General features: G+C 43.3%; 4 protein-coding genes across 5 annotated transcripts; 3 read left to right on the top strand and 1 right to left on the bottom strand.

The window, feature by feature from the left end:
- Positions 1-13992: 13992 nt before the first annotated feature.
- Positions 13993-34228, top strand: LOC134747991 (uncharacterized). The gene is made up of 3 exons (XM_063682688.1): positions 13993-14058; positions 14549-15245; positions 34089-34228. The coding sequence occupies exons 1-3, from the start codon at positions 14011-14013 to the stop codon at positions 34226-34228; spliced, it is 885 nt and encodes a 294-aa protein (XP_063538758.1). The 5' UTR covers positions 13993-14010.
- Positions 19122-49080, top strand: LOC134748018 (mediator of RNA polymerase II transcription subunit 1.1-like). 2 transcript variants are annotated; one of them, XM_063682815.1, is made up of 4 exons: positions 19122-19359; positions 34089-34224; positions 45960-46130; positions 46385-49080. In XM_063682815.1, the coding sequence occupies exons 3-4, from the start codon at positions 46045-46047 to the stop codon at positions 48798-48800; spliced, it is 2502 nt and encodes an 833-aa protein (XP_063538885.1). In that variant the 5' UTR covers positions 19122-19359; positions 34089-34224; positions 45960-46044; the 3' UTR covers positions 48801-49080. The 2 variants fall into 2 exon arrangements, with proteins under 2 accessions (XP_063538885.1, XP_063538836.1); XM_063682766.1 differs by having other exon boundaries at positions 19123-19359; positions 45966-46130.
- Positions 49081-49199: 119 nt separating this feature from the next.
- On the top strand, positions 49200-55096 carry LOC134747984 (uncharacterized). The gene is made up of 6 exons (XM_063682677.1): positions 49200-49422; positions 49802-50031; positions 50746-50896; positions 51577-51677; positions 52091-52140; positions 54537-55096. Exons 1-6 carry the CDS (start codon positions 49200-49202, stop codon positions 54655-54657), a joined length of 876 nt encoding a protein of 291 aa, XP_063538747.1. The 3' UTR covers positions 54658-55096.
- Positions 55097-55694: 598 nt separating this feature from the next.
- LOC134747979 (metabotropic glutamate receptor 5-like) lies at positions 55695-65106 on the bottom strand. The gene is made up of 13 exons (XM_063682662.1): positions 64717-65106; positions 62009-62101; positions 61448-61601; positions 60430-60589; positions 59957-60191; positions 59673-59742; positions 58860-59106; positions 58461-58619; positions 58131-58354; positions 57782-57988; positions 56954-57368; positions 56291-56589; positions 55695-55888 (listed from the first exon to the last, which is right to left on the bottom strand). Exons 1-13 carry the CDS (start codon positions 65104-65106, stop codon positions 55695-55697), a joined length of 2847 nt encoding a protein of 948 aa, XP_063538732.1.
- Positions 65107-67191: the final 2085 nt, after the last annotated feature.

The following is a 67191-nucleotide window of genomic DNA, read 5'->3' as shown; positions in this document are numbered from 1 at the left end:
TCCAATCAAGAACGCCAAAAAGTGCGAGGAATGGCCTGCGTTGCGTGCCAATGACTAAAAAACGAGGATGTCGTGCGAAGGCGGCTGTGGTGCCGGGACAGACGCTGAGAGAGAGAGAGGTTTTGTAAATAAATAAATATAAATAAATATTATAGGACATTCTTACACAGATTGACTAAGTCCCACGGTAAGCCCAACGAGGCTTGTGTTATGGGTATTCAGACAAAGATATATATAATATATAAATACTTAAATACATAGAAAACACCCATGACTCAGGAACAAGTATCTGTGCTCATCACACAAATAAATGCCCTTACCGGGATTCGAACCCAGAACCATCGGCTTCACAGGCAGGGTCACAACCAACTAGGCCAGACCGGTCGTCAAAATTTTGTTAAAAGTTTTGTATTGGACAACTGTCTAGTGTTGCGCTTGCATCGTCTCTGTCTCTGCAGTCTGTCGGGAGCCGGAAACGGCCGGTATCTGATAGTAGTGATAGTAGCTGCTGATAACGACTTCTGTCCTCCTGATAGCAAAGTTATTTATGGCTGTTATCGCTGAAGAAAGGTCTAACGGTGACGAGTATTTTGTTAGTATTTTCTTTCATTCGCGATAAGTAATCTAACAATTAAAATTAAGTATGTTTTAGTAGATAATGTAATTTGAGGAACACTGACACGGTATATAATTACTCATGTTATACCACTTGTACAACTTGCATTACAACCTCTTGTTCCATATCAATTGTTCAATCAGTTGTCAGTTTAGAAGTGGTTGGTTTGTAATTCGAATAATGGGTTAGACGTTACTTAAGAACGGAAGAAGACTGGAACTGACCAAGTACATATTGCACTGCAATGCAGACAGGAACAAATGAAAGTGAAGCAGGCGCGCAAACTGGCAGTAGGAACCCTATTTTTAAAACGCGTCTGCTCCTCGTACTATAATATTCCGACCCCTCCATTCTTAATAACCATGTATAAGTGGAGGCCAAGGATATAGCGGTCCAAGAATTCTAAATGGGCTTGGTTTAAAACCTTAGGCCGTCGCCCGCGCACTGCGTCTGACCCAGTGCACACGCATTCATCGAATTCAACGTGTGCGTAGGTTTCTATTTAAAAAACATACTATCAAAACTGAACTCTTTTCTAATATGCCTTGATTTCTAGACACCTTATAACTATGTGTCACCTGAGGTTAGATTTATACTGGTCTATTTAGCGAAGCGGTTTGTAAATTCCTAATAGCACGCAGGTTTCTCCACGCATTGCCTAAGACAGGCGGTCAAGTTTCATTGCGACTACAAATAACTGGATAAAACTTCTCTCGCATTGACATAAAGTTTACAAACAGTCTCACGTAGTACGTATAGTTGGACTTTCTTTCGTCAAACCTGCGTCTAAACGTATGTGTAAAAGCTGATGGATTGCGTCGTATATCCACAGAGAAAGTGCGGAAAATTCTACACACCTCTCCGTTTTATGGCGAGCTACGTCCCATTGTACGGTTTGTTTTGTTTAGTTTCTTGTTGAACTGACCTGCCGCAACATGCGGGTACGTTTCCCATGCCGCCGTCGGGGGACTAGCTATATTTAGATGACATTTGGGTTTATTTTGAACCGTGGCCGACGACACGGTGCGGAACAGCTGACACTTCGGTTCTGCATCTCTATTCATTAAACATGTGTCGTCTGGAATCTTGTTCCTGATACAGTAGTGTCTTTTATAGATACGAAACTACTTTGCGATGAGCAGGCATCGTAAACGTAAACTGCGTGCGAAATCCATTAAAGTACTAGGGTTTTCATACGTCTAACTGGTTGTCATACGTCATTTCAATGGATTTCGCTCGCAGTTTACGATGCCTAGCGATGAGACAGAAGTAGTCAGAATGACTCTAAAGCGAGGTTTAGACTAGCAAGAACTTGCATGTAATTTACGTTACATTGCCGACTACTAAGGTAAACTGCATTCAAAATGTTTATCAGATACCGCAATGTAATGAAAATTGCATGCAAGTTCTTGCTAGCCTAAACCTCAATTTATTTTGGTCTGTCGTTAGAGAAGAAGTCGCTAACCTTTAACAATTGCGACATCAAGGGACGCTTCTTCGCCAGCTCTTCTCAGAATTCTTAGTAATTTGTTTATACGTATTTATACTTAACAGTGAGCCAAATACCAAGTTATACTCAGATGTTAGTTAAGTATAATCAAATCCTTTAAATTAGGGGATGGAAGATTGTCACAAGTAACCTACAAAAATAGTGAAATCCCACCAAAAACATTTGCATGTAAAATGTTGCCAAGACGACCATATGGCTCGCACTGTCAAAAAGTTAAAATCTTATGTCACATGGGCATGGGAGCCAGGGTGACAAACTGATTCATTGATCATTACTTTTCTGTTATACAATATTCTTGTAGTAACGAAACGGCCAAGCACATATTTTGACTAAGGTGTAGAGTGTAGAGTATGTGAAGTTAGGGCTTGTAGAGTTACGGGCGTTTAGAGTTAGAAGCTTTGCTCTACATGAGAACTGATAATTTTTTGAAAGTGCGAGCCATATGGTCGTCTTGGCAACATTTTACATACTTACATGATAATACAATACAATTACTTTGTGAATTTGCAATGAAATATTCAGTATTGAGTATAATTTTTTTTCGGAGCAAAGGAATTTTGTATTAACTATAAGTGGAAACTCTTTTGGCCTATGTTCTTACTATATCTTTTACCTTATTGTATTATTATGTGCTGTATGTTTCCCAAATAAATAAATAAAAAAATAAAAAAATAAAATAATGTTTTTAGTGGTTAATGCTTCACTAAGCGAGAAACATGTAAAAAAAAGCACAAGTTAAGTTCAGGCCAAGTAACACACAACACAGTCAGGAGTGTTTGATGCAGACATCTACAGCGACCAAGGTAGCTACTCACAAATATAATTGCCTTTATTGTCAGACGTTAGAGTGCGTGTTCAGATATTTTTGAGCACCTCGGCCGCTCCGATATATCTAATGGCGACTGTACCTAACATAAAACCAAAAATTTATTCCCATTAGTGTCCTTCCCTCTTAAAAGTAAGGGAATTTTTCTGTGTGAGCCGTGCGGGACTGCGGGCCGTTCCCCTTTTGTAGCAACTTGATTGTCAGATTGTCACGTAAAGTGTTAGAAGAGCGTTACGAGTAGTAATTGCCATCGGCAGCACCTACATCCCACATCCCATGGGCATTGGGCGAATAAGGCGCGGTGACGCCAGCTGCGGCGGCCTACGCGGCGGGCGCTTCTGCCGTCGATAATAACGTACCTAATACCAACATCCTAGGCGAAACGAACGCTAAAACGTAAGTACTTAATTTGTGAAATGCACTATTTACCACGCAATTCATTGTTTGCATTATTATAAGACCTACATATTTCATATAATAGGTATTTCTGTAATAGAAGGTCAACCACCTTCAAAATTAGATAATTTGGACGATGGACTTTATTAAGGTATAGAGTAACTGATACTAGAGCGTTACTGTCATAGTAAATTTTGTAACCCCAGTAAATTCACTGCCATCTGTCGACACACTTTAAAACTAAAAATGAAGATTTATAAAAATACGATAGAATGTATTTAAATATAGATAAATGATTTTTTTTATTTGCATTAATTATTTTATGATTTTGACCCATGTTCTTTCACTGATATGCGTTAAAATTGTTAAATAACAAACGAAACCGTCAACGCCATCTATACGACTGTAGGCCAAAACTAGTAGCGCCCTCTGAACGAGAATCAAATTTTCTTGATTTTCGAAGCACGTTTTTTCCTTAGACTGTATCCATCTATTACGGAGTTATATCTATCTTTGATTAAGGCAATCAAGTCCTCACCATCCGTTATCAGTTACGTCCAGCTAAAAAAAATGCTCAAGAATAAATTCACTTACTAGTTATTCAAAAGATAACACGTCTTTGAAAGCACAGAATCTCGTAATTGTAAAATTGTGTATGATTTCCTTAATTGAGACTCATAAGAGTCATAACAGTATTCTCATAAGTAATTAAGTATCTCTGCAACTAGTCGTCTGAACGTTCGCCTCGGCTGCACTCGGCTAGCTTTGAACACCCTCATGTTTTATAACCATTACGTAACCTTTAGGGACCCTATGTGCCGCCGAGAGTATGAATTATGACATGTGATAAAACGGCAGCCGAGTCGCGTCGCTAATGACTAATGACCATCTTTTGCGCTCCGACGATTAACTAGCTTCGTTATTAGTAACGGTTGTATTGTAGCCAGTTTTTAATACTTTGATAAATAAGTTTCAATCGTACATGACATGCATCAGCAATAAGTGCATGAACAGTGAAACTTTTTTACTACGTTTCCTGACGCTGAAAGTGTATGCTTTGAACCGGTGACTTCGAATTTGTAAACCAAATGAGGGAATATATTAAAATTGTAATTACCGCGAAACTGAACCAGTATGGAATCAATGAAGGTCGAAGTTACTAGTTTTATCAACATTATTTTAGCCAACATTAATGATTAAAAATTTATTTTAATTTATTGGAAATATTAATTATGTATGTAAATCATTATAGATCATTCAAATGTTCGCGCTTCGTCGGATCGTAGTAGTCTTAGGACTCCATTTTCCGCAAACATGCAAATATGTATATTAAAAAATCAATTAATTACTAAATGTGTTACAAGCTCCAGTATCATAGAAACCAATCAAACATGTCAACATCAATAAAATTAGCTACTTTATCTAATCGACCAGCTGGCCTAGATTGGACATCCAATAATTTACCATATCACTGACACATCGCACTAAATCAGCCGGCAATTATGCATTTCACTCGCGTAATTGTATCGTATCGTAGTCGTGTCGTATCGGATCGAATGCTAGAGTGTAGCGTTCGGGCTGCGCGCGCGCCGCGGACTGCCAAAAGCGCGGGAGAGCGTATGTTTCGATTGTTATCTGTGTTTAATTGCGCTGCCATACATTGAGAATTATGGTCAATTGTTTGGATGCAAGTGACATTTTGTTTTCATCGTGAGACAGAAATTCATCGTCTTTTTTAGCATTTGTCTGTCTGCTTGATCGTTATCCAAAAAGCCAAGTCGGGGCCTGGGGGCCTTCTAACCTAAAAGCTTTAAAGTATTTTGTTATTTTTAACAACTGGAAGCCTCTTTCTAGTAAATTAGGCAATAATAGGCTCACTGTTGCAAGAGTTATCTACAATTTTTACGCTCTGATTTAATGGGTGACCGTTTCATATAGGATAGGTTCGATATGGACGGTTAGACCCTGAGGAATCAAATTTTATTTAAGTACTTAATTATTCTAAACTGTAACAGGTGTCATATATTAAAGAAAAAAGTGACGAAGCTATCCAGTGGAGAAGGCCGGATAACACAAATCAAAATATTTAATAGAATAATTTGATTTGTTTCCAAACTTGTTTACTTAATTATTCTTCAATTTAGTCAGACATATAACATAGGTATTTACAAAGATAGATATAACTCCGTAATAGATGGATACAGTCTAAAGAAAAACGTGCCTCGAAAATCAAGAAAATTTGATTCTCGTTCAGAGGGCGCTACTAGCTTTGGCCTACTGTCGTATAGATGGCGTTGACGGTTTCGTTTGTTATTTAACAATTTTAACGCATATCAGTGAAAGAACATGGGTCAAAATCATAAAAATAATTAATGCAAATAAAAAAAATCATTTATCCATATTTAAATACATTTTATCGTATTTTTATAAATCTTCATTTTTAGTTTTAAAGTGTGTCGACAGATGGCAGTGAATTTACTGGGGTTACAAAATTTACTATGACAGTACCGCTCTAGTAGATTAGATTAGATTCTAGAGAAGATCTTATTATGAAGTGAATGCAGTAGCCATCCCAGTCCCTTATCTCCATAGAGTACTTCCACAGCCTCTCCCCCTTATCAGCTTATCACCCACGTGTGAACATCTAATCTATGGGAGCCATGAGCATCGTTATCAGCGGGTCAACGACCTCGGCCGCATGCGACGCTACACTACACAGCTACACATGATGTTATTATGGTGCAGTGCTCCCTGACTCCCTAATTAATATGTGCTCTGTTGATGTGTTGAATCTAACGATGAAAAAGATTTCATCATTGCTTTGAGCAATGCAACGTCTTTTACAGTACATATGGTGCTACTTTCTCGCACTAGTGCGTCAAATAGCACTTTTCGTGCATATGTCGAAAGTTTAAAGGGCCATATGTACTGTAAAACGTTGTACGATACACGTGCGAATAGGTAATTCGCAACTCGTGTCGATTTAAAACACTCCCTGCGGTCGTGTTTTAATTTATCGCCACTCGTTTCGAATTTCCTCTTTTCCGCACTTGTATCGTAAATAACTATTTTAATACAGTTGCTCAAAAAGTGCTACTTTTCGTGGCTGTTTAGCGTGCAGAAAGTTGGTTTTCGCGAACTAGTGCTTTTTACTTTTCCAATTTTTTTAAATTTTTACTTGTATCCAATTCATGACTACTTATTGATGAGTGTTAATATTAGTTTCCTTTAAACGTCGTAATCAACATAAAAACCTACTGTAGATAGATAGATAGATAGATCATTTATTGATAAAAATATAAAAAGATTTACATGTCAATTTTGCTTATTCCTATTCTATATTATACATTATTATTAGGTACATTAGGTAATTAATATCACAGATTCAATAATTTTGTGGGTGGGTCAGTGACTTGTAGCAGGGAACGAATTCGTCGACACTATAGCACGCCATGTCCAACAATATTTGTTTAAGTTTTTTCTCGAACATCGAGTCTGAAGTAGCTTTTAACTGCTCGTCTAGAGCATTGTAAAGTTTGATGCCTACTATGTGTAAGGATTTCCGAGACTTAGCTAGACGTCGCGGGGGCACGTATAGGAGGTTGCGTCTACGCGTTACGGTCTGTAGTTTTTGGAAATTAGAGGGGATCCGTTCGAGATTGCGTCGTATGTACTTGCATGCTTCAAGTACATAGACAGAAGGTAACGTCAAAATTTTTAGCTGCTTAAACAACTCCTTAGCATGATAGTCAGAGGGTTTTTTAGCCATGATACGGATTGCACGCTTTTGTAGTTTAAACACTTTTTCGCGTTCCGCACATGTTGCCCATAGGTCCACACCATAGACTAAGATTGAATGAAAGTACCCAAAGTATGCTGTTTTAAGGTTGTCCTGGGAGACGCTGTGGGCAAGTCTGGACAAGGCGAAACATGCTGAAGAGAGTTTTTTGCAGATTGCTTCTATGTGGGGAGACCATGTTAGACCATCATCAATTTTGAACCCTAGGTATTTAACCTCACTTACTTGAGGTACTGGTGTGTTATTTATTGTGATATCGAATCGCTCTTTTGAGTTCTTTTTGAGTTGAAAGTACATTATGTTTGTTTTTTCGACATTAAGGAGCATTCCATTTGCTGTAAACCAGTCCGAGATATTCTGCATGGTTTGCGAGAGTTTTGATTCTAAATTACTAGAATTTTCTGCAGTGACTATTATGCAAGTGTCGTCAGCAAACATAATGTACTCCGCATCGTCCGAGGCGGAGGTTATGTCGTTGACAAGAATTAGGAACAGGTTATTTCCTGTCACCGATCCCTGGGGGACAGCACTGTCACCTATTTCCTGAAGGTCTGATTTATGGGTTTGAACATACGTGCTTTGTTTACGCCCGTTTAGGAAGGCCTTGATTGTACGAGCAAACGACCCGTTTATACCGTATTGTGCCAGCTTCAAGAGAAGGAGTGTGTGGTCTACCATTTCGAAGGCACGCGACAGGTCGCAGAATATTGCTGCGACATGTCGCCTGTCTTCGAGGTGTGACATGACGCGCGACACTAGATCCCGAGTCGCGTCTACGGTTGAGCGCCCAGGTTGGTACGCGTATTGTTGCGCGTTTAGTAAATTATTATTAGTTAAATAATTCATTAACTTGACACTCATTAAATGCTCAAATACTGTTAATGTAAGAATACGAAAAATATGCATATTTCATATTTTATTAATTACCTCTTCATCATTATAAGTATTATAACACGTTTATTTTTTAATGTTGAAAAACCGTTCTTAAAAAGTTGTCTGAATGGAACGGAACGCCTGTCAAAGAAGAGGCGTATTTTCTTACTGCAAGAATGTTTTAAGTTTCCAAAGGCAGCATTCGATATTGTTTTTATAAATATACGATACACAAATAATCATAAATAACGATATTTAGGTAATAATAGTACAATGTTTTAATATTTACAATTGTTTCTGTCTTATAGAACATGCATTTGAAAAAAAAACTTTCATTGAAGTGGGTCAATAATAATAACAAAATCTATTCTAGTCGAATAAAAGCTAGAAAAACACTTCTTCATAATGTCAATGTCAATGATGTCACAGAATTAATAATATAAAAGTTTGGAATTCCATTCCTTACTTGTTGCTTTTATTATTTTTTCGCAACTGTATTAAAAAACGTCGTTCGATACGCGTGCGGAAATGTCATTCAGGAAATGTCATTCTGTGACATCATTGTAATGACATATTTTCCGCACTAGCAGCGAAATGTACTATTAATCTCTCTGTGTTCGCTAGACAGTAGACACTATCAAATCAGAGAGCGTACTTGTAATGTATATTATGTAATGGTTAGTTTCGGTACATACTTAAAACTTGTGACAAAACTTATATTGACCGGGATATAGACCGTGACCTTTTGTATTATTTATGAGCCCCCGATTAAGTCAATATAAGTCTAGTGAAACTAACCGTGAATCATTCAAAACTCTACTTGTGACAAGGTACGAAATTATACTGAAATTCAATTTCTTGAGCGTATTGTTCATGGTTTAGTTAGATTATCGTGTTTTCCTTATGAAAAAACCTGGCTCTTGAAGTTTATATTCTAGTTCACAGGAGTCTTATTCCGGTAAAAATATTCTCGCAACTCAAAAAAATCTATGACTCACAAGACTGACAATGCATGTGACGTTACCCTACTCAATACAACACCTCCACAAACTCCACATTTATGATAATGTTATTATGGTCCAGTGCACCTGCTCCCATAAAATTACCTAATTAATATATGCTTCGTTGAACCGCCTGCTGATACCAACTAGGGAATGCAAACCGGTTTTTATTTGTATGAAATTTCGGTTTATAACAGGTTATTAACCGGTTTTCCATACAATTAAAAACCGGTTTGCATTCCCTAATACCATAGAGTAACTGATACTAGAGCGTTACTGTCATAGTAAATTTTGTAACCCCAGTAAATTCACTGCCATCTGTCGACACACTTTAAAACTAAAAATGAAGATTTATAAAAATACGATAGAATGTATTTAAATATAGATAAATGATTTTTTTTATTTGCATTAATTATTTTTATGATTTTGACCCATGTTCTTTCACTGATATGCGTTAAAATTGTTAAATAACAAACGAAACCGTCAACGCCATCTATACGACTGTAGGCCAAAACTAGTAGCGCCCTCTGAACGAGAATCAAATTTTCTTGATTTTCGAGGCACGTTTTTTCCTTAGACTGTATCCATCTATTAAGGAGTTATATCTATCTTTGCTAATACCAACATTACCAACGCACGACTTTTTTAGTCAATAAACAATTAATCTGTCTAAGAAATTACATAACAGCAGTTGATTAAATATAAGTAAAATTAAACCGTTCAGAGCAGCCATTCTCAAAGTGTGCTCTGCGGACCCCTAGGGCTCCGCAAAGCCTCTGTGGGGGCTCCGCGAGAAAAAGCGAAAACAAATCAATAACTAGCTCGTACGTATAGAGATACCGAGGGTCCACGAGCGATTTTCTTTTTGGAGCTTCGTCTAATATTTCTCTTTCCAAAAGGATTCCGTCGCCAAAAAAAGTTTGAAAACCGCTGGTTCAGAGGATCTAGTCTAGGACTTAGGAACTAACAGTATCCAGAAGTATTGACTGACGAAAAACATAAGTCAACGTGTAGTAATTTAAATAACTTTTTGGATACATGGATTTATTAAGTTACCCTAAGTTACTTTGATAAAAAGTTTAGTCTTACTTACCTAAGAACAGCCTTATTGTCGAAATAACCTGAAAACCTCTAAACGGCAACCGAAACCCCACAAAAGTGAGTTTCTTAGAAGCGCGTCATCCTATTTGACTTTTAAATCGCTGCAGAAAAAAGAAAATCGATGGGTATTTCCATAAATTAGCGTATGCGAGAGACGCCGCGGGCGGGTAGTGACTAGTGAGTAGTGATATCTACTAGTGATGAGTGCCCACGCACTAACGTGTAAGTAAATACGCTATAAGATGTAGTATCCTAAGAGTAGTTTAAGTGTAGTATATTTCTAATACCTATACATGTTTTAGTGAGAGCTGTTAAGTGAATGTCCTTAAGTATGTATTTGTAAACTCATCTCCTGCTCACTTCACATACACCTTTGAATTTCCTCGCGGATGCATGAAGGTTAATACCTATCAAATGATATTTTGTATATTAGTTCCGAAAAACTCATAGTACGACCCAGGATTTGAACCTATGACCTCCAGATTCAAAGTCGGGCGTGAGAAGGCCTACCGCGAATAATCTTTCTCTTTTACTCCGAGTAAGGCGTAATTAGAGTTACAGAGATAGGTGCTCAAAATTTACGGCCCTCGATTTTCGCGTTATAGCTCAGATCCACTTGGCCACCAAAGCTTTGTACCAAATATCTTGTTTTTTTTTACATCAAGATCCCTTCTATCCCTAAAACTATAATAATATAATCCCTATAACTATATGTTTTCCCAATTCCGTGCCTAAAATTACGGAACTAACCCGTCCACCTCATGGCTTCGTAGGACGGCCCGGGTGGCAGAGTGCGGGGTGCGGGGTTGGACATACATCACATTCTCAACTTCTTTTTGCGCACGCGATTCGACCCCCTACCGCTAACCACCATTTACATAAATTACCCATTACTCCTGGAATCTGTTGGTCAAAGTTACGCATTGACGCCTTTGTGATAATAAGCTGATGCTTACAAACTTTTAGCGACACCGAAATATTCGCAATAAGAGATTTTATTCTCATTCCCTGAGAGCGACCCTTGACCTCCTGAAAGGCTCAAACGAGAATGTGTATTCTAAAATGGGAAGAAAACAACTGGGTAAACCGTGAAATATTATTTTTAAGAATTCACGCTAACTCCGACCACCATCCACTCTAAGTTTTACTGTACGTCTACGTATAGGTACTAGTAATTGGTACTACGTAGTTAGGTTGCGTTTAGTCCTTCATAACAAAACCACAGAATAACGAATAGTACTACCGTACAGAAAATTCACTCCTTCACAAAAGCCAGATTTAGGTATAAAATTATACCTACACTCGCCGCCTGCAAGCAAAATTGAAACTTATAACCGCGCACGAACCGTGTATCTTCTTTGCGCGCCGCAGTTTTATGACCGAGCTGCGAGTGTCGGCACGGGGTTGTCACTTGACAAGTTTTTGTACTTATACCTACTGATTTATTATTTTTAAGATAAATATGTAGGAATTACAAACGTTGATTCTGTAAACATAAAATTTTTAGCCGGAGATAGTATGTCGGATTCTCACGGAAGTAGGTATGCCACAGAAGTATACTGTATGTATTTAAACACTTTATTGTACATAAGACAGATTACAAACACAATAAAAGAACAAAAATATATACAATGTACAAAGGCGGATTTATCCTTATAAGGGATCCTTAGAAGTACTTATTCCTTTGAAAATATGTCGGTCAATATAGTCCGGAATTTAAAAAAAAGTTTTTTCTGCTTCCTTGTTCTTCCGTTTATTCAGACATCCGTAAACAGAACATTATCTTTTATACAGATTAGATCGCGATTTAGGTTTCGAAGCCATTGCGTATTTACAATTTTGCGCGAGCGCCACGTGACACGACTATCGTGCGAGCCGAGCGGCAGCCCACTGCCATACACCTTCTCGGGCGGTGCGCCGGCCAAATATACCTAAACTGCGCAGTGACACCCCCCTGATTTTAGTTCGCGGTCACCGGCAGATACTCCCTGCCCGTGACCACGTAAGTAGTGACAAATCAAATCAGTCCGGAAATGTAGAAAAGAAAGTGACAGTACGTGGGAGTGAGATGAGCCTCCGGCTGCGCGTACATCGCCCCCGCCCTGCGGCGAAAGTTGGAAACGATCATCTGATGCATAACTTGTGCAAGTTATGTCAACATTATTGCTTTTCGAAGATTCGTATGTAGATATGGCCGGGGTCGTCCTGGCAGCGCTGGTTCAATGCGTCCTGTTGCCATTAATACCAACACAAACGGCTTAAAAACAAACTCGAATCAGTATAAAAATGGCCCGTTTGCGTAGTTATTACGATCACCGAGACCAAGTTACATTGGTACATTTGAGCGTTCAAGTTGCCTGCGATGGAGACACGACTACTGACCTGACCCGATTTCTGTTGCGTGATCCCGACTCATCAGAACTTACGACTTTCGGGAAATACCAGCTGCATCCCGTGAAACACAATAACGTTATGTTCTTTTAAACTAGACGGTAGAATAACTCAAAACCACTAACACGGTTGAATTTTAGCTTAGAATGCTTGTTTGGTCTAAACTCTGAACTAAACAATCATGGTTAGATTAGGTTAGTTACTTCTTATCAGAAGTTTTCAGAAAACCTTGTGGTACTGAGTAAATAATACAACAATGTATAGGTAGTGTTGTGATTAGTGTTTGTTTACTTACCTGCAAGTTCAGGAGCGCTAAGTGAATTGTCTGGCTATATGAATGGCGGGCGCGGCGGGCTGCACGGTCTTGCGTGCTGCGCTGGGATGGGACCTCGGGCCTGCGCCAGCCGTGCCTGGCACCCGGGGACGCTAGTGCAGCACCCGGGCTGTCGATGCTTCTATTTTAACACAATACACACTTCGCTTTTAATGTTCGGTGTTGCGACAGAACGAAAACTAGTTGAAAATAGCACAGTGAAATCCTATTTGACTACACCGCGGAAACGATCTGTCGTTGTTGTCAATGTCACAAAACTGACAAGCTTTATCTATGGGCGGTACAGTTTTTATTAGGGTTCCGTACCCAAAGGGTAAAAACGGGACCCTATTACTAAGACTCCGCTGTCCGTCTGTCCGTCTGTCTGTCACCAGGCTGTATCTCACGAACCGTGATAGCTAGACAGTTGAAGTTTTCAGATGATGTATTTCTGTTGCCACTATAACAACAAATACTAAAAAGTACGGAACCCTCGGTGGGCGAGTCCGACTCGCACTTGGCCGGTTTTTCCTATAAAAGTGCAAGTTAATTATTTTAATAAAACAATAACAGACAACACACAATTTTACAATGCACAAAACGCCTGAAAATTTTGAATAAGTAACCATATTAGTCAGATTATAAAGAATGCTGAAAAGTCAGTGATTCCATGGTGTATTTGTACCTATCTGTTATTTGGCTGTCAGGATGCCACTGTCAGAAATGTTGTTGTATATCAGTGCAAGCAAGAACGTAGAACGTAGTGATTATATGCTCTTTGAGTGCAAGTACACAAATAATAACATTTACTCAATTCAAAGCAATGAAATCTTATCGATATCAAAGAGAAATCCCTGGTTGGACCGATTCGCGCCGCGTCAAACAGTCGCTGCCGAGTTCGCGGCCCGCGGGTCGCTTCACGAAACTTATTGTTAACAAAACCTTGTGTACTGACTCAGCTCTTTCCATCCAACCTATGGTGCTCGTGAACGATTTAAATAGTGACAACAGTGTAGTGTATTGAACTGAACTGTGAAAATTTTATAAAGCCGAGTGTGAAGTGTCGCGCAAAGTGGTCTCGGCGCGCGTCGCTATGATATTATAGCAGGCGCTTCCGATATCCGCGCCTGCGGGCCTTGTGGGCGAAGTTTGAGGTGGGACGGTGGGGTTCTGGTGTTGGCACGATGAATGGTAGATCTGATGCCTCCACCTCCACTGATGATGTTTTAAAGGTTTGTAATTATTGTTTGTAGGTTGTATTCCGTTTGCAGATACTTTATTGAAACGTTTTCTAAGTTTTCTAAGACCTAACGCTAGTTAAGTTTTAGAAACTAGGATTACAAAGATCTTTTAAAATTAAGATTTCCCGGGGAGCTGACTTACTAGATACTATAGCATGTGTATGGATGGCGATGGAATAGAATCAGAAGTAGTACTAAAATTTGAACCACATTTGATCCGTTTAACTGACGAGAAAGCGCGCCATCGGCAAGCAACTGATTAGATAATTAGATTTTTACATTTCAGAGATAATTAATTGTGGTATTTCCTATAAAAAGGGACCTTATTGTTGATGGCGCTTACGCCATTATAAACGATGCTTCGATATAAATACAATGCCGCGCGGCGCTGTGTCGACAATAAGGTCCCTTTTTATGGAAAATGCCCCAATTATGATTATTTATTCATAAGTTTCTAACTTGTTTGTTCGTTTGCTTGCAGGGCCGACCGCTGTGCCTGTTCTACTTCTCGCAGCCGCTCGGCGTGGTGGCTGCCGAGCCACCGCGCGCCGCGCCCTATCCGCCCTACCAGCCCTACCAGCCCTACCAGCCCTACCAGCCCTACCAGCCCTATCAACCCTATCAGCCCTACTCGCCCTCCCCGAGCTTCCAATACTCTCCTCCCGGGCAAGCCAACATGGCGCCCACGTGGGACTCACTCTGGGCCCCAGCGTCACCGACACCATCGGTTTACGTTTCTGGATTCAGCGCTGAGCCGCGGCCCGATTTATCTTCGTCTCTCTTTTCAAATGATACCTGGTTCCCTTCAAGCGCGAGCTCTCGTGACTATCCGCGCCGTATGGTACCGTACCATGCGTTACTACCACCGCTGCGTCTGCCAACGCCGCGCGCGCCGCCGCCGCTACGCGTTGTCCAACCCGAGCGTTTTTCGCTACCACCTATCGAGCTACCTGTGTGTGAGCCTGAGGAGAACCAAGAGATAACTCCAGCCGTGGAATCGCTGGATCCTATAGAGAAGTGGGACGTGGTAGAAGAAGCGCCGAGTCTGTTGTCGCGGCGGACGCCGGCGCGAGTGTTAAAGCGTGCGCTTAGCGGCGGCGTGCAGAAGCCCCGGTTGCGTGTGCGCACCAGCGCTCTGCGACGCAGCCTCACGCATCTTATACAGAGGAGTATCAAAGGTGAGTTGTAACCTTAAGGCCTATACGCTGTGTGCAGCGTCACTTTCTATAGACAGGTGGTTATCTTGCGATACAATCTGCTGACGCTGTAGGTGGACTCAGTTTACCTTCTGCTTCAACCGGACCAAAGGCTTATTCAATCTGAAATTTAAATGTGAAAAGACGAGCACGATTATGACTTGAATTACCTGGCCACAAGCTTGGTGTGTTTAGATATTTAGAATACCTTAATATTCGTTGCGATATTATGATGTCAACTTACTGTGTGAGTAAAAGTATTATGCAACAACGCGGCGTTATCTTTTGGCAAACATTTATAATCGCAATGCTCATAAAATAATGCATAATTATCTCTTTGTGTCGTAAATTTTAAATTTTGCAAATGCCGCGTTATCGAGTGTACCTACTACGTTAGATATCTCGTTGTTTTAATGTTCGGTTACAACACATTTTTACTGTCACGTTTGAAAGTCGTTGTGTTCATTTTTGATGTACATTATTACGTACGTGATGATGGTAAATAAATAACGGCCAAGTTCGAGTAGGACATGAGCACGGAAGTCATCACAGTAGCGGCTTAAGGCAGCGTTTTCACTAGAGATGGACACTGGTGACAGACGGACAGACGGACAGACGGGCAGACAGAGACAGAGACGGGGACAGAGGAGTCTTAGTAATAGGGTCCCGTTTTTACCTTTTGGGTTACGGAACCCTTAAAATCACGTTTTCACGGTTCACGGCCTAAAAATTCGCTCAGGATCCTTATCATACACAGACAAGGTATCTTTTTTTTTTTTTTATATAGTATCTATAATGTTTAGAAATACATAGAAAGTTTTGAGTTCTGTTCCGAATCTCCGGGACCACGGGTCAGCTCAGGCGCAGGCGCTCCGCTGACCGACTCCCCACAAAGGGCCGGTTCTCGTGTTACTTGTGTGGTGTGTACACACACATGACACACAGACGCGCACGTCGCGGATTCTTGCATAATGCGACCCGTTTGTAACCAGACACTTTGACATCACATTCTCTGCAGCGGTTCCGACGTGGCGTGAAAATTGACACATATTTGACATCGAGCGCGAACATTAAATATGGGCGTTTCCTCCAGAAAGTTCAGGAATGGGAACTCATTATTATCATCTGAATCACCTTCGGTTCCAATCCGGCTAGCAGCATCACCATTTCAAGTTCATCAAACCGATATACTAATATTTATTGGCACGTATTTAATCATTCTTGTTATGGTAACTATTTATCCCAACCAAAACATAAATAGGAAATGAGAGCCAAGTTCAATATTAAGAATATGTGTCGTTGTTGACTCGCCAGAATTGATATCTATTATTATCTATATGGGTGCCAAGTTCTGTGCTGCGTAGAAAATCCTGAAATTATAAAGGATACGAGTAGATACCCTAAATAGACAGTCTAGAATGCCTAGGTAGTAGCAAAGATAGATATAACTCCGTAATAGATGTTTACAGTCTAAGGAAAAAACGTGCCTCGAAAATCAAGAAAATTTGATTCTCGTTCAGAGGGCGCCACTAGTTTTGGCCCACTGTCGTATAGATGGCGTTGACTGTTTCGTTTGTTATTTAACAATTTTAACGCATATCAGTGAAAGAACATGGGTCAAAATCATAAAAATAATTAATGCATATAAAAAAAATCATTTATCTATATTTAAATACATTTTATCGTATTTTTATAAATCTTAATTTTTAGTTTTAAAGTGTGTCGACAGATGGCAGTGAATTTACTGGGGTTACAAAATTTACTATGACAGTACCGCTCTAGTATAAGTTACTCTATGGTAGTAGAGACAGATAGATCCATGATACATTGGACAGTCTAGACATTCCAGACGAGCAACGTAGACAAATAGCCTACAGCCCAAATTATATGGGGGTAGAGCCGCATATAAAGTAGAGCCTCTCTCAGGCGCCGCCGCGGCGTCTCGGGCAGCTATTACGTAGATTGCGTCTCATACTCGTAATATCTCATCCGAATCAATTTATTACTTTTACTGTAGTGCCTACGCACTTAAAATATAAATCATATGTCCTCATATACACATGTGTCGAGTGCAGTTCATGAGCACACTATAGGCAATTTTATTCAAAGTTGTACACTACACTTTTTTGACGAACTCTTTCGGACCAAATAGGAAATAAAGTGTCCCGCCTATAGTTTTTATTCCCAATCCCTTACGATCTTTCATGCTTGCATGTCAGCAACGGAATGGAAGGAACGACAAATGTAAGGAAATTTTAGGACACTTTTTTTCTCCTACTTACTTACGAGTAGCCGGTTATATATTTAATAGCAATTCCTCCTATCACCTGTCTGCCGAGAGCCGCGCACGAGGATCACGAGGGTCACAACTATTTTAACGCCAACCGAACCCGCTAGCTGTTCTATTCCGGACTGCGGCATGTTCGTGCTTGTTGATTTAACCAAATTTGACGTAGCATTCAGACCAGACTTAACTGATGATGTTGAGTCGTATTAATTCTGAAGAAACACATAAAAAGATGAAAGTTTGTTGTTGAAACGCGGCGCCAGTTTCACGGCGCGGCATAATTGTATCTAAACATTCATACAAATCGTATTCATTCCAAATCGTTTTTATTTTATTTTCAATTTGCTTAGGTACGAATGTATTTGTCATGCAATTTTCTTACGCCAAGCTAGGGTTTTTATTAAACATAACCCCACGGGCCACGAACCCTTGGAATATCAAGTTTCCTACACAATCGCAAACCTCTATTTCAAGGTTTCTGTCTTTCACTTTTTTATTTCAACGCGTAACTTTCAGTTAGTCACTCGTTAACTGTCAATGTCGGGAATTCTTTACAAACACTGTCGAACCCTTTGAGAATTCGCGGACTCCGCTTATGAGAAACCCTGCAATGTATGTATAATTGTGTCCGAGAATCATGCCATTAAAATACAGTCACATCTGACTAATACAGATTGAGCTCCGATCAATTAAACCGACATCCGATCTGACGCGAGCCGACGGCCCTGCGCCGTTCCGCTTCCGTCTTCAATTATAATTACCTACAGCAAGATCACGACATAATTATCGCTAATTTCTCTATCACGTTTGGTGCCTTTCGGGCAATAATGATTCGAAATTGATGAAATAGTCGCCCTTGAATTGAACATCGCACTCGTACGGTAATACAGTGTACAGTTAAGTAGTAAATGAGACCCTTTATTACTCAAAGCTCTGCTCATGTACTGGCTCGTTATCATTATGTTTGGCGCCGCGTTGAATAATATGTAGAGTGACCTCCTTGAATACCGTATATTCATGTTACAAATAGTTACCATGGTAACCGATTCACGGTGGACTCATTGACGTCTCAGACGTCTGCAACTCTAGAAGTGTCACATGCGCGTTGTGATGCTTGTGCACTCCTTTTATGACGAACCCTGCAGTCCCTCGAGAACCTTGGCAGGTAATTCTTGCAGTATACAAATTATCGCATCATATTACCGGTCCTAATAGCAGTAATAGCTATGCGAGCAAGTTTAGGATCTGTCGCCGTGATGTCAGCTAATAAATAACAGAACACAGTCGTCGGTGACCCAAAGATCAAGTTGCCAAACTTTCGCGGAAAAAAATGTAGATCGCGACCCTAATGTGTCATCCTATGGCGACCCGCAGGCCGCAGCTCCGCGCGAAGGCCGACGGCGAGACGACCCTAATCATTCACAAATTTACACTTCTGACTGAGCAGATGTCTAGTGTTATTTGACCTGAATGAACTGTATATGCATCAGAGAATTATACTGGTCCACCTTGAAGTGGTCGGCAAGCTTTGTTGTCAATAAGTGTGGCAGCAGTCAGTCAGTCCCCGCCGGCCGCCGATCGCGCCGCACGTACCCAGTTAGAGCTCTACTCGGGCTGAACTGGCGTCAAATTCACGCAAATACACTGCATAGTGTTTCTCTGAATTAGCGCGTCCTGGAATAGTTCCAAGTTGTGTGAAGATTCCGTGGTAAAGTGCCGGCGGGATTTAGTCGACAGTTTGACGCGGATTTACTTCCTGCATCCGAAACGTCACGTCAGTGAAGTTGCCGGTGCCTGCAGAGATAACAGGTGGGTCTTGGTGGATAGCGTCAGGTTTTAATAAGTAATTGGCAGAAAGAAAGGTTTATATTGTAACGCCCGGAAAAGCTATTGATTTTTCACAACGCCACCAGCAATGGTGCTCATGGTTTTAGGGTGCGCGCTGAAACACACAAAAGAAAAAACAGTTTGACTGTTTTGTGTGCTGAAACTGCTTAAAGAGTAGGTATCTAGGTACCTATTCTGTTAAGGGCATCACTCAAGCATACTCAAGCAGTCATTATTAAACTCTGAATCGGTTATTGAGTGCTTGATTGCTTAAACACGTGACCGAGAGTTAATTAACGAGCATTTAAGTTAACTAGGTATTAGGTAGGCCTTTTTTGCTGACATTCGTATCGACAGTGATTTGGATTTAGGTAATGTCACGTATTTCTGCGTGTTGTTACAATTCTGACCTACATACCACATTTTTATGCGTAGAATTTCAATATTAACCTGTAATTAAATTAATCAACCAGCATTAACATAAAAGTACGCCTTGGGAACGTTCACCCTTGGTATAGTAATGTTATCCCTGGTTTTCCCATTACCATACCACCTTGTAAATAGGTATGAATAGGTATAAAGGTATGCAAAACGCCCTTTATGTAACTAGAAACTAACGGGTGCTTTGTTAGCATTAGCAAACCGCGGAAATCGAAAATGAAATAGGAAATCGTTTTTCGCTGCATAGACAAATATTTCACTAATGTTTTGAAGATTTATAAGAAGACATTGCGAGCATCGAAATACGAACATTGTCAGAGTGACATAAATGGAGATATCTATACGGGTTTTGATATACCTTGGTAAGCGGACTCACTCTTCTACCATCTACGTGCTCTGTTAAATAATGTTACTCCTCCCATCGTCAAGGATGACTTAAAGAATGGTTCGGGTCCAGGCCGAGGCATCCAACACTTCAGACTAGACCTTTCTATAGAAAGCGTCACGAGTTCACCGATCACCGTCATAGAAAACGAAGTATCGGATCGGAAGCCTCGGCCCGGGCCCGGACGTTCTAGCGTGAGTCAGCCTTTATCATATTCGATATGTTTAAGAACTTGTACGATACCTATATATAGTTACCAATATACGCTTCAGGCCTCACATGGAAGGTCGGCGTTGATATACTTGTAAATATTTGCTCCACCCACGCAGAAAAAAACCATATGCATAGCCGTCCATGCCAGGATTTTCCAACGCCCATGCGGTCATAGGTCTAGATTCTAGAACGAAGACTTGTTTTCCTCTAATTATACTATAAAACCGGCCAAGTGCGAGTCGGACTCGTGCACGAAGGGTTCCGTACCGTTACGCAAAACAAGGCAAAAAATCACGTTTTTTGTATGGGAGCCCCACTTTAAAAAAAAACTGTTTTTAGTATTTGTGGTTATAGCGGCAACAGAAATACATCATCTGTGAAAATTTCTACTGTCTACCTATCACGATTCATGAGATACAGCTTGGTGACAGACAGACGGACAAGATGCACAGCGGAGTCTTAGTAATAGGGTCCCGTTTTTACCCTTTGGGTACGGAACCCTGACAAAACCAGCATATAAAAATCTATAACCTATCACGAATATCTATTGGCTTACTTCCATATCCCACTTCCATAATAAATTCCACCCCCCTTTTCACCTTAATTTTAAATATTAATATGCGTACTATTTAATACATTGTAATAAATAATGCGTGGAATAGTGCGTGGAAGTGCGTAGTGGGTAAACTAATAAAAGGGAAGACAGAGACTGGAATATAGGAATAAGGATATAATAGTACTGAAGCCGATCCGTCTGTTCATTTGCTTCCTATATCATAAAAAATAGCCACGGGTAGTTTAAATTACTAAATTTTAAATCACAGAAAAATACTTAAGTTAACTTTCGGAAATTATGGTACTAAGCTTGGAATAAATTTAAAAGTGGAAAAATTACTGCCTTGAGACTTGATAGCATCGTTCACAGACGTTTCTGCTTGTCAAAAAAATTAGCCATGGTACTCTTCTGACAGTAGGTAACTTTCAGATTGATGTTATTGAAGAGTGCGAATTAACGGAAAAAAACGCTCGATCATCTGCCAAAAATTTCCTGCGTGGACGTGAGTGCCGATAAGCTAATGGAATTAATGTAATACTGGTAATGGAAGTTATAAATGGTGGTAATGTAGGATATCAGCCGCGGGATTACGGTGATATTGTAGTGATTACCTCCGACACAGTTAACTGACCTTAAGTAGACTTTATTGCAACCAAATAAGGCCTAATATGGATAATTGTAAAGTGTAGTTTGCTGTGAGTATACCGAGAATGCGTCACACAGGGCTTCTACGGGCGGCAATTCATAGTGCTTTTAGTTACACAGGCTATCAGTATATCTGGCCTGTTACAGACAATCTGATAACAATTAACGTTTAATAAATGATTGCTTCGTGACCCGGCAACAGAACACTAAATTTATAGGTAACTGTGACTTATAAAACTCGTGCAAAACTTTAGGTTTCATCATTAGAACAGCTGCCCAATTTATAAGTCTTAGGCCAGCGTAGGCGCTCTACTTTGCTTATGTTCGGATTTGGTTGGAGTATGGAGCTATCGTGTGGGATCCGCATGAGGCAAAGTATACGCTTATGCTTGAAAGAGTGCAGCGCAAATTTGCCAGGTTTGCCTATAAAAAGAAGTTTGGCTACTATCTCTTTCTCTACCCTTCCCGCTTTATCTTGGGCATTGTTGATCTGGACTCTCTGGAACTCAGGCGCAAAAAGCTCCTCATAACGCATTTCCACTCCTTGTTCTGAGGTAGGGTTGACATGCAGTCCTAGTGTTCAAGGCCGTGTGGGGTTGGCTGTTCCTATGCCGAGATGCTGGCCAATGGGAGGGGATTCGGATTCAGGTGGCGGGTGGGTGGGGCTCGTAGGCGCCTACTGGCAAACCCTGTGAGTCCTGTGACGCGTACTGTACGTACTGCGAGTGCGACTTCCGCTAACTAACATTGGAAAACCAGTTTCATCTTGGAATTGATTGCGTGAAAATACGATAAAAGTTTGAATGCGCCTTCGAATAACATTTATGGTTGTTATTATGGTTGTACGTATTAGGACCGACATACACCATATACTCACACGTTTTGAACTCCGGCAGGAAGTTTCCGCCGCGTAATCGCGGCAGCCATTACTCCGTATCAAGACTTACAAGACTGACACTTTATAAGCAATTTATTCATAAACACAGTCTGCGCTCGAATGTTCACATTTGTACGATTTGTGGGCCCTACGCTTAGCTCACATGCTTACACACATGGCGTGGGTAATAAACAGATGCAGGTTTTTTGTTCCTCATAGTTAAGGAGTTGCAGATTAATTAAGACATATCACGAGCTCCAGTGTCCTCAATTTTCAGAAACAGAAATGGGCATTCATATTTTTGAGTTCCGCAGCCAAGTCCGTCTGTTCGTGTGTTCATTCTATAAACTTACATTTGCACATTGCACAGTAACCGCTGATGTGCAATGCATCTCACTATTGTAAAACGTTTTCATTATATTGAAAAACTTACATTTACACGGTTTTATATGCCGGATAATGTGCATCCCACTAATAAAACATCGTATCTTCATCTGACAGTATTTATTTAGATTTTTCTTTGTGTTTAATTCTATAACTTGGGTGATTCATATAATTCTCAGTCTTTAATTAAATAGCGATTATTTGATGAAGTACCTCCCAATTTAAATCAAGGAAAATGCATAATTGCTGCCACTTAAGGTACAACATTAATTGGTTAAATGGAAATAGCTGTAATTTAAAACAAATGGAGGGGATAAGGACAAGTTAATAATGTTGGACAATTATTGCATTTGACTTATATTGACCGGGATATAGACCGTGATTACCTTTTGTATTATGGTAACGTTGAAAGCGAACGCAGCCGACGCGCAAGAATGAGGGGTTATTGCATTTATCGTATCACAGGGACCATAGACTATGGACGGCTGCCACTCCAGAGTCCAGACGTCACACTTGCTGACCCTTTAAAAACTTGTTGACTCCTTTCTTGGTATTTCTATGGTAAATTGAACAATTTTAAAGACATGCCTAATTATGGCATATCTAAGAAGGGGTAAGTGGGTATCACTACATAGTATAAAACAAAGTCGCTTCCTGCTGTCTGTCTGTCCCTAATGCTTAGATCTTTAAAACTATTAAACTACGCAACGGATTTTGATGCGGTTTATGCGTATTATGCGGAATAGATAGAGTGATTCAAGAGAAAGGTTTATATGTATAATACATCATCATTGCACCCGTGCGAAGCCGGGGCGGGTCGCTAGTGTTTTATAAAGAAGACTAACGACCCGCCCCGGCTTCGCAAGGGTAGTTCAACTAATTTAAGCAAAACCTTTACAAATTATACATATAATATAAACCTTCCTCTATCACTATATCTATTAAAAAAAACCGCATCAAAATCCTTTGCATAGTTTTAAAGATCTACGCATACATAGGGACAGACGGACGGACAGACAGCAGAAAGCGACTTTGTTTTATACTATGTAGTGATTGTACAATAGGATTGCTACTCGTATTTATAAACCCTGGAAAGCTAGAAGGTTACTTTGTGGTCAGTATCTGAACCCTGGAAAGCTATTGATGCTCTAAAATATGCCCAAAAACTAAAGTGGAAATGGGCCGGACATGTAGCACGACTGACAGACGACCGATGGACCATAAGAGTGACATCGTGGAAAGGCCCAAGTGGGAAACGCGGTATTGGAAGACCACCAACGAGATGGGCGGACGAGATAAATAAAATAGCTGGTCCAAACTGGATGAAAATTGCCCAGGATAGAGCAAACTGGGCATCTTTGGAGGAGGCCTTCACCTGCGGAGGGGTTCTTGCAGATTAAGCACTTTTTTATAATCGCAAATAACTTAATTATAAATGTAAATCATAAGATAAAATTTAGTAATACGAATTTTAGTTATGTAAATCTGATGTAGTTGTAAGAAATAAAAGGCTTTTTTATTTTTATTTATTTATTATCTGATCTTCGCCAGTCGCGTGCTGCGGCGCGAGGGTAAGGTGCGGCGGTGCGGCGTGCGGGGCGCCCCATTAACCACCTCGTATTAACAGCTTGTACAATCCGTCGACACTGCACTGACACTTCTTAAACCTTAATCCGACGATATAAGGCGTACTAATGGTCAGTGAAGAGTGCCGAATGTAGCGACGATATCGCGGAGGGTCGTGTTACCAATTTGGGTCAACATTGTCGCGACCTTGGGAACTACCTACCGGTAGTTTTGTGTGTGATGGCCTTTAGCTCATGAATCCTGAAGACTTATAGCGTATGAAGGGATCCTATGAAAGAAGATCCTGTTTCTTTTCTCACTCATTCAAACTCATTTTTCTTGCTCACTTGTATTTGAAGTTCATAACGTTATAAGACATTTAGGTCGCGAGTTTTGGCAATTTCCGCGTGTAATTAAAAATGTATTTTATAAAGCCAATCAGTACGATGGATTTTGATGACTCAAAAGTCCCGAGGCTGCAGTAGTTTTAGGGGTCAGTTTACAAAATCTAGTTTCTGGCAATTATTGAGAAGTTAATAGCTTTACTAATAGAGATAGAGACGCTAATTGTGTTACAAGTTTCAAATGTTGTACTGATTTTATGTAACGGTTTCCAACATGTGTATATTGTGTAATTTGTGTACCACTATCAGTATTAGAGGATACTTTAATTGCTTCACATAGACATGTCTTCTTTTGAAAAGCTATAATTAAGAGCCAACAACAGGAGTGGTCATTTCTCCATACAAACGTACTCGACTGTTTCCTCCGTGGTTTTTGAAGCTAGAGGAATGATTTTCTCAACACAGATTATTATTGTCAATATCTGTGTCGGAATGTTTTGCTTTTTTTGATATTTTTGTTTTTTAAGGCGCTAGAGCCCTTTAAACATGGCCAAAAATGGCCTCACGCACTATGCCGCAATGAGAGGCGTGGTATTCAAAACTGATATATTTTAACAGCGTCATCGTCTTATCCGCAACGATTGCAACTACAACTCGTTTTAGTCACGTTCTGACTCTCAAAATATCAATTTTCTTAAAGTGAAATTCTGTCGGGCCAATTTAATTGAAGTTACACTTAGGTATAGGTACTACATTTTTTTTGGAATTGGGAATTTTTATGTTATTTCTATTCAGAATCACGAGCTCTTTCGATCTAAATAGGAATTAAAAAATGTCCCAAAATGTCCTTATATTTTTCGTCTTCTATACACATTCCGTATCCGTCATACAAAGTCTATGAAAAATGGTAAAGGAAATAAAAATCTTGGGATTTCTTCTATTGTGATTGAAAGAGTTTCTTAGCAGATATATAAGTATAAAACTTGCGAAATAAAAAAATGTGTAGTGTATGTTAACTTTAAATAAAAAGCAGTCACAAAGTCAAATAATCGTAATCGAGCGAGCCCGGAACAGCTGGGTCGTTGAATCGCGAGTTGCCCTCGACGGCCTCGACGCCCGCGGAAAGGGCGGCGCGCGCGCAGCCGGGCCGGGGGGCGGCGGCCGGCTGTGTGGTCTGTGGTGTGTGTGGAGGCCGCGCGCGTCGTGACGAGACAGAGGTCGCGGCAAACTGGTCCCCGGATGATAGGGGCTTTTGTGAGCCCTATATAGCAGCGGTCGGCAACAGGCGGCCCGCGAGCCTCCCTGGCTATTTATAGTTGGTCAAACCAAATTGTCAGTAAATAAGAACAAAAAAAAACTATAATCATCCTATTATTTTGGGTGCTAGTACTAGTGTAAGACAAATGTAGTATGATTCTCTCTGTCTATGTTTTAAATGAGACAGTCCTTTGACAGACTATGTATGTAATATGATTGTATTGACAAACGACAATGTCTGATAAAAAAAGACGAAATATTAAAAAACCGGCTAAGTGCGAGTCGGAGTCGAACACCGAGGGTTCCGTACTTTTTAGTATTTGTTGTTATAGCGACAACAGAAATACATCATCTGTGAAAATTTCAACTGTCTAGCTTTCACGGTTCATGTGATACAGCCTGGTGGCAGACGGACAGCGGAGTCTTAGTAATAGGGTCCCGTTTTTACCCTTTGGGTACGGAACCCTAAAAAAGTGCGGCCCGCTTCAACTTCGTAAACTACTACGTGGCCCTTGGCTGCTAAAAGGTTGCCGACCGCTGCTATATCGCATTAGCCTTTGTGGGAATTATGGGTCTTACGAGGATTTAGGTTCTCTATTGTCTTTTTTAGAACCGAAATTTTAGATGTAAGTATCAAGGCACATGTATGTAGCCGCTAAATCGCCTCTGCTATGAAACTTAAGTGTAAAATGGGAACAAAAAGGACAATAGGTAGACCAAAGTACCTATAGGTAAAGGTAGTTTGGCGACGAAATACTGAAAATAATCTATTGGCTTACGACTACTTATGTGAACAGCGCAGCGGGCTAATCACGGACGCAGTTTTATCGCCTGTCACCATGCCTTTCACGTTCTAACAAGTATGTAAGTGCAAAAGTGACAGGCATAGTGACAGGTGATAAAAATGCAACCATGCTGCCCCCGCTGAACAGAATTAACCTTGTACAACCAGTTATAAAATACAGTCTATATAAGTACCTCTATTGCATAATTATGGACACCATTCCTTACTTAACACATTTAGATGGGATGGGAAATGGGAGCCTTAAAACATTAGCCAACCAAATTGTTTTAGGGATAGTTTGTAAACCTTTTTCGCCTTCTTTACTGAAACTTTTTACTTTTGGCCCATAGCCAACCCCTAACTCGTTCGCACACCTCGCATTTTAAATATTAAAACCACAACCGTCGCACGCGAGCACGTGCGCCTGCATGCGTGTATAATCAATGTTTCCATACAATACATCTTTGGCTTAGTAGATGTTTTCAAACAAAACACATCTCAATTACTCCCACCACGCAATCCTCGGAACAAGGCGCACATACTCGATGTTTTCAAACAATGTTTCCCTACAACTACAACTTCGCTGTACCGAGTAATGTAATGCACTAATTAATGCACCATGCAATTCCTCAGAGCAGTTCGGGCGTGCACAACGCACTAATTAAACCGTTGCACGTTGCCGTGAAAATAAAATCCCATCAAAAACGTTACATGTAAAAAGATGCAAGTCTCGCAACGCAATTCTTCTACTACAAAAAAGTTTTGAGATGTAATGTGAAACCCAGTCGGTATTTTAGTCAGTGCCAGGGGATGTTAAAATCGTATCAATATTAGATATCTTTATTTTTTAATACATATAATGACTTGGCAATTCAGGATGCTTGGCAAAGTCATGCAACGACGTGTTTTATGTTTATGCGTTAGGTAAATATAGTTACCCAAGTTTTTTTGTAGTTTTGCTGTACTTACAAGCGGTGAAAGGGCCGACTTTTTATTTAATAAATTATGGAAGTCGATAAAAGAAGAATATAGTCAAAAGAAGAATATGAAGTCGGTAATATAGTCACTGGAAGGAGTTCTTTGATGATAGATCGCAAGAGAAAGGAATCTGGTACAAGATCATTCAATGTCAGCCTCCTCGGATACCCTGGTGGGAAGTGGCTGACTTGAACCGGGCGAAAATTGTACGTGCTCACAGGCTTCGGTCCGGTCACATTCCATTGAATATGTTTGCTCATCTGATGAGGAAAGCAGAGTCGCCCAACTTCGATATTTGCGACTCTGTCGAGGATGTACAGCACTTCCTAATGGAATGTGTTCGGACTCGAGACAAGAGGGCGCAACTATTTGAAGCTAGGGGTTATGCAGTAACTGACATTGGGGTTTTTCACACGATATTGGCGGAACCCCTGTCTAAAACTGCGAAATTCGTGTACAGTTTTTTTGATGTATACTAACACTTATTGAAACTGTAATGTAGAGGCCCAACGGAGCCGACATGTCTTAGTGATAAAGGCTCCTTTTAAATATGTAGATAAAAAAAAAAATGCTTTTTATCTGCCATTGTTTCTGACGCGTCGTAAATTTCAACCCATTGAGGAGCTCACGCAGTCTCTGGACTGGTTCTGTAACAAGTACCCGTTTAAAGGTAACCATGGCTCTACTAATTTATTACCTTTTTTTACAAGTACACATATTTAAAGTCATTGTAATGTTAACTGTCAACGATGAAAAACATCCGTGGGAACGGCCCAAGTAGCACAAAGGCACACCGATCTGTACTCGTCAAGGCCTTTATAAATTACTGATACAAACAATATTCCTGAACAGTTTAATTTTTCGTTTTAAAAGTTTTTGACAAAAATTTCATTTTTGGTACGAGGTACAAGCTTTTATCTCTGACTGTACTTTTTGTACTTAGTGGAAGTACTTTTGGTACTTATCCTTTTGTTTTGAATGTGTAAATATTATATATGTTTTGTTTGAACGAGCGAATGTTTAGTCATTTTATAGTGCTATTGCTATTGCACTGTAAAATGCCGCACGTCTCCTCTCATCTCCGTGTCAGTGGAAAGGCAACCTTAGTGATCGGCGGGGTTTTTTTTTGCATCAAAACAAAATTAGGATGATCTTTTATATATGTATAATACCTACTATACTAAGGGTCTCAAATCGATTTAAAAAGAGCCAGATGTAAGAAATATTTTTGGAAAACCACAGCAATCACACCTCGAAATAGCCACAGCGAACTCTCGTCTCTACATTTGTAGTCTAGCGATGTCTCTGAAGTTCTTGAAAGATACAGAGCACAGGCATACAACATTCCTCAGCATATTTCTTCAACTACCACCCATGATCGGAAACCTTGGCCTGTTCATAAATGACTGTTGTGCGTTTTGCAGCTGAAGTATCAAGTAATCCATAGCAGTCGTAAACCATCCAGCTGGGCGTCAGTGTGGCACCGTTCACACGCCAAACGATAAGCTGTTCTGTTGGCCGCCCATGGCCCTCGATCGATGCCGGTCGCCGACCCCGCTCCGCATTGGGCTGGACATGTTTATTTAAGGATTAGCTCGTTGCCGTCGAGAGTGTCGAGACGTGCATTCACATCGTCTCGTGGTCAAGCTTTTCAAAACCAGTCTTAACTGACACAAATCTGTAATCACTTTGCGTAATCGGGGAATAATGGTTCGTCTCGGTTCACGACTCTCATATGCTCAGGAAGCTAGAGGAATCCCCAGTGTTGTCTTTTTGCGCTGCGCCGACGCCTCGTTTACACGAGTTATGCATCTCTGCATGTGTTAACGTCGAGGGGACTGCTATTTTCGCCGACTGAAGTGTTTCGCCGAGTTTAGTTTTGAATTTTTTTAACTTGGGCTTTATCGCACAATAATAAGGCTTATTATGAATTGCGTTCGCAAATGCTCCATGTGGCTATAAATGTGACTGCAGCGTGTGTCATCGGCACCGCATGTTTGTCTGACTTAGTCTTGAAATTCATTAAACTATCAAAATAGTTAAATAAGTAGGCCTAGTGGGCCTAGTTTATTTTTAGGTTTAGATTACGCATAAGTAGTTGTTACAGGAGTCTGTAAGTAAAGTAAAAAGCAAGGAATAATTCATTCAAGCAAGCTTAGCAACAAGCACTTTCGAACAGCTTACGAATAATTTACGAAGCTACTTACCCTATACAGAGGAAGCTTTTGATGTAGGTACCTTACTATTACAGGTTACAGCTACGTGATGTACTGTTAGAGCGTTTTCACACAGGGACCGGACAACCCTTTCCGCGATAAAACCCTTTCAATTGGCGACACTTAAACACGGCTAACACATTGAAAGACTTTCCCTTTTGAACTGCAAGCCCATTCATACCCTTACTTTTGACTAACCCTTACCGAAAAGCTAACCAAAAATAAGGCTAGCTCTTAATAAGGGTTACCCTTATCTTTAAGCGCTTTTTATAAAGGTTTCCCTTTGCGTGAAAGAGGCAGGATTAGTATATATCTATGGTAGTGTATGAAAAGAAAAGAAAATACGTGCCTAGTCAAAGAACGCCGCCGTCGCCGCCAACGATCGCTCGGATTCGAAGTAATGTGTACTTTATGAACAAGGTAGACGACTTAAATTAGCACGCTTATATGCTAAAAGGGAAGCCCTTCTTTATAAGGCTAACCCTTATAAGCAATATGCAAGGTGTTGGTGAGCGGATGATAAGGGTTTTGTAAGGGTATTTGGGCTACCGATTACGCAAAGGGTATGGTGAGTTAAGCCTTATGCAATACCCTTATAAAACCCCGATAAGGGATAGCGGGCCGGTCCCTGAATTTCACATCGTCCGATCCGATATCGGATGTCGGAAGGAAGTAAATTGTAAGATATATGTGTTTCTCTGTATTTATGTATGCATTTAATAAATCATTATTATTACAAAACGATAAATAACGAAAAAAGCCGCACTTAAGGCCATTGGCACTCTCCTGCAGCTGTTTTTGTCATAGGCCTTCCGACATCCGATATCGGAAGGACGCTTTAGTTAAATTCAGCCATGTCGAAGCCCCCCGTCAGCTGTCGGACCGATAATATTTGTTTGTCTCACGGAAGTTTTGTTATTAAAATATTTATTTGTGTGCGTATTTGTAGGCATAAAGTTTATTGTAGTGTGCGTGACCGCTAAAGATGGCGCCCCCTCGGCCTGACTATAATACGCGGATGTAGGATCCTACATCCGATATCGGATGGGACAATTTGAAAAGGCTCTTACTCATCCAACTATCCAACATAGAAATTTAATAGCATTAAGTTCCTACTATGAGTCAACCAGAGTCAACCTAGTGATTGAACTGGGACTGCAGGAAAATTGTGACTCTACCAATATTTATTTATTTATTTATTTATTTATTTATTTATTTAAGAAACAAACAGTCTTCTATAGTTATACATAACACTGGAAATTTTCTTAAAGCTAGACTTACAGTTTCCTTAATGAAAATATTTTAACATCATGTTTAATAAAGTTTCTACAGAGTAAAACAGAGCTATTTGCGCAAACTAGAACAAAAACAATAACAACAATAATGAAAAAAAAAAGATGCAAGAGTATCAGGGTGTTAACAATTAAATTGTATATAAACTGAATACTAAAAAGTTTTTATTATTCTTATTACTTATTAACGTTCAATACTGAGATTTTTTCCTAATAGCGCCAAACTAATGATCTGGGTTATTACACTGCATGGATAGTGTTTTAATTTATACCCTTATTTAAACGAGCAATCCTTGTATATATAGATTTCGATTAAATTTGCTATATTTATTATTATTATTTTAAACTTTATTGCACATAAAAAGTGTACAACAGGCGGACTTAATGCCATTATAGGCATTCTCTACCAGTCAACCATAGGGCTATATGGGGGTTTTCAGGGGCGAAAAATCGATCTAGCTAGGTCTTATCTTTTTGTATGTTTTCCGAGCAAAGCTCGGTCTCCCAGATATTTGTTACCAGAAAAAGAGGGAAAAGTAGATACTTTATAATGATTTCCATGTATTATAACCTGAAATGTTTATAATTTATAAATACAATAGTGTTTCTACATTAAAATATTTTAATGAAATAATTTGATTTGTTTCCTACTTATAAGCAAAGCTTTTATAATTTTAAAGAATTTATAGATTATAAAGAATAGTTAATAGTGTAATATGTATAATAGATTATAAATAATAGTAACGTGTAATATTGAATTGTTTAATAAAAAAATATATTTATTTGTCATATAATTAAAAGATGTGTAGAAATAAGTAACAAAAAATTGTGACCTGTAATACCTTATTACCAATAAATTATGTCTATGTCTATAATTCCTTGTTTAATCGGTATTACTATGCGGCTGTCATTACGCTAATCGTGTTAGTATTTAGCTAGCACTAGCACGCATGCGATAGCCGCGCTCGTCCTAATTGCATGTATGGCGTGTAATGAGGGAGTAACGCCCGTGCGTAATGAAGTGAGATCGTTTCACTCTTAACTGACACATTGTATACTTTATTACTAAGTAATAAAGCCTACCAGTGGTCAGTGTGTGGTTTTGATTGTCGGTAATTAGTGCATTGTTCCTCGCTCGCCGGTGGAAAGTTGACTCATTGTTTACGTTTCGGTCGCTATCCGATGTGGTTTACTAATATAGTCACATCTTAACAAGTTTCCTTATTAACATCCTTGCTGGTGACTAGTCTGTAAGTAATCTATTCTCCATCTTGGGTATTAGTGTTACTTATGTTGATGATGATAAAGTTATTTTAGAAATAATGTACATTATAACATCTAATCTTAGCGTCTAATACATCACTCGCTGTTTCCATCGTTTCGAAAAATTAATTTATACTATAAATACATTTTCTGTAAGAAACCGTTTTAACTGGAACTTAATTTTTTTATCATTTAACATTTTAATCTTAAGTAGGGCCTTACATACACGTATAGAAGTAATAAAGAAGGCGTTTTTGTAGTACAATTTGTTATTTGCCTTTGGACATAATTATTACCTAAGAGGTTATACTTGTACTTTTCTCTTAGATTGTCTCTTATATCTTATATGAAGACTTTTTAGCGAAATATAATACCCGTAAGAGTGAGTATCCGTTTGTCTTTTCAATACATTCCGAAGAGATTCCTCAGTATTCATACGGTACATAGTACAGTGTACGGCATCTCTTTTGTAAAAGTAAAGTACTTTGAACATCCACAGAATTTCCTCAAAAAATAATTCCGTAGATCAGCGGTGGAAAAACATATCCATTGTAAGAATATCTAACAATCATTTCGGAGCAAGTGCCCGATAAAATTGACAAAGCATAATATTGGCTAGAAATTAAATTATTAATTCGAGCAATATGCTCTTTCCAGTTTAAGAAAAGTATCAATAGTAACACCCAAGACACGTATATTACTAAGTTATTTTATTGTCGTTTCTCCTTCTGTAATACTTAATTCGATGGGAGTTGTTTTATAATTACTAAACTGGATATATTTAGTTTTATTTAAGTTGACTTTAAGATTTAGTGAGTGAAGCCAATCTATTTTTGGGTTGAATTAATATTTTGTTCCATATGAGGTATATTGTGTATATCCCCTGAAAAAAGTATATTGGAATCATCCGCGAACAGCACGCTCAACTCGTCAACAATTTTAGGAAACTCGTTAACATATCTACACTAAGAATAAAAGAGGCCCCAGTACACTACCTTGAGGTACCCCTAAATTAGTAGTTTCAGAAGCCGAAGAGTATTTAACTATAAGTTTTGAGTTCTTTGCAATAATTGATGACCATTGTAGCTTGTTCACGTACAAAGATACCGCCCGCTGTTCTTTAGTTTTTCAAAGCGCGTCTATAGTGAAGTGTGGACATCAAAATGGGACACCTCAGTTTTCCCTTATCGAATAAGGCCCCAGCAGTAACATTGATTTAGTCACGGAGTAGGATTTAGTAAAGTTATATGAACACGGATCCTGGAGTAATGTGTCTGCTACAACTCGATGTTTTCGGTAGAGTCGGTCCAAGCTAGCTCTGCATCTTCACAGCGACAGTGTGGAAATGTCACCACAAATATCAAATTATGTACCTACTATGAGTAGGCCCATATAAACGTCATTTTGGTATTTCCACACGTTGTCACGTCAAAGTCGGTGCAGAGTTATAGCTTCTTCAGACGAACCCCATATATTAGCAGAGTGTAACTGGATCTGACTGTGGTTGCAGGCAGTTTCCTTGGCGGCAGCGAACGCGACTCCGCTTCATCGTGCTGCGTGCGCGCTGCACTTCGAACACTGCGCGCCGCCTGGCCGACGCCCGCACCGCTACAAGAACGCTCGGACACCACACACGACTGTCAAAGGTAAAGGAATGTAGCCCGATCTGGCTGTTGTAGCAGGCAGTTTCCTTGGCGGCAGCGGACGCGACTCCGCTTCATTCGTGCTGCGTGCGCGATGCACTTCGAACACTGCGCGCCGCCTGGCCGAAGCCTGCGCCGCTTCAAGAGCGCTGTCAAAGGTAAAGCTTGTTCATCGATCAAAGCTTTCTTAAAGCACCAAACTCCCAAAATCTGCACCGTAGGTATAAGTTTGTAGGCAATGTCTGAGTACAATAGTAAACCTACTACCATCAACATACCTACTCATTTTCAACAAGAAGTTTGGCGTAGGCCTGACTCCTGCTACCTACCTAAAAATTGGCCAGGATAAAAAACACCCACAACATAGAGCGACTTAAAGTAGTCACGATCACGACCCTCAGCCATTTTGTGTCTCATATATCGTAGAAGAAGAAGAAAAAATATTATTTGAACTTATTTGACTAGGTAAGCTTTAAGAAGCTTAAGACAATTCAGTAGGGGTCAACGGAACAGTCGATCTCCAATGTGTTGGTTACAAAATAATGTTATGACAATGGGTCCGGTTCGGAAGAGCATTGGTTCGTTTATATTGGTCAATATTGGTGCAGATCAGATTAGTCATGTTACATTCAAATTGACGACAATACATCTATAAAAACCTGAGATTAAATTGTATCTACAAAATTGCAAAGGTCAAGTCAGTCAATTGAATATTTTTTTTGTCGCAAGTGCATCCCCGTCCTATCTGCCAGCGGGCTCAGTTCGCGTCCACTGACCGCCGCGCCCGCGTCCCGCGTCGGAAGCGCAGCGGCAGCGAGAGCGATCGACCGCCTGCTCGAGTATTGCGCAATTAACATGATCGCCCGATTGACCCACTTCCCGTCCAGTCCCCATCCCGACTCGAGCGCAGCGCAACTTAAGAGCCAACAGGAGTGGTCATTTCTCCATACAAACGTACTCGACTGTTTCCTCCCTGGTTTTTGAAGCTAGAGGAATGATTTTTTCAACATAGATTAATATTGTCAATATCTGTGTCGGTGTGTTTTGCTTTTTTTGATATTTTTGTTTTTTAAGGCGCTAGAGCCCTTCAAACATGGCCAAAAATGGCCTCACTGACTATGCCGCAATGAGAGGCGTGGTATTCAAAACTGGTATCAATTAGCCAAAAAATCAAAACAGTCCGACACAGACAATTTCATAATCATTTAGATTTCCAAATTTGGTTACGATTGCTTAAGTTTTGGAGGAGGAAACAGTCGAGTACGAAACCTCGATTTTTGAGATTTTTACGCAGGATTTTTCGCCTAAGCTGCAGTTGTCCTTATCGCACTAATTTTAGGGGCGGGGTCAAGTTTCTAAATACGTACACGGACAGAAAAGTGATGGGCAATAGTCGACATTGAAAGTCGATAATCTAGTGATGTGATAAGTTATCGATAAACCATAACAAAGTCGCGATTTGCCTCTTAGTAGGCGAAGTAAGTAAAGTGAGTATGCACTTTGGCCTCAGGGGATATCGTTTAACACTATTTATTATTCCTTGGTTCATACAAAGCTGAGCTGACGCACTAGCTACGAGATTAAGTCCTGGCTACCCCCCAAAAAGGGAGGGGAAAAGTCGGCTTCTGCGGTCCAGTTTGCCTCTATTTCTACCTATCTCTTGATATGAGATCAAATTTGGTATAAATTTTGTGTAAATTAGGGACGAATAATTTATTTTAGAAATAATAGTTTCACATTTTCATACACAAATCTGAATATACGAACGAAAAATTAAAACTATATATAATTTTTGGTCACAGATTTGCTCTTTAGAAGCAAATTGTGGTGATTTGCACTAAAAATTAATTACACAATTTAGTTTATTCATTCTTTATTTAGAAAAGTATCAGTTCTAAGTACGTATTATTATATTGCTTTATATTTTACAATTTTCACTATTATTCAAAAATTTATTTTAAACAAAGTATTAATTTTATTAAAACTTTTGTGACGTGATCTCATGAAAGGGGCTCCACGAGGCGAAATACTTTTTACGCCAATTATTTTCTTTTTTTTTTAATTTAAAACAAAGACGAAAGTTCGAGAAAAATGTGGTTACTTAATAATTGCCTAACTTTTTGAAAAAATTACTTTACATAATATCAATTTATAACCGTAGTATATTCCATGATATGTTTTAAATACACCATATTATTTCCTAATTTTTAAAAGAATATTTAATACCTTTAAAATAATATCTGTCTGTCTGTCTGTCAATCTGCCTGTCCGTCTGTCACCAGGCTGTATCTCGTGAACCGTGATAGCTAAAAAGTTGCAATATTTACGGATGATGTATTTCTGTTGCCGCTATAACAACAAATACTAAAAACAGAATAAAATATTTTTTTAAGTGGGGCTCCCAAACAACAAACGGGATTTTTTGCCGTTTTTTGCGTAATGGTACGGAACCGACTCGCACTTGGCGGTTTTTTGTTAATAGCTTTGAACTTTTTTTATGTGGGAATAAACGCTTCGAATACATTTTTCTAGACATCATTCTGAATCCAATGAGGTATCATACGTATTTTTAGGAGTTAGTATCTCTATTAGTGGCAGCCGTACAAGCCCAATTTCAAAGAAAAACCGCAAATCGATGTACAGGTTAGCCGTTTGGCACACGCATACTAAGAGGTCAAAACAAAATTTTTGACCCGCAGTTTCTAAAAAAAATCCCTTAGGATGCTGAAACATTTTTTTTGTATGAAAAAAAAACATTTTTTTTTCAAAAACCTATCGTGTGTGGTATCATACGAAAGGGCTTTCTGAGGCGATTCTAAAATTATACCACATCATTACATTTTAGCCATTTTTTTGTAAATTAAAACAAATAGAATTTTCAAAACACACCAAGTTTGGGGTCAAGTTAAAGGGTTAAGTAGAACTGTGTCACTTTGTATTGAAAAAAAAAAACTAAATAAATTTTTTATTGCTTTTTTGGGGTTACATATGAGGATATCACGTATCATTTGTACAAAAAAAATCAGCCATATCGTATCTGGAGGAGCCCAAACTTGGTATGTTTTGAAAATTCTTTACCTTGTAATGGCGCGCCTAGCCGCGCATTACAACATCATGCAACGGCCACGTGACAGACAGCGGAGCTACCTATCGAGCCGCGGCCACCGATCGAGTGCCAGCCCACTCGCCCCACCCGTCGCGCGCCGGGCCGAGCGTATAAAAGCGGCGCGCGCCCATGCAACACCGTCAGTTGGGCTCACGGCCTTCCGCAGTGAGGACAGCTGATCTCCCGGTCGAGCCGGCGTGTTTTCAGACGCGTAGGCACCCGGTTCCCCTCCGACCCTTCCTGATTCCCGTAGCCCAGTCAGAGCCGGCGTGTTTTCAGACGCGTAGGCACCTGGATTACGTAACCCGTCCTACCCTGTATCTTGGTCCGAGCCGGCGTGTTTTAGACGCGTAGGCACCCTTGATACTCCCTATCGCCCTGGTCAGAGCCGGCGTGTTTTAGACGCGTAGGCACCCTAGGCGCTCCCCCCCGATTCGCATATCCTTCCCGTCTCGCCATCCCCTTCACCCTTAGGGGATACCGTTCCCGAATCCGCGAGTAGCTTAGGGTCCGCGCCGTACCGTTGCGATAATTAGAAGCCACCCCGCGTCGTACCTAGCTTAGGATACCTAGACCTAAGTAATCTTGATTTATAATAAACCGGCATAAAAGCCCGCCGATTTATACTACAGCATTAAACCTGTGTTTCCTTGTCTCACTCTGCACCCTCTCTCTCCTCTGAGCTAACTAGGAAACCCTTGCTCCCGTCTGGAACAAGGGAGGTGTATGAGGCCGCGACCGCCCCGGCGAACGTGACCCCATCACATCTGGCGCCCAACGAAAAAACTCACGTAGGAGTCCATAAGGTATCCTGGAAGGAACCATTGCTCGAGAGAGGACAGAATAAATAAATAAATAAATATTTAACATATACCGCCCCGTGTACTCATATATTCCATACAGCCGCTACACGTAGCATCACCGCACCGAGGTAACTGGGACTGTCGCATCCCGCCCACCCGTAGAGTACACCTAGCCCGCACAGAGGTACACCAGGACCCCCGACGCTCCATCCAAGTAATAAGGTTAAAAAAAAATAAAAAAATAAACTCCCGCACGGACAACCGTACACCGTACACCGCTGCTTACCGGTAGGTATCAGAAATGCCTACAAGTTGGATATACCGACTGAAAAAACCTGAATTAATACAAGAAGCCACGGCACGTGGCGTACCGACTGAAGGCTTAACCATAGAGGAGATACACAAGGGCTTGGTGGAGATCCTGAAGGAGGAAGAAGCCGAAAAGATGGCAGAGAACAATGCAAAGGTAATAACAAAGCTAATAAAAGAGTGGAACCTGTCATTTGAGACCACAGACGACGCCGTCGAGTTCATAGAAAGGCTAGAAGAACTCATCAAGGCGAGCAAGATTAAGAAGGAAGATATATTAGCAGCATTACCACGCATCTTAAAAGGTAGGGCACTGCTCTGGTACAGAAATTACGTAGACTCATGGACCGATTGGAATCAATTCCTGCAAACATTTAAGCTGTACTACTACCCGGCCAATTATGAAGAGGATCTCATAGCCAGAATTGTCACTAGAAAGCAAGGAGCCCAGGAGAGGTTTACCGACTACGTCACAGACATTCTGACGCTGATGCGTAGGTACGGAAGTCTCGACGAAGCAGCGAAGTTACACCGCATCCACGAGAATATGTTACATAGCTACAAGCTATACATTAAAAGGCAAGACTATAAGACCTTACCAGAACTATTGAAATTAGGAACCGAGTATGAAAATATAAGGACACCCACGTACGGTGCAACGACGTCGTCAGGAGCGTGGCGAGACGCCAGTGACAACAACAAATGGAGGGAGGACAAACAAGCAAGTAGCGAACAAACGACCCAAGGTAGGGACGACCGACGCAGCGACAACCAGAAACCGAAACCCGAACCGAGAGAGAGTACGAGCCACACAGTGCATCCGAAGTACGACCCCAAGACCAGCTGCTGGTCCTGTGGGAAACCGGGACATAACGCGGACGCCTGCAGGGGCAGACGCCAAGTGTTTTGCAGCCAGTGTGGAAAACTGGGAGTGCTGAGTAAGGCCTGCTGCAGGAAAGCAACCTGGATAGGGCAGGAAAAGTTAGGAGCAGCCGATAGCCCACAGGCGAGCGACAACCGCATATACACCGATTTGCACATAATGGGAAGAAAATACCGAGGCGTAATAGACACAGGATCCACCAACACGTACATCAACCAGCAAGTATATAATGAATGTAAGAACATCGCGTACCAAAATAAGCTAAAAACAAGAGAAGTAATACTAGCGAATGGGACCAGGACACAAACCCACAACAACTTGTTGGTCGACATAGAAGTCAAAGAGGTAAAAATCAGACACTGGCTGAGGGTACTGCCGTCATTATAATAGGAATGGACGTCCCGAAACGACTTGGAATGTCAATAAAATGGCCAGGAGAGAGCCAAGACGAAGAAGACCCCGATGACAAAGATACCCAGAGAAAAAATCCGAAAAACGGAGAGGACAAGCAAAAAGTAGACACTCCAGAAGAAAACCAGAATAGCATAACCGCCGAATCCAGTCAACAGCAGCCAACCACACCGTTCACAGAGGTACATCACAAAATAGAACTAAAGCACACAGGACCCGTAAAACAGAAATACAATCCGCGAAATCCGAAACAGCAAGAAATAACTGACAAACACGTGAGTGACATGCTTCAACAGGGCGTGATCGAGAAGTCCCATAGCTCACGTAGTTTCCCCTTAGTACCAGTGGAAAAACTGTCAGGTCAGTACCGATTCCGTGCAGATTACCGTAAGCTTAGCCAGATATCCGAAGAAGATGCGTACCCGCTCCCACAGGTAGATTTCCGTAAGATTGACCAGATATCCGAAAAAGGTAAATACACCGCAAACCGAGTCACGCGCCGACGAGCAAAAGCGAACCTTACGCAGCACACACAGACTAGCGACAAAATACAACCGGAAGAAGAAAATTCGGAAAACACAAACCACGCAGCGCGGACACGAACCGACTTCAGAGATGGAACATGGGACCCTTAAACGTCAATTTAATAAAAGAAAAATAGAGATAGGATGGATAAGAAAAAGTAAGTTACAGATCGCCAGCCCCCTGGCACCGGCACCGTCCTCGAGACCAGACACGGAGGGCGGAAACAAGAAAAGGACGCGCAGGGCGGGCAGAAAGAGGAACGGCGGCCAACAACACGGCCATACGAGGAGGCCGCGAACGCGGCAGGCGCACCCGCCCTACGAACGTCACCGGAAAGGAAAAAGGGGGAAAAAAGAAGACTAAATAAAAAAAATTGTGAAGTGAAATAATATAAAAATATAACAGTGATTATATTAAAGTACCGTAATAAGAAAAACAAATAGTGTAGTAAAAAAAAAACCGTAATAAAGTGTAGTAAAAAAAAACCGTCAGCAGATTTAAGTACCGTAGAAGCATTAAAAAAATGTGTATAAAAAAACCTATTGTTTAAATAAAGTAAAGTAATAAAATGAAGAATAATTACCGTGCAATCAAGTGTGACCAGTAAACCGCAATAGATACTTAATATAAACATAAATAAACCCGCGACATAGTGAATAAATAGAATAGAATGATACAAGCACATAGAAAGAATAGGTTACAGACCAAGTAAGTACATAACAGTGAAGTGAATTGGTAACATTAAGTCAAGTGAACAACAATATAGTGGGAATATACTTACAATAAATAACTTTAAAAAAAACAAGACGCGGGTCAAACAGAGAACGTAGGCTCAAAATAAATAAACGTGTTGCAAATAGGAAGACGAATACTGAGAATAAATACAAAAATGAGAGATAAACATTATAGCATCCAGTAAATAAAAAATAATAATAATAAGAATTAAAAAAAAAAATGGTATCGTCTTTCAGCCAGCATATTCTAACGGTGATTTTCCCCATAGGTAAAAATCTCCAGACGGGTGACGGGACTGTAATGGCGCGCCTAGCCGCGCATTACAACATCATGCAACGGCCACGTGACAGACAGCGGAGCTACCTATCGAGCCGCGGCCACCGATCGAGTGCCAGCCCACTCGCCCCACCCGTCGCGCGCCGGGCCGAGCGTATAAAAGCGGCGCGCGCCCATGCAACACCGTCAGTTGGGCTCACGGCCTTCCGCAGTGAGGACAGCTGATCTCCCGGTCGAGCCGGCGTGTTTTCAGACGCGTAGGCACCCGGTTCCCCTCCGACCCTTCCTGATTCCCGTAGCCCAGTCAGAGCCGGCGTGTTTTCAGACGCGTAGGCACCTGGATTACGTAACCCGTCCTACCCTGTATCTTGGTCCGAGCCGGCGTGTTTTAGACGCGTAGGCACCCTTGATACTCCCTATCGCCCTGGTCAGAGCCGGCGTGTTTTAGACGCGTAGGCACCCTAGGCGCTCCCCCCCGATTCGCATATCCTTCCCGTCTCGCCATCCCCTTCACCCTTAGGGGATACCGTTCCCGAATCCGCGAGTAGCTTAGGGTCCGCGCCGTACCGTTGCGATAATTAGAAGCCACCCCGCGTCGTACCTAGCTTAGGATACCTAGACCTAAGTAATCTTGATTTATAATAAACCGGCATAAAAGCCCGCCGATTTATACTACAGCATTAAACCTGTGTTTCCTTGTCTCACTCTGCACCCTCTCTCTCCTCTGAGCTAACTAGGAAACCCTTGCTCCCGTCTGGAACAAGGGAGGTGTATGAGGCCGCGACCGCCCCGGCGAACGTGACCCCATCACAACCTTCAATTTAAGAAAAAACCGGCCAAGTGCGAATCGGAATCGGGCGCCGAGGGTTCCGTACATTACACAATTTAAACAATGTATTTTTATGTGAAACGTGAGTGAAAGGTAAATTGCGGTTTACGATTTATAACGTATTAAAAAAAAACTACTAACTAGATCTCGTTCAAACCAGTTCTCGGTAAAAGTTGGCAAGGTAATGTACATCATATATTTTTTCAGTTTTATCATTCTCTTATTTTAGAAGTTAGAGGGGGGGTTACACATTTTACCACTTTGGAAGTGTCTCTCGGTCTCGCGCAAACTATTCAGTTTAGAAAAAAAATATATGAGAAACCTCAATATCATTTTTGAAGACCTATCCATAGATACCACACACGTATGGGTTTGATGAAAAAAAAAATTTTTGGGTTTCAGTTCTAAGTATGGGGAACCCCTAAAATTTTTTTTTTCCTATTTTTGAGTGAAAATCTTAATGCGGTTCACAGAATACATCTACTTACCAAGTTTCAACAGTTCTTATAGTTTCGGAAAGAAGTGGCTGTGACATACGGACGGACGACAGACAGACAGACATGACGAATCCATAAGGGTTCCGTTTTTTGCCATTTGGCTACGGAACCCTAAAAATGGCTAAAATGCAATGATGTGGTATATTTTCAGAATCGCTTCAAAAAGCCCTTTCGTATGATAGATGAGAAGTATACGATAGGTTTAAAAAAAAAGTTTTTTTTTATACAAAAAAAGGTTTCAGCACTCCCCTCCTAAGGGATTTTTTTTTAGGAACTGCGGGTTAAAATTTTTGTTTTGTAGTTAGTATATACGTGTACCAAACGGCTAACCTGTACATCGATTTGCGGTTTTTTTTTATGCGAACAGCTTACACTATTTTTTTCACCACCTTGAACCTTTTGTAGACTAGACTATTGTCCCAAAATATTGGGCGACGACCGGTCGTCTGGCCTAGGAGGTAGTGACCCTGCCTGTGAAGCCGATGGTCCTGGGTTCGATGATATGATATGATGAGCACAGATATTTGTTCCTGAGTCATGGGTGTTTTCTATTTGTATTTAAGTATTTATATATTATGTATATCGTTGTCTGAGTACCCATAACACAAGCCTCCTTGGGCTTACCGTGGGACTTAGTCAATCTGTGTAAGAATGTCCTATAATATTGATTTAATATTTATTATTATTTATTTATTTATTGGGTTTCATATTTATTCCGATCAGAATTAGGAGCTCTTCAATTTATACCTATTTTTATCAAAATCTGACACATAAATAAAAAAACGGACCATCAATAAAACTGTATAATTACATCAAAGTAAGAAATATCACATGTCACATGTTTCTTTATTATGATAATTTTATCTAACCTGAGGCTTTCTTTTTTTCTATTCAACGGAGCCGGAGAGCGGCAAATTTGTTTTTCAAGACGCTTGCTCGAAAAGATTTCATGCAGGTGTACTGAAGGGAAAAGGCCTATATTGTTCCCGCGGGAGTTATAGCTTTCTTTTTTAATTAGGTATGTCACTAATTCATACGAACCAAGTAAGTTATAAGTAAAATACTTTGTTTAAAATCAAGGTATAAGGGAGTTTTACTTTTAAAATACTCACGACTATAATTTAATATTTTTGTTTATCATATTTAAAAATATTTAATTGGATTAATTTAACAGCCGTTATCTTGTATGTTTTTAACAATGTTTTCTTGTATGTCCATGTTATGTTATGTTTTTTTACTATTCTGTAACTCGAAATGTTAATTAGATTGCAGGTTGTAGAAGGATATTGAATTTAGTTACTAAAAACGCGAGCGGCGTGAGGCCGGCGAGGAGCGCAAATAACGTGCGCGTCGGTGTGCGTGCACCACACACACTGGGATAGTCCCTCGGTACGCGGTACCGCCCCCGTCAGCGCGACGACGATATTCTCTTTCAAATCTCAAAATTGAGTTTGGTCTCGGCTCCTGTTGGCTCTTAAGTGCTTAAACGGCTTCTGGACTATGTCAAAAATGCAATATAGATCTCTAATTAGGTCGAGTACCTATTTAAATGATTATAAATACCAATCGTTACATTTCTCTGTCTGATATCTAATCTACGTTTCTTTTTTATGCCACAAATGGAGCGTGTACTCCCTTTTCCGTAAATCGTTTTTTCCAGATCGCGATGTTTGCCATTAGCAACTTTTAGTTTGTTTGTTGTTCGCAAGTGTGTTAGGTAAACTGCGAGCGAAACAGTGCGCCAGAACCGACTTATTTTATTGTACGATACAGATTTACAAAAGAAGTTATTTTTTAATTACTGTCTCATATATTATAATAAGAATACATATTACATATCTAAATTATGCGAATGGTTAGAAAACGTAACAGGAAAATAACATACTGGAAAATAAAATTAATGGGAAAATATGCGAATGGTTAGAAATGCTTTCGGGAAAGGAAGCTATTGAGAAAAAATAAAATGGTAAAAATTGCGAATGGCAAAAATTGCGATCTGGAAAAAAACGATTTGCATTGACAAACTTGCTCAAATTCACCCTTACCTACGTTGTAGTACCTATTCGTTTAGCAATTAATGTACCAGATAATTAGGATAGCGGCTGGTAACAACTGTTAGTTCATTATCATTAGTTAATGAAGCGCCGTTACCGCGGCAATCAGCGGCGGCGTACAGTCGGTACAGTACTCGGTCTCTGAGCATCTCGGATGCAGTCACGCGACCGCCTCCCACCGAGATACACAAGATTATCTATCAATACCGGTCAGTGATACATTTTGGAAACCAGTGCTTAATTTACTTCATTTATTTGTAGTTGGCGTCTGCTTGAGTTTTGGAGAGATTGGAGCCGGGGAGATTTTATTTCTGTGTTTTGTTCTTATGTAAATATGTCTAGATGGAAGATTAGGTACTGGGGTAGTTGAGTCACCCCATCTCAGTCAGCTGGTGTTGGTAATTAAAAGGGGCACACAATTAAGGGATTTTAGTGTTTCTCGTATTTCTCGATAACAAATTCAATCAAATTGTTAATTCGCATTTATTGCCTTACCGCGACTATCTATTTCCTTATTTGTATTGTGATTCTGAAACCATCACTTACGTCGAGACGTATGTCGTTAATTTGGACCATGACGAAAAGCAGGAAAACTGGTTATCTAACTATCTTTGTATATTCTCGACAAAATTGTGCCTAAAATCACAAAAAAAAACCTGCACAATCAAGTTATTATTTTTTGTACCTACACATATATATAGCCGCTCTCTTATTACTAGATTTAGCTAGAGAAAAAATGTTCAAAATACGCTTGCATGACGTTAAAATATTCATTTATTCTTAGTATTGCAGGTTAAGGTATAGATTACGCCGGTCCTTCATGAAGTGTTGAATTATCTCGATCTTTAACACAAGGTAATAAACGGTTTCATGTCTACAAAGATTGGTAAATAATTCATAAGTCCCGGCGCCCGCACCGGTGTGCGCCCGCGCCGCTAGAGCCGCGCGGAGAGATCTCGCTGCATCTGCATGCTATTTACATGTTTTCTACGCCTCGCTCCGATTCCTACCGCCATGCCATAGATAAATCATCGATTTCCAATACCGTACGGTACAGTCGTCTTAATATAATTGTGCGACTCAGTGAGCCGGCAGGTATTCGCGTGCGAAACGCGCAACGAGCCGCATTAATTTCTATAAGTTTTTGCGCGTACTTAATAAGAACTATTAGTAATCTGTGATACGGGGTACCTGACACAAACATGCCAATAAAAATGTCAAGAAAGAAGTATATGCTACTTCTGTCCGAACCTGATATCCCTTAAAGTGTTTGTCATTTTCTCTCACCGTTCTGACTCACGCCTCATAAGTTTCAGGCTCGCGAGTCAGCTGTCAAGCCCTTGCACATGGTGCGCGAGCGCCCCTCCCGCGCCCGCCTGCCCGCCCGCCCCCGCCATGCCGCACGTCGAACCTGCGCGCGCAGGCGCCTCGCCCGGCCTGCTGCGCCGACGATACTCCGTGCCAGAGACCATCATGAGGAAGTGAGTGCTAATTAATCAAATCACCACTTAACTTAAAAAACCCGATGTCAGAAGAAAAAAAAACATTTTGTGACATAAACATGCTTCTGTCGACTGAGGAAAGTCCAAGCGAAGTGAAGACGAAATGATGATTCTATATGTCTGTTTAGCATTGACGCTAAAAATGTCTAACCTTATAGAGCTGGTACTCGTTTGAAAACGTTTGTTACAACACCATAATTATAGCAACTGACCCGGTTTATTTACATTTCCAGATACCGCTTAGCTCAACAGAGTAACGAGACGGAGGAGCCGTGCGCCGCCACGTCACCGTCGTCGGCGGCGTGCGGCGGCTGCGTGCGCAGCGCGCACCCCGACCGCGAGCTCATGCGCAAGTCCGCGCTGCTGCGGCGCCTGTGGGGCCGCGCGCCTCCGCCCGCGCCCGCGCAGCGCACTTCGCGCTCGCTGCACGGCTCCAGCTCCGAGCTGCGCCGCTCGCCCGCCGGCTCGGGCTGGGCGACGCCGAAGCGCCAGCGACTGGAGTGGACCCCGCGCCTCGTGTCCCCCCCGGCGTCGCCGGGCGCGTCCCCCCCGTGCTCGGACTGCACGTTCGCGTCGCACCGCGCGCGCTCGCCCGCCGCGCCGCGCGACGTGTTCGCGCGCTACTCGCACATGGCGAACGACGCGGCACGCTCCTCCCCCGACTCAACGGCGACGCCGTCGGAATCGCTGCCCACCGCGCTGCCGGTGCCGGCGCCCATCCCGGTCCCGTACGTCGCCGAGGTCGACGTGGACCGCTATAGCAGTCTACCTTTCGACATGTTGACCACCGCCGGCTCCCCGCCGTATGAAGTGCTCGAGATCGTCGTGTCCGAGACGGTGGAGGCGCCGCGCGCTCCGGAATCGAGCAGTCCATCGCGGATGAACGCCAGCTCCAGCCCCGCGCGCGGCCGCGCCTGCAACATCAACATCGACGAGTACGTCTCCAACATTCTAGTGGAGAGCCTCAATTCCCTCTCGGAGCAGTTGGAGAACATGAGCGCGGCAGTGGGTGGTGCCGGGGTCGTCGTCGAGAAGGAGATCAAAGTGCGGCTGCAGAACACCGGCGTCAACACCATCGTCCACCTCAGCCCCACCTCTAACCACCAGATCATCTTCGGCAACGAGGAGTTGTGCCACACCGACAACGCGAAGCGCGATGCGTGCAACAATCCTCACTCGCCCTCGCTTCCCTCGCCGCCCTCCCCCGCGCCAGAGCCCAACAATAACGAACCGGTGGATTCGGTCAATCGCGCCGTGCTGCAACAAATCCAGAAGCTCTTCCACGATGAGCTGTACCGGTTGGAGCCGGGCCCCTACCCCGGCGAGCCCACGCTGACCCAAATCGAGTCTTCCAACGTGGACGCTTATATCGAACACCATACGGACTCTAACTCGGATTCACCCTCACTGACGGGGCTGGGCGTCGGCGCCGGCAACTACTGGGCGCGTGAGCCGGCGCTCGTGCCGCGGCTGTCGGCGCTGCCGCACTCCGCCTCCATGGAGGTGAACACGTCGTCGTCGGAGGCGGAGCCGTCGGCGTGCCCGAGCCTGGTGGACAGTCTGGACGACCCCGCGTCCCCGCGCGCGCCGCCGCCCGCGCGCCGCCTGCAGCGCTCCGCCGTGGACGTGTTGGACTTGCTCCCGGAGGCGCCGCCGACGCGCGACAAGCCCGAAGCCTTCTTCGTGCGTATAACTGACGAAGACTGTGATTGCGACAAAGAAAACGTCGTCGTCGCCGATCGAATGCCCGACAGAATCCGCGAGCGATTGCTGCGGCGGCATCGCAAGCGTGAGTTGCGGATGGAGTCGCGCCGTGGCGGTGGTCAGGAAAAAGCGCGGCGGCGGGCCGCCGACCACGACGCGCGCGCCATTGTAGCCGCGCTCGTTGACGAGCTCATCGCTAAAATCGCACAGGAAGAGTATAAATGTATGCGCATTCATAGACGGCCGCGCACCGACCGGAACAAACCGACGAGAAACGGGAGTAGTCTTATCGAAGAACATAACGGAAGAATAGAACGCGCTTTACACGGCAAGCTGTCGGTGCCGCCGCCCGACGCCCCTCGCCGTATCTATCAGAAATCCGAGATTCACGACGGCGACAAGTGTATCGAGATCCTCGAGATCCTGGAGTACGTGGACGATTCGCAGAATTCCCCCGAGACGACGAACTCTGACGAGCATTACAGTAACTCCAAAAGTAAAAAGTCTCGGATCCCGATACCTATCTATGAGAGAATCCAGCGAACGACAAAAAGGGCGACAAATCGTCCGCGTTCGCCGCCACCCCCTCCCTCGCCGTCGCCGCCGCCGTCTGCGCGGCGCGCGTCCGTCCCGCCGCCCGCGGAGCCGCGTGCGCGCGCCAGTTCGCTTCGCTTCCGCCGCGTGTTTGACATCATCCCTGAGGAGCGCGGCGCGGGGCCCCCGGAGTCGCCGCCCGCGTCCGAGGAGGCGCTGGCGCGGCGCGTGTCGGCCCCGAGCCTCCCGCTGCCGCCACCGCGCTCTGTGCGCAGCGCGGCGACGTCGCCGCCGGCGCCGCAGCGCGCGTCGCGCAGCACGATGACGTCCCCGCGGCGCGCGGCTCCCTCGCCGCCGCCCGCGCCCCGCGTCGCGGCAGGTATCGCGCTCGCTTGTGCCCCGTGCCGCTGACCCCGCACCGCACGCTTGCGTCCGACAGTGCTAGTGCCTTATCTCACGAACGGTTTTGTTTCTTACGGTTGATTCGACGTAGACACTATTATTTTGTATGTAATAGAGCGTAGACCGCCATCGAAGTTGACTATATATTTTTTACTCGCACCGAAGTTTTTATCACGAATATATAGATGGACCGGCACGTATATTTATTTGTACATAGACGACAGAGTTGTATCGAAGCTTTATAATATCGTTATGTAGTGGTATATTTAATAAACGGTTGGAATGAGAATTTTTGTTTTTTATTTATTCGAAGGTGGAAATGGACCTTTAAAAGAGAAAAAGGTAGCGACAGAAAATAAGCACCGGAGAGCTAGCCTTCCCGGTCGGGCGAAGAGCGAGCGGGCCCCGATGGGCGCGGTGTCCGAGGCGACGGCGCAGCCGCCAGTCCCCGCGCGTGCGCCGGCGCTGGGCCGCTCGGCGCGCAGTTCGAGCTCGGGCAGCGACAGCGACGGCAGCTCGCTGCTGTGCGCGGCGCCTCGCTGGCTGGCCGCGCGCCGGCGCCGCCCACGCCTCGCCCGCGCCGCGCACACCTCGCGTGCCTCGCATCGTGTCCGACCCGCCTCGCAACCAGGTATCACCATTAAAAACCACACGAACACCTTGTTTTTTCCCTTGTTTCAGCAATGAGAACCAGCTACAAGTTGGTTTTTACAAGTTTATAGGCAAGCCCTTCCCAATCCCCAAGTACATAGGCATCAAGCAAATAATTTAAATTTGCAGAAACTACCCAGTCATTTTAGTACCTACTCAGTCTGCTACATTCAGCCCAGGTTAACCCCTAGAGGGTTTAAGTAAATTGACTTCTAAGCAAATGTCAAGGGCACTTAAATTAATCGGGATGATTTGTTGTTGTTGTTTATAATCATTTCTGTCTTAGGTGTATAAAAGTATAAACATTTACATTGTTATTTAATATCCACCAACGAATATATCAAGCACCCGGTTCACAGACGTAACGGACAGCACGGGGAACAAGGCTCGCTCGGCGGCCGGGCCGGAAGCGCCGGGCGGCTGGTCCGTGACCGTGGCCGGCTCGTGCCGCGCCGCGCTGCCCGCCGACGTGGAGATGCGCCTGCGCTTCCCGCGCGACGCGCGCCCGCCGCCCCGCGCCGCACCCCGCCCGCCCCGCGCCGACGCAGACAACATGCCGCGCCGGAGCGTCGCCACCCGCTCCGACGAGGTACCGTGACCTCATCAATCAGACTCCTAATCGGCCCCAAATTAACGAGAGAAAAGACCACCCCACAGCAGTGGGGTGTGAATCGCGCCAGCTTTCAAAGCCGAAAGGCGGATAAAGCCCTCCAGAATGGAGAGTATCGGAAGAGATCTAATTATGCGTGACCGTGACGGGCTCGTCCCGCGCCGCGCTGTCCGCCGACGTGCAGATGCGTCTTATCTCCTACTGGTCTTTTTTTTAGGGTTTGTACCCAAAGGGTTAAAACGGGACCCTATTACTAAGAGTCCGCTGTCCGTCTGTCCGTCCGTCTGTCCGTCTGTCCGACTGCCTGTCTGTCACCAGGCTGTATCTCATGAACCGTGATAGCTACAGTTGAAATTTTCACAGATGATGTATTTCTGTTGCCGCTTTAACAACAAATACTAAAAACAGCATAATATAAATATTTAAATGGGGCTCCCATACAACAAACGTGATTTTTTTGCTGTTTTTTTCCGTAATGGTACGGAACCCTTCCTGCGCGAGTCCGACTCGCACTTGGCCGGTTTTTCTAAATTATATTTAATTATATATTATACATATACCATGCGCCCACGTACACGCACGAATGTGATGAACCTAAACAAGAATTTTGAATTTATAAATAAATGTATACAGTCGTGAAAATATTGTGACAAGAATTTGAAAATTGTGGCTTTGACTGGTTTGTATATACAGACGGGTACCACCGAGTGCTGGTGCCGCTGCTGCTCGTGCGGCGCAGGAGGCGCCAACGCGGCGCCCGGGGCTCCAGGGGCGCCCAATGCGCCCGCTCTACCGCCGCCACCTTCACGCCGCGCTAGCCTTACTTTCACCATGAAAAAAGATGGTAATTCGAAGTTATTCCATTCATAGTATTTTTGGTTTTTTTACAATGTTCAGTTCAGAAACCAAAGATCAATCTATCCATGATCCGAAAAATTCTAAAAACTGACCCCCTTATTAATTTGGACGTCCCTTTCCTGCCGGAGGCTATCGACAGCTGGAAAACTGCCTGCCCTAATAGCCTAATAGCCGCTCTGTCTGCTGGTACGGGATAATCTGTACGAAACGTCTACCAGCACCACAGAGCGCGCTCGTCTCCTTGCTGCAACTTTTTCGATCGAGTGTATTAAATATTGTTAAGCTTAGAATAAATTTAAGGGGAGAATTTCCTGCCTTGGGTGATACTTGAACTCAAGGCCTCTGGATCGATACTCCAGGCGCCCTGCTAACTGAGCCACCAAGACCTCATCCATAGCCAGCGAATCTTTCCACCATATGGGTCTAAGGGACCCTAGCGACATCTACTGTAAGATCCTTACAATTCTCAAACGGCTACCGGAGTTCCAAGTCATATTGGAAATTCACCAGTGACGATGTGCTACCCATACTCAATTTTTTTTAAAGCAGAAACGTCTGCGAACGATGCTATTAAATAAAAGAGGGAATAACTGAATAGAATATTCGCCAAGTTTCTGTGCCAGGGCGACATTATCAATAAGTCCAATATCGCCCCTCGTGTTACAGATTCTTCCGCTCCGAACCGTAAGAGCAGGAAGAAATGTTCCCACACCCACCTCCCTCAGTTGCAGCCGGCGGGCGACGGCCAGCGGCGGCGCTCCAGCAAGGTGTGTGTGTGTGTGTGTGTGTGTGTGTGTGTGTGTGTGTGTGTGTGTGTGTGTGTGTGTGTGTGTGTGTGTGTGTGTGTGTGTGTGTGCGTGCGTGCGTGTGTGTGCGTGTGTAACAAAACAGACTGTACCCCACTGGACTTTCAACGATTATCAAGGTGGTTTACAAATGAACTTGCTCTTAATGTAAACAGATGAAAGAGTTCATGCTATGAGTAGCAAACTAAGAAAGTCGTAACTTCAGCAAAATGAATAGACTTGTACAAGAAACCTTCCATAAATTGTCAACGATATTTATAAAAATGGTATTATTGCTGGAACACATCGCAATAGTAGCAATAGAGCAGCAATTATTAACATATTACCCGGGTGGACAGTTCCTTGGCAGTAGTCGGTTGTTGCGCTTTTTGCAGATGCGGCGCGCGTGCTCCTTGCAGTGCTGGCTGCCAGCCGCGCCGCGCAGGTGAGTGAGGTCCGTCATGTGATATCAGGGTTTGAGAACAATTACGAGTAAGATCAAATGAATTACGTCTGGAATGCAGCACTGCAGCTTTCCTACTATGATTCATTAACAGCAAAAGTAGGGGTTATTTTCTCTTTTATTCCCAGGGTATATCTTAAGAGCCCGGTTACGATTTTAGTCGCAAAAATGTAAAGTTGATAGATTTCTTCTGTGAAATTGTACACCTTTTGTTACCTAATTGAAATAACAAGTACTGGTTTCTATTAGCACGACTTCTTATCTCTAGGTTTATCAGATCATTTTTTTGAAAAAAGGCTTACTAAATTAGTAATGAATTTTTTTCTGATGGACGTTTAGGTAAACGCGTGTAAAGCACTGACTTTGATGCTCTTATTTGTAAATTTCGTAAAGTTTGGACTGCTAAAAATGGTAAATTTGTATAACACATATTCTGTACTCTAGGTTTATCAGATTACATTGTTGTTATATGACTTAGAGTTCGAGGAAATGAAAGTTAAACGAATTCAATTTTCTCCAGAAATGACCTCAAAACAAGTGACAATTTCTCCGAAAATCTACTTATTTTCGACGTAGATTGCATACTCAAATAATCTGCAATGTTTACTTAAACTGTTGCTGTACTTCATTTTATTTAAATTGCAACTTTTATTTTCTGACGATTTTTTAAAAACTTCCCCTTTTTCTGGCATAACATCGGTGACACGCGCTCGCGGCCTCAGTCCCGCGCGGGAGCTGGTAGAGGCAGGACGTTTGTTGATCGGCTCCGCACGTTGCATCGACGACGACGAAGTTATTTATCATTGTGTGCGTCGCTCGAACTTACGTTACTCTACCAACTTCAGATTAAAAGAGTTTTACCCCTGATCCGATGCGTCCAGCAGCACTCCAGGTGTTCCAGGTTTTGAGCTGTCTCCGTCATACACTACCCACAACACGTTGAGCGAGTGTTACCCACCCTTTGCCCTTGACCCTTTGCACTCAGCAGCACTCCAGGTGTTTCAGATCTGGAGCTTTCCCCATCATACACTACCAGCGGCACGTTGAGCGAGTGTTACCCGTTACCCCTGACCCTTTGTACCCAGCAGCACTCCAGGTGTTCCCACGTCTGGAGCTTTCCCTATCATACACTACCAGCAGCACGTTGAGCGAGTGTTACCCCTGACTCTTTGCACCCAGAAGCATTCCAGGTGTTCCAGGTCTTGAGCTGTATCCATCGTACACTACACACTACCAGCGGCATGTTGAGCGAGTGTTACCCCTGACCCTTTGCACCCAGCAGCACTTCAGGTGTTCCAGGTCTTGAGTTTTCCCCATCATACTCTACCAGCGGCACGTTGTGCGAGTGTTACCCCTGACCCTTTGCACCCAGAAGCACTCCAGGTGTTCCAGGTCTTGAGCAGTGTTCATCGTACAACCAACCACACGTTGAGCGAGTGTTAGAAGAGTGGAGAAGAGAAGAGGATGACTTTGGAAATAAAAATTATTATCACCCTTCCCAACGATTAAGACTATCTCCATAATATCAAATTCCATCCAAATCGGTTTTATTGGATCCCATACAAGGCCCTGCCCCCCGTTTCTGGGGTAAAACCTATCCTATGTCCTTCCCCAGGACTCAAACTATGTCCATATCTCATTTCATCTTAATCGGTTCAGCGTTTATTGATTCCCCATACAAATTTCCACCCCCTTAAAGGGTGAGTTCTTGAATAAAAAGTATTCTATGTCCTTCCCCGGGATTCAAACTATCTGTATACCAAATTTCAACAAAAGGCTAGTTTCCCCTCTGGGTTGGAACGTTGGAAAGTCAGATCGCAGTCGCTTTCGTAAAAACTAGTGCCTACGCCAATTCTTGGGATTAATTGCCAAGCGGACCCCAGCAGACTTCCATGAGCCGTGGCAAAAAGGCTGGGATAACGCGAGTAAGATGATTATATATATATAAGATATTGCCTTAGTGCAAATCATTATCATCATGCTATATAATTTGTATGTATTATATGAATACATAGGTAAATTGTTAAGAGTAATAAACGATTATATCAAATTTACCGAAAGTTTTATTTTAACCTAATTAAAGTTATAAAGTGACGCATAATGTTGCGAAAGTATCAATATTGTTTAGGCGGTCGCGTTATTTCAAGCAGCGGCCGGCGTTCGGTTACTGTGTAAAAGTCGTATCTTCGCGCGTTTTCAAATCGACTACGGGCTCTTAAGCAATATCATAATCATAAGGTTAGCTACCACAAATACCACAATACTCGATAGATTTCAAGAAATTTGTAACCGGGCGAAAAAAAAGACCATGACAATTTTACTGTATTTCCGCTTTCGAAATAATTCAGCGAGGTTTTTTTACCATGATTTGTGCGCAGGGCGGGCGAACTGGCGGTGGAGGGCAGTGCCATCGTGCCCGAGCTGAAGCCGCGCGCGCCCACCATGAGCGAGCGTGACCTCACGCGCCACCACACGCCGCGCCTCTACCTGCGCTGCTAGCGCCCCCACACCAGCTGGTTCAGCTATGTGATGGGCGGGCGGGAAGGCACCATCGTGCCCGAGCTGAAGCCGCGCGCGCCCACCATGAGCGAGCGCGACCTCACGCGCCACCACACGCCGCGCCTCTACCTGCGCTGCTAGCGCCCCCACACCAGCTGGTTCAGCTATGTGATGGGCGGGCGGGAAGGCACCATCGTGCCCGAGCTGAAGCCGCGCGCGCCCACCATGAGCGAGCGCGACCTCACGCGCCACCACACGCCGCGCCTCTACCTGCGCTGCTAGCGCCCCCACACCAGCTGGTTCAGCTATGTGATGGGCGGGCGGGAAGGCACCATCGTGCCCGAGATGAAGCCGCACGCGCCCACCATTTGGTTGCGGACTGGCCGCACGCAACCGGCTACACGGCGAACGGCAACTCAAGGCCGTTTATACATTTGGTCAAGCGCAGTGTATGAATGCCCTTGATTTGTCGCGTGCGTCCAGACCGCGGCCTGAGGACTTACAAACTCCACCACACCCCAACACACGTGCCTCACTTCTTTGATTGTAATACTCATGAATAAACTATTCCAATATTATATTTGTACTTATTTCTCATTTTCCTCAAAGATTTTAAATCCCTGTAATAACATTAAACATGCAAAAGTAATTTAGCTATTGTTAAATGGCGTTGTTTTTTGCGTTATTTATCGTTTTTTAGTAATAATGATTTATTAAATGCATAAATTAATGCAGAGAAACACGTACATAGTCTTACTCTTACATGCTACTTCCTTCCGACATCCGATATCGGATAGGACAATGTGAAAACGCTCTTAGTGTTAAGGCTTAAATCAAATTTGACGTTATAGTAAATAAAGAATCCGTTAGCAGATATAATTAAAGTTTATTTTACACGTGCTGTATCCTGTCGTGGAAGCTACCGTTATATCTAACCCCCCTGCTTCGCATTCGAAAGTGTTGCGCATCCAGTTTCCTTCCATTCTGGGCAAACTCTTCGTTCATGGTTACTCATCGTCACTGCAGTTAACTGTACGCTAATAGTGTTCTACTGGCAGTGCGTGTCGGTGGTGCAGCAGCGTGATAACAACGTCCACCTCCCCCTCCTCCCCCTCGACGGGCGGCGCCGAGCGCGTGACTCGCGCGCACACGCCGGCCGCCGCGCACCAGCTTCCCGCGCCGGCCTCCGCCTCTGCGCACCCCGCCGTCTGCACGCCCTTGTCACGGAACTCTGGGAATCAATTCGTTTTTTTAAGTAAGTAGATTTCATACACATGATACACCTATGAAAGAAAAAGTGACTAAGAAGACTTCCAATGCCCCGAACTGGGATTTGGGTCGAACCAACATCTTCGGCATTCGCGGCAGAACCTGACGGACGGTACTGGTCGAAATATCTGGAGTAAAAGTACACAATAGTTGAGAAACCAGGCGTTTTAAACCAGATAGTAATACTGTTACTTAAGAAACATTATACTAAGATATACGACATAGTGGTTGACATTATTTCTTTCCGGGAAGAGACAATGTTCATTCTTCAATTTATGTAAGAAAATTATTACAATTTCTAAGAAATGTTCTTTAAATCTAACCTATTAATAGACATGTGCGGTACCTACAGACAAAAAGTTACCTTGTTTAAAAGAGGCCAAATGTGGTTGCGAGACTCGCCTGTCCGACGCGGGAGCAGCAGGGCGGTACTTCCCGATATGGCATCTTATGGAGGTGTTCGTAAGGAAGTGCGCGCGCGTGTTTCGTTGCGGGCGACACAGACAGAGCCAGGCGCGCGGGCCGAGGGACAGCGCCACGCAGGCGCCCGCGCAGAGGGACGCGCATGCGCACAGCGCCACCGCGCGCGCCTCCAACGCCACGTACAGCGCCGACATCGCCAGCCACGCCACGCCTGTCGTGTAGGTTGCCGCGCCGATGAACCTGCGTCATATCCGAAGGTTACACCACTGTCGTCTTACTGTGCTTAAGTAGGGTCGGTTGCACCACTTGCACCAAACCGATTGTCACCGCTAAATTTAAATAAATAAATAAAAATAAATTCTACTGTACAAGTTTTATAGTTCACTGGTGATTGTCGTTGATCAGTATGTCAAGTCAAGAGTGGTGGCCCTTAGTATAATGAATGGACTGATATAACAAAGGACTCGATATGTAAACGAAGCAACTTTTAGGAGTTCATATCTTGAACAATTCCTACTGAAATAGTTATTTACGATACAAGTGCGGAAAGTAAAAAACCTATTCGCACGTGTTGCACAAAGTATACGATAATTTAAGTTGATACCTAGTTTCATTGAAGTTATGCGGTAACCGGCGAGTGCGAATCGCGGCAACCGCGCAGCAAGCCAGAAGCAGCAGCGCCGGCGCAAGCGGCAGCAGCTGTGCCGTCGCGCGCTCGCCACCGCACACGAGCACGGCGCGTGCGCGCCCCGGGTGCAGCAAGCGCGGCGTCGGCGGCCAGCGCGCCGCCGCCCACGCGGCCGCCACCACGCCCGGCGCTACCAGCACTCCCCATCCGGCCACTTGCGCGCGCGAGGACAGTAGCGGCACGGACTGGCCGCGCTCGGCGCCCGCGACCAGACGCGCTATGCGCACGGTGCGCGCGAGCACAGCCGCGTACACGCCGCCCAGTGCCGGGGCCGCTAGCCTCGCCAGCGCGCACGGGAGCACCGCGGGACGCGCCACTGCTGCCAGCGCGGCTTTAAATAATTAAACGCATGAAAATTCGGCACGGACTGGCCGCGCTAGGCGCTCTCGACCAGACGCGCTGCCGAAAATTGGCTGAAACTTATAAAACATTGTGTCAAAAAGGAATTTAGATTGTAACCAACATTCTCCCAGCCTTGAAATTATGCTTAATTTCAAAAATGATTTGAAGCCGCTAACTAATTTATAATTAGGTCGCAGATTATATAATACTATATTAGGTAAATGTAACGAAAAAAACAACATAAAGAAAGTTAATATAATTAATAGATCGATTACTATGAAGGAGGGCAAGAAGTTTACTGCCCATTAGTCATTACTGTTCTTCACCATAGCAACCCAATTAAATCCGTCGAGTCCAGGATGAATCGTGATAATAAATCTTAGCTATCAATGTAAAGATTACCGACATGGCAGAGCGCAGCCGCGACCAGCAGCAGCGCGCACAGCTCGCGCGACGCAGACTTGACGACAGGCGTGCCGCGGTGTCGCCAGAACGTTGCCGCGCACAGCGACACGCCCGCCAGCCCCGCGGCGCCCGCGCCGCCTGCCAGCGCGCGCGCCCAGCCGCCGCCGCGCCCGCCGCCCCACTCCACCGGCGACGGCAGGCACACTATCACACCATCACGTAGCTTTTTATTAGCCTGTATTTTTGTTTTGTAACTAACACTTATATGGAATGGATTGCAAATGGTCTGAATTAATTCTGAAATATTTTACCGGGAGTTATGAAACAGAAAAAGATAAGCTCTTACATTTCCTGTGCATATCGGGCCTGTGTCCGGGCGGGCAGAGCCGGCAGCCAGCGTGCGGCGGCGCGCGCGTGACGGCGAGCGGCGCGCACGGCACGCACGTCCAGCAGCACGGCGCGCGCCGCGCCGGGCCTCCCGCCTCCCCGCCGTCACCACCGCCCGCCGCGCGCGCCCAGTGCCCCGGCGCGCACGGCGCCGAGCACACCGCCTCCGTGCCCGCTGCACGCCTGTCACCACCAGTCACTACATTCATATTAGCGAAATCGCCCATTCCAATTCACACGACTATTCCAAAAGCCGCTCTCATGAAATCAAAGTTCAAGTGACTGGTACCTCTCGGGCGCATGCCGGCCGCCGCGCAGTTGCAGCTGGCCGCGCCGCCAACGGCCCACACGCACGTAATGCCATGCCTCCCCCTCTCCGTCCCCATCCATGCCCGTCTCTCCCTTGCCTGGCGCGCGTTCGAAGCTCATCACGTCGTACTCACTCAACCTGCCCAATTGTCCAATACATAAAACTGTTCCCTTTGCAGATAATACAGAATAAACAGAAATACATAATAAATAAATAATAAATAAATAAATAATACTCAGTGAAAATGTACAACAACGACAATATACAATATCACGGTTCATGCGATACAAATACTGCTCGCAGGCAGAGTCAATTAACGTCTATGAATCAAAATAAAGCTTTAAATAAAAGCAAGCGCAAAGTTGTCGTGCAACTGACTCGGGCGGCGGGTCGCCGTTGTCGTCGAAGGCGACCTGCGCGCCGTCGGGTGCGGTGAAGCGCACGCGCTGGAGATACGTCTGGTACATCGACACGTTGAAGGGCAGCATGGCGGCGCACAGGCCGGGACGGGCGCCGCAGCGCGCCGCGCGCATGGCGTGCAACGCGTGCGCGAGTGCGTACACACCGCGCACCACCAGCGCTAGTTTCGGCTCCTGTGAGTAGCCGCGAGCCAGCGACTCCGTGCCTTGAAAAAACCACCAGGATAATCTTATACTATATGTAGCACGGCTGCTTAAAAATATCGCAAATATTAATTACTAGCTTTTGCCCGCGACTTCGTCTGCGTGGAATTAGTAATTTGGATACCTTAATTCTTAAACAAATGCTTTTTAATCCATCCTTTTTTCACCCCCAAATTGGTCCACACTATACATATCCACCCCATTTTTTACACCCTTTAGGGATGATTTCGGGGATAAAAGTTATTCTGTATCCTTCCCCGCAGCTCAAACTATTCCCATACCAAGTTTCATCTAAATCGGTTCAGCGGTTATTGATTCCCCCATACAAATTTCCACCCCCTTTTCACCCCCTTGAGGGGTGAGTTCTGGGATAAAAAGTATCCTATGTCCTTCCCCGGGACTCAAACTATCTGTATACTAAATTTCAACTAAATCGGTTCAGCGGTTTAAGCGTGAAGAGGTAACACACAGACAGACAGACTTTCGCATTTATAATATTAGTATGGATGGATTGGCTTTGAAGTGCGAGAGACATTTTTATCTGCCTATAGAAATGATTGTTACCAACCAGTACAGGCTTCAACTCCAACGGGCGGGTTTACTGCCAGCGAACAGTTGAATTTCTGTTCCCAAAATTCCTGCAACGTGAAAATTCTTATTGATATTGGTTATAATATAAATAATAATAATATATTAATGAACACTTGTAATTGTATGCCCATTTTGTATCTACATCCCGCCACTGGGCGCAGTCTTCGTCCTATGAAATCTTCACGGGAGACTTCACGTGTGACTTTTGTTTATGTTCATCGCGACTTTCCTTCACTTAACACCAATATATTAAACGGTTACCTGGAACCAGGGGTTCCTGGTGTTGTTCCTGGGGTGCAGATTGTGGTAGTGAGTGTCGAAGCCGGCAAGATAGGGCGAGCGGATGCGCAGCGTGAGCGCGCCGTCAGCTGGGGCCTGCAGGCCGGCCACCACGTCGCCGCGGTCGGCCCAGCCGTCGCTGCCCACCAGCCGCAGCCGCCGCGCCGGCGACCGCGCCATGCCCGCCAGCAGCGCGCGCGCTGTCCGACCCTCGCACCTGGTACCAAATCAGAATGGTTTTGACACTTTTGCTGTAGTTCATCATATAACGAATGCAAAGTTAAAGAGTCGGTATTAATTCCGAAAACAAAAATCTTAATACTTCTGTATTCTTAGACAATGACCGAGGATCTCCGCTGAACCGTTTTGTCATATAAGCTAGTAAGCCCTCCGTAACGCAACGTGGACCCGGCACGCGGCACGCAGCCCTCCTCCCCCTCGCGCACGTGACTCACCAGCACACAGCAACCCGCGGGCCGCGCGCCAGTCTCTCCAGCACTGCATCTACCTCAGCCGGAGCGGGCGCAGCGCGCAGCCCCTCCTCGCGCGCCACGCACACGCCGCCCACTAGCGCCTCCTCGCGGAACGCTGCCATGCCGCTCTGCCCGTAGCTCTCTGTAACGACTCACATGCTTTCAATCTTCTCGCCCTGGCCAAATATATCTCTACTCTGACCCCCTTCTATAGTCGGGGCAATGTACAGTCAGCTGCAGAGAAAAGGCATACAATTTTTTGTAAATTTGCAGTTTGCCTTTTCTCTGCAGCTGACTGTACTATACTAATAAGGTCGAAGATAAGGTCTAGTCATCACCATCATCATCATCTTCAAGGTCGTAATAATTGCAATCATTACTAGGATTATTTTATGATATAGGAGACAAACGAACAGACGAATCATCTGATGGTAAGCGATTACCGTCGCCTACCTACAACACCAGAGGGGTTGTAAGTGCGTTGCCGACCTTTAAGATGCCAATCCTACACTTTACCGCATACGAATCCATATATGGCGGATATGTTATTCAACTCTTGTTAAAACTACACTCTAAAACCCAAAAATTTACTTAAAAAAACAGCGAGAGAACAATTTTCTTCTTCAAATCTGGTACTTCTCATCCACCCTCATTTGACTTTATTAACAAAAACGGGTAGTTAAGTAAATGTTGCTAGTGGAATGAATGGAACCAGATTTGGAAATTTTTTTCATTAAACTACTATTGACAGCTATTAAAGTTTAAATTTAGAACAAAATATTTTTCATTCCATGCAGTAAGGAATTAAGATGATGGTTTTCTGCTAGATACTAGACATAATATATCTTAGCAGTCCTTAAACGACAAAGTACAGTCAGTTACTGTAAGGTCCTATGGTCCAAGTATTTTAATACAAATATAGTAGATGGATAAGACTTGCTATGCTATATATATGTCAATCCATTTTTGTTGCGGGCCGAGCCAGTACGAAGCTACGCACCGTCGGTGTGCACGGCGTGCACGTAGGTCCAGTTGTGCGCGCGCAGCAGCGCCACCAGCAGGCGCGCCTGGTGCCGGTCGGACGGCACCACGCGGAAGAACGTCGCGAAGCGCGCGCGATCCGACAGCTCGCGCGACGTCGCTGAATACGACACCTGAACAAATTCCGTACTTTACAGCATAGTAGGATCGTTTTTGACGCTAGTGTGGGGTGGCTGGTGGCTCGTTAGTGGGATCGTTCATATCAGGGACCCCCACACTAGCGTCTCCTAAGCTGAGCGTCGGCGACTAGTCGTGGATGCTGCTTCACGCAACGTTGGTGCAACTGCGCAGCTACACCATTTTCCATAACCGTGACTAGACGCCGACGCCCAAGCTAGCGAGCTTGGGCGTCGGCGTCTCTTATTATATTCCTCATTCTGAAATTATAGGTATGTAGTTGATAACGCCGTTCTATCGCTGTGATCAATGGTGCGACGGTCGAATTGATAAGAGGATCGCCACACACGCAACCACTAGAAGCTAACATAGTAAGTAGCCTAGGATGGTAAAAGGAGCTAACTTGCGGGATGGAGAAGAGCTGCAGCAGGTTCTGCACCTGCACGGCGGCGGCGCTGGCTCCCGGGCCCAGCACGCCCAGCAGCGGCGCCGTCTCCTGCAACCACTATTTATAACGTAATATGAATGGGCAATTTGTCACAAACATAAGTTTTTGGTCAAGAATTTCATTTTTCACACAAGCTTTTATCGCTAGGCGCTTACTGTATTTTTCTTTCAACAGGCAACTAATACTCATCGTATCACAAACATAATGACGGCCGCGTTGTTTTATTACATAGTTCATATAGCTACCTTCTGTGTCCATCATCAGATCAGCTAGATGGAACCATAATGTTGCATTGTCATTGTCACCCAACTTACATAAGTACATAAGTAAGGGATAGATAGATTTGACCCGAACATACATACATTACAAGTTAAATAAGTCTGTAAAAATAAAATGTTTATGAATAAATTAATTTATTTATTAGGTTCACATATTGTTAGTTTTGTTTATAGTATTCAACATCTGAAAAGATTCCAAATATTAAGTTTCATTTAAATGAAATTTGAAAGTACCAGTCGATTCAATCTCGTAGAATATAACGAAATTTAAACAAAAATGTGATAGGACAAATACCGCGCGGTAGACGGCATATGTAATGAAGACATGTGAAGAGTCGCGTCGCGAGGCGAAAGCTCTCTTTCGTGTGTCGTGTGTCGTGTGTCGTGACGGGTGACGAGTGTCAAGTGACGGACGGGTGACGACACTCCACTATGCTCGCTGCGCCGCTCTACTGCACGCATTTAAATATTTTAGTAGATAAAATAACTGATAATTAAACATCTTTATTATTCTTTATCTTAACTAATTAACAATAATTTACCACTAGTTATATGCAGGAATAACAAGAATAGAGTTCGAATAGAACTTCCGTGAGATACTAGACATACTTAAGTGGCCCACTGATTACCAGACCGCCGGACGATATCGTTCTGTCAGTTGTTCGGAACTGTCAAATTTTTGTTCTAACTGACAGGCTGATATCGTCCGGCGGACTGTGATAATCAGTGGGCCCCTTTACTTACATATTAAATCCGGTCAATCACCTATTTTAACTGGAAGATTGCTCGATATAATATATGTTTCGCTCCATACCGAGGAGCTTCAACGGGAGCAAGTGTCGGAGGACCAACGCAGGCTGACGTCAAAGTCAGCTTTAACCCTTAAATGCATGATTTTTTGTATAACTTTTTAATAAATTGAAATAGATGTGTCATGTTGTATAGATTGAGGGAATAATATTTTGGATAGCTGCATATTGAGCCACGGACCATCAAATATACGATGCATATATACCTATACATCATTATGCATTTAAGGGTTAAGAGGTTACTACCTGAATGCAACTTGATGACACTAATTTTATTTTTTATTTATCGTATGGCATAATGTAGGTACATGTCACTGGATTACATATTATAAAAGAAAAATAAACTTATATTATTAGAATTTACGGTACCCGACTGCTTCTTCTGACAGGATCTTAAAATCGTCTACATGGCCTGTGTATCTGGTAAGGGGGTATTCCAGAATGATGTGGTTGATGGTCATTGGTCTGATCTGGGTGCCCGCTGTTACAGGCAGGAGAGGAGCTCTAGCCCCGCAGCTATTCTTAGGTGGTTAAGACACCCGGCGGGGTTTCTTGAAGCCTGCTGGGGGTATTCGCAGGGGTAGAGCAGAGAAGGGGTTCGCTCGGTCTCTGAGGGCTTCCCATTCTGCGGTCCATGCCACCAGTAATGCAGGGGGGTTTCGGGATTTAAGTCGTTTTCTTCCGAAGCCCTCGAGCTCTTAGGTCACTGAATTTGGCGTTTTCAAAATGTATGAATACCTAATTTAAAGATTTTCTAAAATGAAGAATAAAGGATGACTCACGTTAGACCGGGCCGTGTCCGGGCCGGAGCTTCCGGCGCTTACTTTTCTATGACATGAAAACGAAGCGCCGGAAGCTCCGGCCCGGACACGGCCCGGTCTAACGTGAGTCACCCTTAAACGGGCTACATTGTCCAATTTTTTATTTAGTGCTAATCGCCACACTGTGATTGCAATAGCCAAAATTGTCACAAAAAATTATATGACTAATTTTTTGTACAAAAAAACACTTTTTTTGTTTGGAAAGGTATAATAATTATTTCAAAAATGAATTCCTCGTGCCTAAATTATACGAAAATGATATATAACATGCCCTAGTTGCTAAGAGCAGGAAGAGATATAGCATAGATTGGACCTGGGGAGCCGACCCTTTCACCCCCCCTTGTGGGGGGGTATGCATGCACGTTACGATCTGGTGGCTACCGGGCCAAATCAGCTTTATTTGACCTAAGGAACAATCGTGCCAAGCGCAATCGCCTGAGACAAAAGTGTATACTCAAGGCGCTTAGAGCGAGGAGCCAGTGGGTGTGTGTTGGCATCCCGTTATTAGACGGAGAGTCTGGTTAAGCTTCGTGTCGACGGCTGAGGTATGAACACTATTTACTATTTATCCAGACTGGAGCGCAGTACTCGGCCGTCGAGTAAACCAGGGCCAGCGCTGTGGTTCGGAGACATGAGGCAGAGGCTCCCCAAGTTGTTCCTGTTAGTTTTTAGGGTTCCGTACTTCGTACTAAAAAGGTACAAAAGGAAGGGGGGCTATATGCCACTAATGAAAGAGGGTAATAGTTAGTAGTTACCGTTTGGTCCTCGGCAGTGCCGGCGGCGCCAGGTGCAGCGCAGGTGACGGCGGCGTGCGCCTGCGGGTCGATGGCCTTGCGTACCAGGTCGATGGTCTGGCGCAGCGCCGTGTGCGGCGCCCAGCACGAGTCGCGGAGCTCGGCGCCCAGCGGCAGCGCCGGCAGCAGCGCCGCGTCCTTGTTGATGGCGTCCAGCGCGCGCAGCGTGGCCTCCACGCGCTGGATGCCGTAGTGCTCGCGCACGGCGCCGCACGCGCCGCCGCCGCCCGGCGCGCCGTGCACGGCGAACAGCGCGCCGAGTCGCACGGCGCCCGGTACCACGGCGCGCCGCGTGTCCCGCGCCGCCGCCGCCAAACCCGCCAGCAGAAGCAGCAGCAGCGCCGCGCCCATTTCGCCGCACAAGCGCGACGCTTCTGCCGCGGCCGCCGCGTCCACACGTGCTCCGCATCTCGACACACTTTTGCTAACAAGCGGCCGAGAGGCATGCCCGAGTCAACTTGTCAACTTTATAGAATACATTTTAGTAGAAAATTTCTTATTAGTGAAACTTTTATTCTATTGCCCCCAATTTTCTGGGCTGTCTTTAGCATGTCGCATTACATAATTACAGGGGCCTTATTCGAGATGCACAACTGTCAGTTTCGGCTTCAACATCAGTTCAACAGTGGAATGAATCATTTGTTCATCAACTGTGGAAAGTATCATTTGGTACAACCAAAACTCATTTATTGAAAAAATTATGCAACAAAAATCAACTTTGTTTTCTTACTACTATACGGTTTAAAATGGCTCTGAACTCGGCGTGGTTCGGTTTGGTTTCGTTGTCACCTAACTGTGTATTGCTAATGTCAAATTTACCTATTCGACAACACACGATTTCTTCCATTCAACTGAAGTTCAACACGAAACGTCACTTAACGCATGTCAAATACCGCTCCAGTAAGTATTAGTAAAATTATACCTTATTTCTAGTTCAGTCTTTCAAATAGCATTAAGTAAATTTCGTAAATTAAGTCTGCTATTTTAAAGACTGAACTAGAAATAAGGTATAATTTTACTAATATTATAATAATAATAATTATTAAAGCCTTTATTATACGAACTGTTGACATTTAATGTAACAATTATTAATATTTATTGTATGTTTCTTCCATATACATGTTCGTAAGGTCTTTTTGACCTAGGCCTCTTCCGAATCGCCTTTTTCTATTATATTAAACTATTTGTCCAACATTTTTTTCCATTTTTGTCTGTCTGTTGCCATTTCTTTCCAGTCTTTTCCTATTGTTTCTATTAGGTTTTTTTCCCATATTGTTTTTGGTTTGACTTTTTTTCTCTTACCAATCTTTGGATTCCAATTTGTTGCTATTTTTGTCCATCTGTTATTTTTCATCCTCGCTATGTGCCCTGCCCAATTGTATATCATCAAACGAATCCAAGTATGTCAACGGTCAATGGAGAATGGAGAGTGTCCTTAACATAAAGTTATCAAACAGAGTTAGAAACACAGAGATTAGAAGAAGAACAAAATTTATAGATGCGGCGATACATATACTGAAACGAAAATACAATTATAATTAATTAATATTTATTAAATATAGCATCCGTAACATAACAACCTATGCGTAATCGGAAAGCTTCCTTATACCGGTTTCTTTATGATAAGTAATGCAGCATCATCATGAGTAACTATCGCGGTAACCGAAGACAATATAATGCAGCATCATGTTGAGTAGCTAAATTACATTGGCGTGATTAGCGTTTGGCGAGCTTCTATAAGATAAAATTAAAGAGAATATTTATTAAGATTAAAAACGCGATTTTAACACCCTAAGTCGAATAAATTTCCAAATATTTTTAAAGCGAAACTTTTATTCTATCGCCCAAAATCTTTTGGGCTCTTTTAGTGCACCAAACGAAGCCCAAAAATTGCCATTTAGGGGAAGTAATTCAAGTAATTCGCGTATAAGCGAATTTTGGCATAATTATAGAGAATGGTGTATTAAACAACATACTAAAAGTAATGATGGATGGGGGTGGCGCTAACGGGTAAGGGGGGGGGGGTTTAAAGGTCCTTTTTTAGGGTTCCGTACCCAAAGGGTAAAAACGGGACCCTATTACTAAGACTCCGCTGTCCGTCTGTCCGTCTGTCCGTCCGTCTGTCCGTCTGTCTGTCACCAGGCTGTATCTCATGAACCGTGATAGCTAGACAGTTGAAATTTTCACAGATGATGTATTTCTGTTGCCGCTATAACAACAAATACTAAAAACAGAATAATATAAATATTGAAATGGGGCTCGCATACAACAAACGTGATTTTTTTGCTGTTTTTTCCGTAATGGTACGGAACCCTTCGTGCGCGAGTCCGACTCGCACTTGGCCGGTTTTTTTAGTTTTTCGTTACAACATAATTTCTTCTAATAATTGATGTCAAATCGCTTGCGTTGCTTACATTTAGGCCCTTAGATTGCAGT

This window comes from Cydia strobilella, chromosome 1 (assembly GCF_947568885.1).
Source record: "Cydia strobilella chromosome 1, ilCydStro3.1, whole genome shotgun sequence".
NCBI lineage: Eukaryota > Metazoa > Arthropoda > Insecta > Lepidoptera > Tortricidae > Cydia > Cydia strobilella.
This window is presented reverse-complemented; position numbering and strand designations above follow the sequence as displayed.

What these genes read in the sequence shown, in the direction of transcription:
- LOC134747991 (XM_063682688.1), top strand. Translation starts at nt 14,011, where the DNA reads ATGAATGGTAGATCTGATGCCTCCACCTCCACTGATGATGTTTTAAAG. An exon ending in CCACTGATGATGTTTTAAAG is followed by an intron (nt 14,059 to 14,548) that starts GTTTGTAATTAT and finishes GTTTGCTTGCAG; the next exon opens with GGCCGACCGCTGTGCCTGTT. An exon ending in TATACAGAGGAGTATCAAAG is followed by an intron (nt 15,246 to 34,088) that starts GTGAGTTGTAAC and finishes CTGTGGTTGCAG; the next exon opens with GCAGTTTCCTTGGCGGCAGC.
- LOC134748018 (XM_063682815.1), top strand. Translation starts at nt 46,045, where the DNA reads ATGCCGCACGTCGAACCTGCGCGCGCAGGCGCCTCGCCCGGCCTGCTG. An exon ending in CCAGAGACCATCATGAGGAA is followed by an intron (nt 46,131 to 46,384) that starts GTGAGTGCTAAT and finishes TTACATTTCCAG; the next exon opens with ATACCGCTTAGCTCAACAGA.
- LOC134747984 (XM_063682677.1), top strand. Translation starts at nt 49,200, where the DNA reads ATGGGCGCGGTGTCCGAGGCGACGGCGCAGCCGCCAGTCCCCGCGCGT. An exon ending in AGCGGCGGCGCTCCAGCAAG is followed by an intron (nt 51,678 to 52,090) that starts GTGTGTGTGTGT and finishes CGCTTTTTGCAG; the next exon opens with ATGCGGCGCGCGTGCTCCTT. An exon ending in CTGCCAGCCGCGCCGCGCAG is followed by an intron (nt 52,141 to 54,536) that starts GTGAGTGAGGTC and finishes ATTTGTGCGCAG; the next exon opens with GGCGGGCGAACTGGCGGTGG.
- LOC134747979 (XM_063682662.1), bottom strand. Translation starts at nt 65,106, where the DNA reads ATGGGCGCGGCGCTGCTGCTGCTTCTGCTGGCGGGTTTGGCGGCGGCG. An exon ending in GCACGCCGTGCACACCGACG is followed by an intron (nt 60,590 to 61,447) that starts GTGCGTAGCTTC and finishes GAGTCGTTACAG; the next exon opens with AGAGCTACGGGCAGAGCGGC. An exon ending in CCAGGAACCCCTGGTTCCAG is followed by an intron (nt 59,743 to 59,956) that starts GTAACCGTTTAA and finishes TTCACGTTGCAG; the next exon opens with GAATTTTGGGAACAGAAATT.